This window comes from Mixophyes fleayi, chromosome 3 (assembly GCF_038048845.1).
Source record: "Mixophyes fleayi isolate aMixFle1 chromosome 3, aMixFle1.hap1, whole genome shotgun sequence".
In the NCBI taxonomy this organism is placed as follows: domain Eukaryota; kingdom Metazoa; phylum Chordata; class Amphibia; order Anura; family Limnodynastidae; genus Mixophyes; species Mixophyes fleayi.
The window spans coordinates 77,420,982-77,493,070 of NC_134404.1; the positions used below are offsets into that span (position 1 = coordinate 77,420,982).

Below are 72,089 nucleotides of genomic sequence, written 5' to 3' on the forward strand. Positions count from 1 at the left end.
GACTGTTTTGGGGATTTGTGGTGTCAGACAATGCTAGTAACATTGTGCGGGCATTGCATATGGGCAATTTCCAGCACGTCCCATGTTTTGCCCCCACCGTTAATTTGGTGGTGCAGCATTACCTCAAGAGTAACAGGGGTGTGCAGGAGATGCTTGCGCTGGCCCGCAAAATTGCTGGACACTTTCGGCATTCTGCCAGTGCCTACCGCAGGCTCGAGGCACATCAAAAAAGCCTGAACCTGCCCTGCCATCACCTCAAACAAGAGGTTGTGATGCGATATAACTCCACCCTCTATATGCTGCAGAGGATGGAGGAGCAGCAAAAGGCCATTCAAGCCTACACCGCCACCTACGACATAGGCAAAGGAGTGGGGATGCGCCTGAGTCAAGCGCAGTGGAGACTGATTTCCGTGTTGTGCAAGGTTCTCCAGCCGTTTGAACTTGCCACACGAGAAGTCAGTTCCGACACTGCCAGCTTGAGTCAGGTGATTCCCCTGATCAGGCTGTTGCAGAAGCAGCTGGAGAAATTGAGGGAGGAGCTGGTAAACCATTGCGATTCCACCAAGCATGTAGCTCTTGTGGATGAAGCCCTTCGTACGCTTTGCCAGGATCCGAGGGTGGTCCCTATTTTAAAGTCAGAGGAATACATTCTGGCCACCGTTCTCGATCCTCGGTTTAAAGCGTATGTTTTGTCTCTGTTTCCGGCGGACACAAGTCTGCAGCGGTGCAAAGACCTGCTGGTCAGGAGATTGTCCTCTGAAGAGGACCGTGACATGCCAACAGCTCCACCCTCATTTTCTTCCACATCTGTGGCTGCGAGGAAAAAGCTCAGTTTTCCTAAAAGAGCCGCTGGCGGGGATGCTGATAACATCTGGTCCGGACTGAAGGACCTGCCAACCATTGCAGACATGTCTACTCTCGCTGCATTGGATGCTGTCACAATAGAAAAAATGGTGGAGGATTATTTTGCTGACACCATCCAAATAGACATGTCAGACAGTCCATATTGTTACTGGCAGGAAAAAAAGGCAGTTTGGAAGCCCCTGTACAAACTGGCTCTATTTTACCTGAGTTGTCCCCCCTCCAGTGTGTACTCGGAAAGAGTTTTTAGTGCAGCGGGGAACCTGGTCAGTGAGCGGCGAAGGAGGTTGCTTCCTCAGAGCGTTGAAAAAATGATGTTCATAAAAATGAATAATCAATTCCTCAATGAAGTACAGCACTGCCCTCCAGATAGTACAGAGGGACCTGTGGTTGTGGAGTCCAGCGGGGACGAATTGATAATGTGTGAGGAGGAGGAAGTGCACACTGTAGGGGGAGAGGAATCAGAGGTTGAGGATGAGGACGACATCTTGCCTCAGTAGAGCCTGTTTAGTTTGTACAGGGAGAGATGAATAGCTTTTTTGGTGTGGGGGCCCAAACAAACCAATCATTTCAGCCACAGTTGTTTGGTAGGCCCTGTCGCTGAAATGATTGGTTTGTTAAAGTGTGCATGTCCTATTTCAACAACATAAGGGTGGGTGGGAGGGCCCAAGGACAATTCCATCTTGCAACTCTTTTTTTGCCAATATGTGACCATTCAACAGTCGTTTGCCATGAGCACAAAGTAAAACAAAATTAAAACAAATTCAACAAATTAAACCAAAAGTAAAATGCCGTCATAATCAAAAACAAGAGATATTGACGTGCTTGAACTACTGTAGTGTTTATAAGTTATAAACACTACACTTGAAAGCTTGAGCCTTTAAATGAAAAAGTCACTCTTCATTGCACGAATATTTGCAACAGGGACAGTTTTTGTGTTAACAAAGTCAACAAATAACACTTCGACTCTGTCTGTCTTTCACATACTTGATGGGATCTCAATGATGAATGCTCTGTACCATGGTCGTCTAAAACAAGAGTTATTGACGTGCTATAACTACTGTAGTTTTTATAAATTATAAACACTACACTTGAAAGTTGGAGGAGGTATTGTGGCCCCGGTACCAAATTGGGTACCGGGGCCACTCCATTATGCAGTCCAGATAGAGGCGTATCAGATATTAAACAACGTTGACTGTTGCTGCCAAATCATAAATTAATGAAAATGACCTGTCCTCGTCAAAAACAAGAGGTATTGACACGCTCGAACTACACCCTGTATATGCTGCAGAGGATGTAGGAGCAGGCAGCTGTGCAGTGGAATTCAGACCATTTGAAGGCGGAGGTATTGTGGCCCCGGTACCAAATTGGGTCCCGGGACCACTGCACTATGCAGTCCAGAAAGCTACCTCGGTGAAACGTTTTGGACTAAAAACAATATTGTGAGGTGTGAGGTGTTCAGAATAGACTGGGAATTAGTGGAAATGATTGTTAATGAATGTTATTGAGGTTAATAATAGCGTAGGAGTGAAAATAAACCAAAAAAACTTGATTTTAACACTTTTTATGTTTTTTTCAAAATAAATCCGAATCCAAAACCTTAAATCCGAACCAAAACCTTTCGTCAGGTGTTTTGCGAAACAAATCCGAACCCAAAACCTCAAGCAAATCCGAATCCAAATCACAAAACACGAGACACCAAAAGTGGCCGGTGCACATCCCTACATCTTATACCCGAACATCCAACTATAGTCCTGCATAACACTAGAAGTGGATGTAAGTGAGAGACATGGCTTAGAGAAGGTCAACAGGAAGTCATCAGCAAATAGACAACTCAAACTTATGATGTCTCCATAGTCACAGCAACAGCTCAATCACCAGTGCAAATATAATAGGTGAAAGCGGTCACCCTTGTCTGGTGTCATTACGAATGTCAAAAGCATTAGAGGAAGACCTGTTGACCATGATCTGAGCTGCTTTTTTTCCCAAATGTACAGTGACATCTATTTGTATATTGTGTCATACTGTTCTTGCCAGCTTTGGGGTATCTTGAAAAATCAGCAGCACCTTCGTATGTGTTCAATCATTTTTGCATCTTGTGCTCTCCTTCAGGAGTATCCTCACACCTCTCCCACCACAGTAGGGAAAACCCATGATCTGCTCAACATTCTGTGCAAATGCATATCCCCTTGCACATCATTGCATAGTTCCTTGTGTTTTTTTGGCTTTGTAAATTACCCTTATTAAGTAAACTATTAAAACTTGGTCTGATTACCAAGTTCGAAAGTCACCCTGGTTATGGGGTTATAAATAATATGTGGTAGATAATAAAAAAAATAGTGTGATAGTTAATTAAATCATTGGTCCTGAGTCATTAAGGAAAGTAAGGCAAAAACAGGAGTAAATTTGATCCTGGACAAACTATATTGCAATGCAAGGGGTACAAATTAGTTTATTATTTTGCACATGATGAAAATACTAGGGATGAGCGCGCTCGGATTTCTGAAATCCGAGCCCACCCGAACGTTGCGGATCCGAGTCGGATCCGAGACAGATCCGGGTATTGGCGCCAAATTCAAAAGTGAAACTGAGGCTCTGACTCATAATCCCGTTGTCGGATCTCGCGATACTCGGATCCTATAAATTCCCCGCTAGTCGCCGCCATCTTCACTCGGGCATTGATCAGGGTAGAGGGAGGGTGTGTTAGGTGGTCCTCTGTGCTGTTTAGTTCTGTGCTGTTTAGTTCTGTGCTGTTTAGTGCTGTGCTGTTTAGTGCTGTGCTGTGCTGTGCTGTGCTGTGCTGTGCTGTGCTGTGCTGTGCTGTGTTCTGCAGTATCAGTCCAGTGGTGCTGTGTGCTGTGCTCTGTCCTTCTGAGGTCAGTGGTGCTGCTGGGTCCTGTGCTGTGTCCTGTTCAGTCCAGTGGTGCTGTGTCCTGTGCTCTGTGCTTCTAAGGGCATAGTTATTTCCCCAATATTCCCCTGTGTTTAAAAAAATAAAAAAAAGTTTTTTTTATAAAATACCAAAAACTACTTTAATATTTTTTAATTACCACAAAATTTTCACAACCAATCCTGCAGTATAAGCCCATTGGTACTGCAATATTACCAAGTTCACACATTCAGCAGTAAAAGTCCAGTGGTACTGCAATATTACAAAGTTTACACATTCTGCAGTATCAGTCCAGTGGTGCTGTGTCCTGTGCTCTGTCCTGCTGAGTTCCGTAGTGCTGCTGGGTCCTGTGCCGTGTCCTGTTCAGTCCAGTGGTGCTGTGTCCTGTGCTCTGTGCTTCTAAGGGCATAGTTATTTCCCCATTATTCCCAAGTTTGTAAAAAATAAAAAAAAAGTAAAAAAAAATAAAAAATTTAAAAAAAAAAAAAATATATAATAATTATAACCAAATTTGCAAAACCAATCCAGCATTATAAGTCCATTGGTACTGCAATATTACCAAGTTCACACATTCAGCAGTAAAAGTCCAGTGGTACTGCAATATTACAAAGTTTACACATTCTGCAGTATCAGTCCAGTGGTGCTGTGTCCTGTGCTCTGTCCTGCTGAGTTCCGTAGTGCTGCTGGGTCCTGTGCCGTGTCCTGTTCAGTCCAGTGGTGCTGTGTCCTGTGCTCTGTGCTTCTAAGGGCATAGTTATTTCCCCATTATTCCCAAGTTTGTAAAAAATAAAAAAAAAGTAAAAAAAAATAAAAAATTAAAAAAAAAAAAAAATATATAATAATTATAACCAAATTTGCAAAACCAATCCAGCATTATAAGTCCATTGGTACTGCAATATTACCAAGTTCACACATTCAGCAGTAAAAGTCCAGTGGTACTGCAATATTACAAAGTTTACACATTCTGCAGTATCAGTCCAGTGGTGCTGTGTCCTGTGCTCTGTCCTGCTGAGTTCCGTAGTGCTGCTGGGTCCTGTGCCGTGTCCTGTTCAGTCCAGTGGTGCTGTGTCCTGTGCTCTGTGCTTCTAAGGGCATAGTTATTTCCCCATTATTCCCAAGTTTGTAAAAAATAAAAAAAAAGTAAAAAAAAATAAAAAATTAAAAAAAAAAAAAAAAATATATAATAATTATAACCAAATTTGCAAAACCAATCCAGCATTATAAGTCCATTGGTACTGCAATATTACCAAGTTCACACATTCTGCAGTATCTTGTGCTACATATAATGGAGACCAAAAATTTGGAGGATAAAGTAGGGAAAGATCAAGACCCACTTCCTCCTAATGCTGAAGCTGCTGCCACTAGTCATGACATAGACGATGAAATGCCATCAACGTCGTCTTCCAAGCCCGATGCCCAATCTCGTAGTACCGGGCATGTAAAATCCAAAAAGCCCAAGTTAAGAAAAAGTAGCAAAAAGAGAAACTTAAAATCATCTGAGGAGAAACGTAAAGTTGCCAATATGCCATTTACGACACGGAGTGGCAAGGAACGGCTTAGGCCCTGGCCCGTGTTCATGACTAGTGGTTCAGCTTCACCCACGGATCTTAGCCCTCCTCCTCCTCCCCCCCCCTACAAAAAATTGAAGAGAGTTATGCTGTCAGCAACAAAACAGCAAACAACTCTGCCTTCTAAAGAGAAATTATCACAAATCCCCAAGGCGAGTCCAAGGGTGTTGGTGGTTGTCAAGCCTGACCTTCCCATCACTGTACGGGAAGAGGTGGCTCGGGAGGAGGCTATTGATGATGTAGCTGGCGCTGTGGAGGAACTTGATGATGAGGATGGTGATGTGGTTATTGTAAATGAGGCACCAGGGGGGGAAACAGCTGATGTCCATGGGATGAAAAAGCCCATCGTCATGCCTGGTCAGAAGACCAAAAAATGCACCTCTTCGGTCTGGAGTTATTTTTATCCAAATCCAGACAACCAATGTATGGCAATATGTAGCTTATGTAAAGCTCAAATAAGCAGGGGTAAGGATCTTGCCCACCTAGGAACATCCTCCCTTATACGTCACCTGAATAACCTTCATAGTTCAGTGGTTAGTTCAGGAACTGGGGCTAGGACCCTCATCGGTACAGGGACACCTAAATCCCGTGGTCCAGTTGGATACACACCAGCAACACCCTCCTCGTCAACTTCCTCCACAATCTCCATCAGATTCAGTCCTGCAGCCCAAGTCACCAGCCAGACTGAGTCCTCCTCAATACGGGATTCATCCGAGGAATCCTGCAGCGGTACGCCTACTACTGCCACTGCTGCTGTTGCTGCTGTTAGTCGGTCATCTTCCCAGAGGGGAAGTCGTAAGACCGCTAAGTCTTTCACCAAACAATTGACCGTCCAACAGTCGTTTGCCATGACCACCAAATACGATAGTAGTCACCCTATTGCAAAGCGTATAACTGCGGCTGTAACTGCAATGTTGGTGTTAGACGTGCGCCCGGTGTCCGCCATCAGTGGAGTGGGATTTAGAGGGTTGATGGAGGTATTGTGTCCCCGGTACCAAATCCCCTCGAGATTCCACTTCACTAGGCAGGCGATACCAAAAATGTACAGAGAAGTACGATCAAGTGTCCTCAGTGCTCTTAAAAATGCGGTTGTACCCACTGTCCACTTAACCACGGACATGTGGAGAAGTGGTTCTGGGCAAACGAAGGACTATATGACTGTGACAGCCCACTGGGTAGATGCATCCCCTTCCGCAGCAACAGCAACAGCTGCATCAGTAGCAGCATCTACAAAATGGCTGCTCATGCAAAGGCAGGCAACATTGTGCATTACAGGCTTTAATAAGAGGCACAACGCTGCCAACATATTAGAGAAAATGAGGGAAATTATCTCCCAGTGGCTTACCCCACTTAGACTCTCATGGGGATTTGTGGTGTCAGACAATGCCAGTAACATTGTGCGGGCATTAAATATGGGCAATTTCCAGCACGTCCCATGTTTTGCCCACACCATTAATTTGGTGGTGCAGCATTACCTCAAGAGTGACAGGGGTGTGCAGGAGATGCTTGCGGTGGCCCGCAAAATTGCTGGACACTTTCGGCATTCAGCCAGTGCCTACCGCAGACTAGAGGCACATCAGAAAAGCTTGAACCTGCCCTGCCATCACCTCAAACAAGAGGTTGTGACGCGCTGGAACTCCACCCTCTATATGCTGCAGAGGATGGAGGAGCAGCAAAAGGCCATTCAGGCCTACACAGCCACCTACGACATAGGCAAAGGAGTGGGGATGCGCCTGAGTCAAGCGCAGTGGAGACTGATTTCCGTGTTGTGCAAGGTTCTGCAGCCATTTGAACTTGCCACACGAGAAGTCAGTTCCGACACTGCCAGCTTGAGTCAGGTCATTCCCCTGATCAGGCTGTTGCAGAAGCAGCTGGAGAAAGTGAGGGAGGAGCTGGTAAGCCATTGCGATTACAGCAAGCATGTAGCTCTTGTGGATGTAGCCCTTCGTACGCTTTGCCAGGATCCGAGGGTGGTCACTCTTTTAAAGTCAGAGGAATACATTCTGGCCACCGTGCTCGATCCTCGGTTTAAAGCGTATGTTGTGTCTCTGTTTCCGGCGGACACAAATCTACAGCGGTGCAAAGACCTGCTGGTCAGGAGATTGTCCTCTGAAGAGGACCGTGACATGCCAACAGCTCCACCCTCATTTTCTTCCACATCTATGGCTGCGAGGAAAAAGCTCAGTTTTCCCAAAAGAGGCACTGGCGGGGATGCTGATAACATCTGGTCCGGACTGAAGGACCTGCCAACCATTGCAGACATGTCTACTCTCGCTGCATTGGATGCTGTCACAATAGAAAAAATTGTGGATGATTACTTTGCTGACACCATCCAAGTAGACATGTCAGACAGTCCATATTGTTACTGGCAGGAAAAAAAGGCAGTTTGGAAGCCCCTGTACAAACTGGCTCTATTTTACCTGAGTTGTCCCCCCTCCAGTGTGTACTCGGAAAGAGTTTTTAGTGCAGCGGGGAACCTGGTCAGTGAGCGGCGAAGGAGGTTGCTTCCTCACAACGTTGAAAAAATGATGTTTATAAAAATGAATAATCAATTCCTCAATGAAGTACAGCACTGCCCTCCAGATACTACAGAGGGACCTGTGGTTGTGGAGTCCAGCGGGGACGAATTGATAATGTGTGATGAGGAGGAAGTACACACTGTAGGGGGAGAGGAATCAGAGGTTGAGGATGAGGACGACATCTTGCCTCAGTAGAGCCTGTTTAGTCTGTACAGGGAGAGATGAATAGCTTTTTTGGTGTGGGGGCCCAAACAAACCAATCATTTCAGTCAAAGTTGTTTGGTAGGCCCTGTCGCTGAAATGATTGGTTTGTTAAAGTGTGCATGTCCTATTTCAACAGCAGACCTCTCAACTGCAGCTCATCCCTCCTCTGCGGGGATAATGTCTCCTGTGCTCTGACACGTCACTCTGTGTACTCTCAGCCTCAGGATCTGACACTACAGCTACCATGCCTCTTGTAGCAGCCCTCACTCCAGGGCCTCTTCCATGTGCAGTGTCCCCCTCTCTCTTGGGTTCACTATAGTGGCATGGAGTTCTCCCCCTCATCCAGGGCACACATTCCTTGCCCTGGCTCAGTCACCACGCTCAGACTTCCAGGCAATGCTGGGGGAGCCTGGGAGCTTCCACCCCAGGTCCCCAGCTACAACTCTCCTCTCCTGTGTCTTCTCTCTCTTTCTGACACTTTAAAGATCGTGCCTTTAAATGAAAAAGTCAGTCTTGATTGCACGACTATGTGCAAGTGCAACAGGGACATTTTTTGGGGTTTACAAAGTCAAACAGTAACACTACGACCCTGTCTGTCTGGGGTCTGTCAATGACGAATTGTCTGGAGCATGTTTTGAGGAGGTATTGTGGCCCCGGTATCAAATTGGGTACCGGGGCCACCCCACTATGCAGTCCAGATACTTGTTTGGTGGAATTCAGACCAGTTGAGGGTTTTATTATTATATTGTGTGGACCACTCTATCTATACCACACTACAACTCTATACCACTCTATTTCCTACTTTAATTCTATTTAATTCTATTTCCTACTTTAATTCTATTACTAATTAATTACCATAAAGAGGAACCAAAAAAACCAATTTTACCAAAAGTATAATATGACTTAGACTTACAAACACTACACTTGAAAGATCGTGCCTTTAAATGAAAAAGTCAGTCTTGATTGCACGACTATGTGCAAGTGCAACAGGGACATTTTTTTGGGTTTACAAAGTCAAACAATAACACTACGACCCTGTCTGTCTGGGGTCTGTCAATGACGAATTGTCTGGAGCATGTTTTGAGGAGGTATTGTGGCCCCGGTATCAAATTGGGTACCGGGGCCACCCCACTATGCAGTCCAGATACTTGTTTGGTGGAATTCCGACACGTGGAGGGTTTTTTAATTATATTGTGGCCTCGGTACCAAATTGTGTACCGGGGCCACCACACTACGCAGTCAAGATACTTGTTTGGTGGAATTCAGACCAGTTGAGGGTTTTATTATTATATTGTGTGGACCACTCTATCTATACCACACTACAACTCTATACCACTCTATTTCCTACTTTAATTCTATTTAATTTTATTTCCTACTTTAATTCTATTACTAATTAATTAACATAAAGAGGAACAAAAAAAACCAATTTTACCAAAAGTATAATATGACTTAGACTTACAAACACTACACTTGAAAGATCGTGCCTTTAAATGAAAAAGTAAGTCTTCATTGCACGACTATGTGCAACAGGGACAGTTTTTTTCTTTACAAAGTCAACTAATAACACTTGGACCCTGTCTGTCTTTAACATACTTAATGGGATCTCAATGACGAATTGTCTGTAGCATGTTTGGAGGAGGTATTGTGGCCCCGGTATCAAGTTGGGTACCGGGGCCACCCCACTACGCAGTCCAGATACTTGTTTGGTGGAATTCTGACACGTGGAGGGTGTATTTATTTTATTGTGGCCCCGGTATCAAGTTGGGTACCGGGGCCACCCCACTACGCAGTCCAGATACTTGTTTGGTGGAATTCTGACACGTGGAGGGTGTATTTATTTTATTGTGGCCCCGGTATCAAGTTGGGTACCGGGGCCACCCCACTACGCAGTCCAGATACTTGTTTGGTGGAATTCTGACACGTGGAGGGTGTATTTATTTTATTGTGGCCCCGGTATCAAGTTGGGTACCGGGGCCACCCCACTACGCAGTCCAGATACTTGTTTGGTGGAATTCTGACACGTGGAGGGTTTTTTAATTATATTGTGGCCTCGGTACCAAATTGTGTACCGGGGCCACCACACTACGCAGTCAAGATAGATAGATGCGTATCATAGATAAAGTACATTCAGTGGTGTGGGGCAAATTAAAAAATATTCAAAATGCACTGACATTATCAAAAACAAGAGGTTGTCACACGCTAAAACTCCAACATGTATATGATGGAGAGGATGGAGGAGCAGCCGTATGTGTAGTGTAATGCAGACCTGTTGAAGGTTTTTTATATATTTTATTGTGGTGCCCAGTGCCCACTCCTCTACGCAGTCCAGGTACATTTATTGGTGCGAATCAAACAAGTTGATGGTTTTCTTATTATATATATTGTGGTGACCCACTCCTCTACGCAGTCCAGGTACATTTATTGGTGCGAATCAAACAAGTTGATGGTTTTCTTATTATATATATTGTGGTGACCCACTCCTCTACGCAGTCCAGGTACATTTATTGGTGCGATTCATAAAAGTTCAGGGTTTTTAAGATATTGTGGTGACCCACTCCTCTACGCAGTCCAGGTACATTTATTGGTGCGATTCATAAAAGTTCAGGGTTTTTAATATATTGTGGTGACCCACTCCTCTACGCAGTCCAGGTACATTTATTGGTGCGAATCAAACAAGTTGATGGTTTTCTTATTATATATATTGTGGTGACCCACTCCTCTACGCAGTCCAGGTACATTTATTGGTGCGATTCATAAAAGTTCAGGGTTTTTAATATATTGTGGTGACCCACTCCTCTACGCAGTCCAGGTACATTTATTGGTGCGATTCATAAAAGTTCAGGGTTTTTAATATATTGTGGTGACCCACTCCTCTACGCAGTCCAGGTACATTTATTGGTGCGAATCAAACAAGTTGATGGTTTTCTTATTATATATATTGTGGTGACCCACTCCTCTACGCAGTCCAGGTACATTTATTGGTGCGATTCATAAAAGTTCAGGGTTTTTAATATATTGTGGTGACCCACTCCTCTACGCAGTCCAGGTACATTTATTGGTGCGATTCATAAAAGTTCAGGGTTTTTAATATATTGTGGTGACCCACTCCTCTACGCAGTCCAGGTACATTTATTGGTGCGAATCAAACCAGTTGATGGTTTTCTTATTATATATATTGTGGTGACCCACTCCTCTACGCAGTCCAGGTACATTTATTGGTGCGATTCATAAAAGTTCAGGGTTTTTAATATATTGTGGTGACCCACTCCTCTACGCAGTCCAGGTACAATTATTGGTGCGAATCATAAAAGTTCAGGGTTTTTAATATATATTGTGGTGACCCACTCCTCTACGCAGTCCAGAAAGATACCTTGTTGCAACGTTTTGGACTAATAACTATATTGTGAGGTGTTCAGATTCAGAATACACTGTAAATTAGTGGAAATGCTTGTTATTGAATGTTATTGAGGTTAATAATAGCCTAGGAGTGAAAATAAGCCCAAAAACTTGATTTTTAAACTTTTTATGTTTTTTTCAAAAAAAATCCGAATCCAATACCTTAAATCCGAACCGAGACCTTTCGTCAAGTGTTTTGCGAGACAAATCCGAACCTCAAAAATAACGAAAATCCGGATCCAAAACACAAAACACGAGACCTCAAAAGTCGCCGGTGCACATCCCTAGAAAATACTGACATTTTTCATGTAGCACACAAATACTTGATAACTTTATTTTTACACTGAAATTTAAAGTTGATCTAGGACATGCCCTACCCCAACTATAAATTTGTCCCCACATTTTAAATTTACCTCCCCTCCAATGCCACATAGTTTTGCCAAGGTGCAAAGTTACTCCTTTTTTTGCTTTGCCCTCCTTAATGACTCAGGCTCAAGTAAATAATAAAGTGGATAAGGAAGAGTTTGGAATATTTTAAGTATTTAGTTCAAATAAAATATTATAACATGAAGTGCGTGTGTGTGTTTTTTATTATTAGACATGTTTATAGAACTAAATGTTCCAGCGTGCCCTGACTGTCAGGCTATGCTGGAATAAAATACTTTTAATGACTTCAAAAGTGCACATTGTTTGTAAGGAATTCCGTCTCATGCTGACCAGGCTGTGGTTGGTATTACATTAAGACTATCAGGTCTCATGTAGTGGATAGAACACCAGCTAAGATTGGCACAGCAAGAGAGCGGAGTCTAAGTTGCTATTGGTATTTACTAGAGCCCGCCGCAAAGAGGGATGGATTTGGCTGCGTAAAGTAACCAGACCGTGGTCCGCAGAACTAGCACTTAGCTTGGTGGGCGGAGCACTACAGGCATGTAACTTTGGAGACAGAATAGTCCGAAAAGCAAAGGTCAGACAGATGCAGGTAAACTGAACAGAGTCAACATGCAGAACAATAGTCAGGAAAAGACAAACGTAAAAACCAATCTGTCAACGCAGTACAAGTATCACAAAGTCAGGAACAAGCTGGGTCAATAATCAGGAATCCAGAGGTAAACAGAATAACACGATCAGGAGCTCAGAATATCAAAGCTAATATTATGGCACGGAATGGCAGGCAGAGATTTAAATATTTACTGTTTGGGAATTCAACTCCCCGCCTTTGTGATTTCAGCGATTACCTGATTCCAAATGAGTGAACTTGTCACACTGTGAAGTGAAAGATAGATACTGAGCCCAGCATCTAAATGAAGGATTCCTGACAAGGGAACCCCACGTTCTTTTTCCCCCTGCATTAATGGTAACCAGTTCAGACTATACCACTGGTGCTGGTTAATTATTTAGGGAGGTAAAAGCAGTTTTTTGTTTGTTTACTTATTTATTTATTTTAAAACTCTTCCTTTATTCAAGCCTCTATAAATAAATTCAGAGAAGGCAAATTTATAAGGGCATTTCTTGCTGTACATGGGCACTCCCTCTGCAAAAGGACTTGAATTCTACACCAGTTTATAGCTGGTTGAAATTGTCCCCAAGCACAGGCATCATGGCCACCTTTCCAAATCCTCAACCAACCCTTGTGTTAGAATGCCGCCGCCCCCTCCCCCCACGATTTAGTGAACAGTGGCCCCAGGCCAGTGAGCACAGGGCTGGTGCCTATATGGGGGACACAAAAAATTGATGCTTCCTTAACCAAAAGTCTACCAGTTGTGCAATGAAATGTACAGGACTCATTCTATCCTGCATAAGCTGTGGGGTACAGGATCATTAACAAAATTGGGACACCTTGACTACCAATTTTGTCATGGCAATGGTTCCAGTGTAATGTAGAGGAATCAATAAAAACCCTGCTCATTATACCCAGTGCTTGAAGTACAGATTTAGAAGTATGGTCTACCACCATATATCACCATATACCAGCCCACTTCAACCAATGATTATACCAGAAGAGTAAACAATAATAGACATGCACAACTTACAAATAAAGCTTGAGTGAATACAAATCCCAAGTAATTTCCCATGCTGACTGCTTGTGATTGGTTGTTTATTATGTTTTTCGCCATTTTTACTATGACAGATCAAGAAGAAAAAAAAATAAGAAAATAAAATAGTATTTTCCCATTTGCTATATTTTTTATTTAAATAAAATGGTAAGCAAGAGTTAAACTACACTTTATTTAAAAATGGGAATGTTTATTTAATTTTACTCTGATGGTACTGTGGTAGGGGTCTTAAGGATTCAAATAGATTATTCTGGGAATCTGAGGTGGCAAAGGTGTCACTACAGGGGTCAACCTTGTCAACTGACAGCTAATTGTTTTTATTTGCAACAGTGGGCGAAGTGGAAATTTAGAAGTTCTGGTATGGAACTTTCACTTTGAAATGACTGGCCGTGCCCCCAAAGGTTTAGGGATTTTGATATAGTGAAATTAATTTTAGATGCATTTTAACACTATAGTATAACATAAACCATATTAAATTATTCAAGGCTATCCACCCTGTGTACCTCTACCTCATGTCTTCTTTGTGTACTTACATTTTCCTTCATATCTCCATTATAATATAACAAATCTTCCCAAAATATCTACCTTATATCTTACATGTTACCCTTTATCTTTTCCTTATCTGTTCACTTTCTCTGTTCCTATGTGCTTCTATCTTCATTGCAGGTATCCCCCTCTCTCCCTCCCTACCTGCTCTCCCCTGTGCCTCACATCCTGTTTCTCTTGCTCATACCTTACTCTTTGATCCTCTTTATCTATTCCTGTTTCTGCTCCTATTATTCCCTCTCACTAGTGCATTTACACTTTTGCCCCGTCATCATCACACTGCAGTCTCCTTGATCACACTGTGCCTCCTTCATCACACACACACCCCCCCCCCTCCCTGGCACTGTGCCCCCTTCTTCATTACACCGTGCCCCCTCCTTCATCACACTGTTTCCTCGTACATTACACTTTTGCCTCTTCATCACTGTGCCCCCTCCTTCATCACACTGTGCCCCCTCCATATCACATTGTGCCCCCTCCATATCACATTGTGCCCCCTCCTTCACTACACTGTGCCCCCTCTATATCACACTGGGCCTCCTCCATTTAACACTGTGCCCCCTCAATAATTGTGTCCCCTCCATTACACTGTGTCCGCTCCATCACTCTGTGCCCTCATTCTTCACACTGTGACCCCTCCATCACACCATGCTCTAATTCATCACACTGTGCCTCCTCCATCACACTGTGCCCTCATTATCACCATGTGGCCCTCCTTCATCACCCTTTTCCCTCCTTTATTATCCTGTGACCTCCATGATCCTGTGCCTTCCTTAATCACCTTGTGCCCATTCATCATCATGTCCTTCTTCATTATCCTGTGCTCCCCTTCATTACCATGTCTCCTCCTTCATTACCCTTCGCCCCTCAATCACAATGTGTCCTATATCATCACCCTATTTCCCCTGCTGTGACCCCACGTTTCTACTTACCTTTCTATGAGCTTCTTTCTTCTGTCTTCTCTTCTTCCTCCCTTCTCTCTTCTGTCTTCTCTTTTTCCTCCCTTCTTTCTTCTTTCTTCTCTTTTTCCTCCCTTCTTTCTTCTGTCTTCTTTTCTTCCTCCCTTCTTCTGTCTTCTCTTCTTTCTCCCTTCTTTCTTTTGTCTTCTGGCTCCTCTGTGCATTGTTCCTCACTGACAGTGTTGGGACATGATGACGTCATGCCGAACACTTTCAGTGAGAATGGACCAGAGAGAAGCAGTGAGCTTCTACAGATGCAGCTCCCATGGACAAGCGGGAAAGGCAGATGGAGCTGAGAGCCCCTCCAGCATGGCGCTCCCCTTCCTTGCTTTCCCAAATAACCGCCAGCCCTGGTTGCTCCTGAAGTGGAGCGGAGAAGTGCCAGTATGCCATGCCAGCACAAACTACCTCACTTCGAGCACTGATTTGCAACATACCCAATGTACTCTCAGATGTAGCAAGGGTCATGAATTCCATGCCAGAGTAACACCATATTAATTCTGAGTTTGAGCACTTCTTCCTGCCTATGCAGTCTTAATAATAAGCACATAGTCACATGATGAAGGAGCTTATCTCTGCATAGGTAATGTGCTATTCTAGAAACATGGCCCTTGGGTGGATAAAGAGCAACATCAGCTGACTTTTCAGCATTTGCCAAAAATGCATTTTTCATTCACAATAAAATAATCTACAATGATAGTACAAATCCTTTTAGCAACTGGGCCACGACCTTTATGAGTCAGGAGCTTAGTTATGCGTGATGAGTAAAATAGAATGTCCTGCACTATGTTCTGCCTGCTACATGACATTGTTACTGAAACACTTTCACTTTAGTAGTAAGTTGAGAAGCCTCCAAGTCACTTTTACTAGTAGCAGGAAATAACTAAGTCATTCTATTTATTTCATTCACATCGCCTCCTTCTCCTAGTATGGTCTGGGCAATATCATGTGACAGGTATGTCTTGGTCTTCTCTTTAAGAAAAATTAGAACTTTATAGACGTAACAAAGATGATAACTGGAACGTAATCCTTTATTGTACTTCTATTATTTATTGTTTGGTCAATTGCATGTTGACTAACTTACTACAGATACAGGAATGAATGTTACATGATCTTGGAAAGCTATCACTGTATAATATGTTATTGCAATAAATGTAGATTACCAAAAGGAGATAAAATTTGACGAAATCTCAGTGTCCCATATGTTATTCAATACGATTCTTTCACAGTATCTTATAAAATGTCTCTACTTGATAAATCGCCTCTGTACTGAATGCCAAAGAACTGTGTTTTACACTGTTGAGTTTTTTCACTGCTTGATCAAGACCAATATGTATTAGTTTAACATCTGTTTCCCCTCACTAAGCTATGTGCAGTCTTCATTTTGGTAAAATCTATTTCAATGGGAAAATACAATTGGGATGAGTACATCTATGGTGTCAGTGAGATAAAACCAGATGTTCGTCATTAAAATTTCTTGCTGTTGGATAAATGACACAAGTGGGATCTAATAAGCATTGTGAAGTGCCAGCAACTATCTAGTATTTAACCGATTCCAGGAAAGAACAAACTGCAAAAGAAACACAGTGGTCTATAGTCCTATGTGTACTTATAGTTGCATTTTAAAAAGAGTCTATGTTCACAGTCCTGCCTTATTGAGAACATCACAACTGTATATATATATAATCATCATTTATTTATATTGCGCCACTAATTCCGCAGCGCTGTACAGAGAACTCACTCACATCAGTCCCTGCCCCATTGGGGCTTACAGTCTAAATTCCCAAATACACACATACACACACATACAGACTAGGGTCTAGTGTTTGTTAGCAGCAAATTAACCTACCAGTATGGTTTTGGAGTGTGGGAGGAAACCGGAGCACCCGGATGAAAAACCACGCAAACACGGGGAGAACATACAGACAGACAGATAAGGCCATGATTGAGAATTGAACTCAGAACCCCAGTGCTGTAAGGCCGAAGTACTAACCACTGAGCCACCGTGCTGCCCAATATATATATATATATATAATCGTACTGTTTTAAAAATTCACAAATCTATCCAGTTCCACCTTTTACAACCTTTTATAAATTTTAGACATTTAGATCACAGTTTGAAAGGGAAGCAGAACAAAAACCCCGGAAGCATTTCCTATTTAACCTTGTAGGCAGGCCCGGTGACAGCTCTGGGGGCGTCCCAGGCTGCACCCTACACTCTGAAACAGTAAACCCACCCCTGCTACTTATTACCTTGGCAGGTGGAAGGTGCAGTGGCATCTCCAGCTCCTCAGACTTGCAGTGCTTGGCTGTGATATCATAAGCTTCCCATGCAAAAAGCTGCTGTCTGCTTCTCCTTCATGTCAGCGGATGTCGCTCCATGGGGGGGCGTACGGGGCATTAAAATTACTGGATGAGTGACATTATGTTCTCATCCAGTGCTTTAAGCGACCCGTAATCACCGGCACCCTAGGCAACCGTCTAAGTTTGGCTAATGGTAGTGAGGGGCCCTGCATGTAAGATGAAAAAAATGATTTCCTGAACTCATACCTGGTAATCACATTTATTCCCTGGATCAATCATGCCAACTGCTTAATGTGCTCATTAAATGTATCCAGTAAATTATTAAATATATCTAGGGATTTTGCCACTACTACCTGCTTCTGCAGTGAACAATTCTTCTCTAAATTGTGTGTCAAGCATGGTAAACAGATGATGCTCACACAGGTTATACTGAACCACTTTGCTGCACTTTATTCAGAGATGTCAGGATGGTATAGTCAGTAAGAAGTGTAGTTCCAGCAGTCAAATAAACAAAAGTGTTTTACAATTACCCGCAACTGGCTAGACATCCAGTTTCCTCACTAGACGCTGTTCACTATCTGACATCGGTCGACACGCACACAAAACAAAACCAGCTATTTATGCCTCCTCCCTAGTCCTAACCAAACCAGTAATTGACCACATCCATGTCCTTCATCTGTGAAGCTGTGTTCTATGCGTAGAGAAGTGTACAAGATTAACCCTGTCTGCAGCATGAGCCTCCAGACTCTTAGAATAACTATCAGGCTCTCCTTTAACAGTACGTGGCAAACTGCCCTTTTTGCCACAGTTGGTAGAAAAAACATTGCTCGCTGTGGATGCTCCTTGTTACTTGTACAGTCTGAGTATATAAAGCTTATCAGACAAATCTTTGCATTGTTCTTGACATTAATGATGTTTCCTCTAAGGTGTCTTGTTTCCAATGTAAACAACCCAAGTTGGTAAAGTATTGCATTTTATCTCCCAAACCCATACATCCCAACTGTCCCTATTTTGGCTGGACGTTCCGATTAGCATCCGACAAAAGGGTCGAGTCTTAATGAGAAATTGGGTGGGTTTTCTCCAAATATGGTCATTTGTGGGCAGAGTTTGTGCATTTAATAAATAGGTGGAACAATTACTTCTATATCCATTACCTTCCTTACATTTTTCAACATTGAAGCTCATCTACCATTTCACTGCAAATTTTCTCCAAATTAATCATTTCACTCATGTAGGGACTCATTGCCCTGCTCTGTGTTATTAACCTTCCAAAAGTTAAAGCGAGATTTACTAAAGAGAGGTTTGATGAAATCTCCAGCTTTCAACTTTTTTTCTGGCGATGTTAAAGTCACCAGCTTTACTAAAGGTCAAACCAACCAGTAAACCACCTGAAAATAACAGTCACCACATTACAAATCTCCATCACGATTTTTAACATGATAAACAATGAGATTTGCTAAGCAGCAGTTTGACAAATCACTAGAAAACTTTCAGCAATACAGTCAAAATAAAAGAGGTGTTTGTGAGAGGTGAGCTATTTCCCCATTCAGAACACCATTGACTTATAAATTATTTTATGATTATGGGCACAAAATTAATATACAATTAACTTTTTTTTTTCATTATATTAAAGGGGCAATATTATTATACTATGGGCACAATGAATATATAATTATATTAATGGAAAATAATAGTTCATTTCTAACGAGGGCAATAATTATTTACAATAGGGCAATGAGACATTTAATACATTAACAACATACATCCCATAAACTTTTAATATTCCAAAATAGGGTAAAATCGAATATTAAGAGTTAAACAGTACTTAAGTAAACTTAGTTTCTTTGTGGGGAATTAGCCCTTGAAAAATATGTAAGCAGTGCTTAGATGTGACCTTTGCACTTCAAGAATATACCTCTGTTTGGATGCTGCCACCACTTTTCAGTGACACCCTGAAGATGATTTTCACTTCAATTCACTTTCACTGTTTACCTGTTGCTGTTAGAGATTGGTGCAGGTTAACCAATGGCTCAGCTGAGGAACAGAGAGAGCTACCCACGACATGACCCTAGTTTGTTACTGAAATTAGTACCACCAACTTCTCATGGAAAAGTCCTTGGTTGGTGGGGTGCCCATAGGTTAAGGAGACCAAACTATGCACTGACTTTGGGTCACATGAAAACTATAAGATTCTACAAATTTATTGAGTATATGACATCAAATAGCATCAAAACATACCAGGGCACTCTTACAGACCAATAAAGAAAGGATGAAAATTAATAATTTTCTTTAGAGACATCAATCTGTTTCTGCTTCCTGGAGAATATATTTGCAGATGTCTTTTTCTCCACTTGAATCTCCAGGTCCTCTTTAGTACAAGTCACTGGTTGCTCACTTGGTATCTTTTATATACAACTACTGAGCAGGAATGCCTGTTCTGTCCATAATGTGATCCATTTTCAAGAGTTTCCTTGCATGTACTCCAACTTGAATTGTGATGGTTGATTGATGTATTTCTCGGTTTGTGACAACATGGCGACTTTCCAACAAGTTTTTTTACAGATTAGGAAAATGAAAACACAATAAAATATCAATGTGTAGCCAACTTGGCTTAATTCAGAACAGGAGTATAGGATGGAGAAGTGGACTTTATATGAGGGACCAAGTCCAACTATCCAAGTGCAAGGCCTATACATAACATCACATGTACACATTAATGAATTCATTGTTCTACTCATCTATTTTAGGCTTTAATAAACAAGGTATAAGTAGACTTTCAGTTTTATGCTCCTAAAATAAAATCTCTGACCCAATAGTCTTTGTTCCTCAAATCATTTGAACAAAACTTTTTTAATAAAGTTGAATCATGAAATCAATGATGGGCAGAACAGATACCTCAGTTTTTGTTGGCAATTTCTTTCCTATATTGTCTTCACCTCCTTTACACTTTTTGTGCTCCAAAATAATTTGAAACTCCCAAAATATCTATAAATAATGAATTACAAAAATTGACAGATCACATCTTTCATTTATACTCGCCAAACCATTTTGATCTGCCAGGGTTTTAAGATTCACATGCTAACTGGTTGTGTTTGACGCCTAGGCATTAAGCTGCCAGCAGTAGTAGTATAAAGTTCAAGTTCCCCAAAAGTTCTATTACAAAACTCCCCAAAACATATTGATTGATGTATGTATGAATTAACAACATTGCATAAATGTAGCTCATTGTGATTACTGATAAGACCACATATGGGTATTTTGGACTGTAAGCTGGAAGAAAGAAGAGCAATTAATGGTTAAAAGAGGGTACGTGTTGGGAAGTAATTATTTTTAATAAAGAACTTTGTCTTGGTGCGTGTATTTCATTTTTTTTTGTATGGGTGCATACAGGTCCCACAGGCCCTGGTTGTCAGACATGCGGTTTCTTATAGTTTTGCAGCCATTGGGTATGCCAGCACTTGTAGTTCTACAAGTGCCAGCATACCCAAGCAGTTAAGGGCTGCAGATGCTTGCTGGGACCAGTAGAGCACCTGGAAAAAAATATATTACTTTCAGTACAGGGTTATTTTTCCTGGGGCTAAACACTGCTTTTACATCCCCAATTCCCATATGAAATTGAGCCTGTACTGGTTGACATTATGACAGCGGGACCCCAAGCTGTGGGTTTCCCTGTTACAGTGTCACCAGTCTAGCCTGTCATAGCCTAGTGCTGGTAACGGCTTTTTCAGAGGGAGCTTGCGCTATTTTTCACCCCAAAATTGCTGCATAGTACAGAGTGATCTCAGTCACACATGTCTTGAGCTCAGCATACACTTGTAATGTGGGGGTGTTTGGACCCATTTTGTGTCTGCATTTTACAAAATTACACGAGGCCCATAATCTTCATTCCTCACTACAAATACATTAATATTTCATTAGGTCTCTTTAATCAGATTCCTCGAGCTCTAACAAGTTTTATATTTCATTTCATATGCAAATCATCATCATTTATAGTATGCTGTGGTACTGAAATGGAAGACAGTAACAATGTCATTATTTAAGGTAAGGCTGTAATGAGTAGAATTCTATTTCAGAAAGATTGTTAAGAAAAAAAAGTTAAACAAAACCAAGTTACAGAAAATGTAAAGTTAGTGGAACCTAGAAGCTTGAATTAAACTTGCAAAGTCAGTGTCATTGGTTACAAAATATTGTATTGAGAAATGTTGGTGCTGAGATTATTTAATTGAAGGTATATCACAAAATATACAGCACATGTTAAGTTTAACATAGCAAAATGTATGTTTGTTCCACAGTATTTAGGTACATAAATATGTACAGCATTTTATTTACCTGTGGTTTGGAGTTCCCCTAATTTACAGGAGGTATCTGGGTGTCTAGCTTGTTTCAGACTTCTGTGTTGTTGATGCCCATCCGTGTTCTTCCAATACGCGTAAGTGAGAATCTCACAGGGAAGGCTCATAGACAACTCCACTGCTTGTTTGTTTTGGAACACACAAGTGGAGGGAGCAGACAGAAGAGCAGCATCGAACTGTTGGAACCTTGTGCTATGTGTCTGGCTGGATAGCGTCTTACTTGTGCATTGCATAGAAACAAATATCAGAGATTTAAATTAAAAATTAATTTAATTAATTTTGAATTAATTTTTTTAATTAATTTAAAAAAATATATTAAATATACTTGAACAGTAAAAAAAGGAAAAACTGTTACACAGATTTGTCAATTAACCAATGTCATTACCTGTTTTAAGACTTAAGGAATTTTCAGTGCTAGTGTCCAAAATTACTCCCTTTTAATTGGAATGTTGTGTTAAATATTTGTCCTCTTTAGGTCAAGACACTAACACAATGAGTTATTTACTAACATTGCTCCAAGGTGCAAATTTGCACTAGAACCATAGCAGTCAAGCAGCCTTTTGCTTTCATTGTTGGAGCTATATAAATAAATGATGATGATGATGATTATGATTGTCTACCTTGCACTAGACAGATTCACTCTAGTTCCTGATTGGTTGCTATGATATTAGTGTATTTTTGCAACTGTCTATACCACTAAATCATAAATACTCCTTTACAGAGGTTTTATGTGCCACTATAAAGGGTTTTGATTTTTTACTTCATTTGTTTTAATTTTGCAACTTTTAATTGATATTGTATTCAATGCAAAATCAAGTATATAACATTATGGACCGCATTACTTCATTCTACAATATATAAAAAGAAAATGCATCATTTTCTCCATAGCAGACTATATACCATGTAATAAACGGATGTTCACTTTACTTTTTTTACAGTTGAATTTACTTAAACAGTTGTGATGGGATAGGACTTACGCTGTATCGCCTCAAAGTACAGTAGTACACACTGTATGACGGTTTTGGCTAGCTTTCTTTCAGTAGTCACACATACATGTAAAAGAACATTTCATGGCATAACCACCTGTGGAGCAGGTCACATCTGTGATTTGTTAACCTTCACAGGATTGGTGATGCTAAGAGGAGGGGTCTGATAAAATACTTTGCTGATTGCATTAAAAAATGAAGTTGCAGTTAGAACTTTGCTGCTTTACAGTCCTATAATGTCTTCCAATTCAGCGCAGACCTGTCCAGCAACACAAATATAATTAATCAATTTCCTCTAGCTTTCTGAAGAAATTAAATGGTAAAACGAGCCCAGATGAAAACTGTGAGTGAGGGAAATTTTAAAGTATAGAATCTGTAGCCCAGGGGCATAGGAGCTGTGTATGAACTCAGGTTGTGGAAAGAGTGAACATGCCACTGAAATTCAAGATTTCTACAAGTCTCTGTGATAAGACCACTGTCTTAGCAATTGCTCCCTCCCCCTTCTGCCCATATGGAATTGTTCAACTTCTTCCTCAACTTTGACTTGATACCGCTCTCTGCTCGCCTTCCCTTTTAAGACCTGTGAAGACAATGACTGCTGAAGTGCAGGAGTAAAATATTCTGAACCTGACCATGTTCATTTAGATGCATAACATAATTTCTATGGATAATCAGAAAAACAAGTTGAAATTACTCTGTACATACATGGTGTTTCTTTCTGTGTTGGCTTTACAGCTAGAGGGGTTAAACAATGTTATTCAGTGAGACAATTTAAACATTAATCAAAATTTAATTTATATGCTGAAATGTGGTTCTTCTGGGACTAGTCATTTGTATCATATCTTGTGTTTCACAAAATCAGGTATGTACAATCTAAGGGCATTTTGTCCGATATACTATACAGATGATATACAGTGCTTCTACTTAATAGTGCCACCTTACAATGCAGGCCAATCATGGCAGTATAGGGGGTGACATAACATACATACAACTGATGTCTCTTAATGCACATTTGTTCAGGGATAGCAGTAGCACTGTAGCACTGATGTTTCCTTTCATATTTTTATACTATGAGCAAAAAGAGCATACACACCTAGGGCCCCATGACTCCATGGGGCCCTAGGCAATCTACTGGATTTTACCCCTTCAAAAATCTGTTTGTATTTGTCTTGCCTTAAGCAGTTAGCTAGGTTGTCTAATGGATGATCCAGCTATGTTTGTAGTCATTGTTAAATTATTCTTATTATTATTAATATTATTATCTTTTATTTATAAGGCACCACAAGAGGTCTGTAGAACCACACATTTGGGGTTACAACAAACAACAAAATTACATTATTACAACAATTCATGTATTAAAGTTACATAATTACATAGTGCATAAAAAAGCACAAGTAAAGAGGGTCCTGCTTGTGAAAGCTAGCACTCTAGGGTGGAGGAGCAGACACACAGGGGTTGATACTGAGAGGAGGAGTAGGGTTGGGGGTTGCGGAGACAGAAGAGATACAAGGAAGGATGCTAGGCTTGAATGAAAAGATAAGTTTTTATTTTTTAGGGCACGTTTAAAACCTTGGAGACTAGAGGAACTGGGCAGCTTAGGAGAAGTTCTGCTGGCGGGAGTGGAATGAGGTGATCAGTGTTGAGGTGAGACAGTGGTCATTGGCAAAGCAAAGAGGATGGAAGGGAGTGAGGGTAGAAATGAGGATTGAAATGCAGGAGGGGAGTGGGGTGGCTGAAGGCTTTGTAGGTGAGGGTGAGGAGTTTGAACTGGAATCTGTACTGGAAGCCAGTATAGCTACTAGCAAAGAGGGACGGCAAGGGTATAGCATTGAGAAAGAAAAATGAGTCATACAGCAGTGTGGAGGACACACTGAAATTGAGAGAGATGAAAGAGCCGGTGGCCAAAGAAAAAAGCTTGTATTAATAGATGCAAGAGGTAACATGAGTGTGAATGAGAGTTTTAGGAGAAAGCAGCAGGACTGGGAGAGAGACTGAATGTGGGGTTTGATGGAGATGCACCCATCACCATCAACAACACGGAAACTAGGCCTCTGAGACCTGCAAAGTTATGTCTCCTAAGAGGCGTATCCTAAAGATATGTGTAAATCACAATCAGATACATATCTAAGGGGTATGGTTGAGTTGTGTCACCGTGCCCTTACTCTACAGAGCTTACACATGAACGCCCCTGACCCACCCCTCCAAGCGCAAGACACTCAAAAGTGGTCATAAGATTTGCAAATGTACAGTATGTCAAATCTTATGCGACTTGCAACTGGACATAGTGCAAATGGACTTATGTAAATTCTAAATTAGGCCCAAAGTGTTTACTGAAATAAGAATGGTGCCCTGCGGCTGAACGGTGAGATCCAGGGACACTGGGCATTCAGCTAATTATACATAAAAATATAGAATATATACTCTTTATTTAAATATACTATATTTTTTACTTTAAATGTATTTCACAGTTACTGAGTACTATATAAACTGAAAGTCAGCGAGACTGCATAGCATTGTTTTTATCAGTTGAAGCAGCAAAAATGTTATAGGATCCGCCACACTCTACTAACCATTACTAAAGTAAGTACTGAAGCCTGCCTCTAAGCTTTAATCAGATTTCATATATATATATATATATATATATATATATATATATATATATATATATATATTAAATTTAGTTCAAGCTTTAATATAAGAGGCAGGCTTCAGTAATTACTTTAATTACTGATTAGTAAAATAGAGGATCCTCTACCATTTTTGCTGCATTATATATATTGCATATGTAGGTAATGTAATCAAAAACTGGTGTCATAGCATCAATGTTTTTTGTTGTTTATTTTTTTTTGATCATGCTTTAAATGTGCGTTATCATTGCTAGTTTTAATATGCAGAATTAATGCTAGTTGTGATGTGCGGTATCAATGCTAATTTTAATGTGTGGTATCAGTGCTAGTTCTAAGTTTGCATATGTTGTATGTGTACATAACATTTTTCATTATCTGCATTTTTGTAAAGGTTATTTATGGATATATCTGTTTTTGGTTACATTATTTAGTTTCATTATTTATAATTTATAATAATAAAGTACCGCTGATTAAGTAACACTAAATGAGCCTCTTTTTATCTTATGGAATATATATTGTACGATAAACACCCTTTAAGGCTGGTCCGTTACTTATGGGCCAGTGCTGTGTACAGTGGAGGTGGGAGGGGGGTTTAGCAATAGATTATATAATAATGTTCTATTAAAGCACTGAACCCAGGGGCTGATTTATCAAAGAGCAAAAAGTCATTTTGTTTTAAAAAACTGATGTTTTTGCCAGCAAAATGTCTTGGTTTTGCTTCGCAAAATACTAATAGGGTTATCGCTGGCGATAACCCCCTGTTGGGAGAACCTATTTATCAAGCACTATTAATAGATCATCATACAAATAGCACTACACTATTTGTATGATGATCTATTCGCCCACATACACAAAAATTTTGCTATTTTTTTAACAATAAAAATTAAAAAGATAATATTAAAAAACTTAACATACACTTACCTGAATAAAAGTGATTGTAATTTCTTTCTTTCTTTCTGTTTTTATTTCTTCTTGTTGTCCTTTCCTTGCTCTTGTGTTCAATAATGGCTTCATTATTTTATTTATATTATTGATTTAAATATTTTATTTATATATTTATATAAGTATATATTTATATATATTTATTTATATACTAATTAATTAATATTTACCTATTCATGGGAGCCTCCTAGTGAGATTGAGGTTTCCATGTATATGATTGATTGGGGTTGCCCAATCATATTCAGAGGGGACTGGTCCTGGGGAGAGGAGAGGGAGGGCACAGGGCATCAATTTGATACCCTGGCCTCAGTGATTTGCTGCTACAGGGCTACCGTAGGCTATGGGAGAAGCCCTGTAGCACTATCCAGCGATTTTGTTTTGTATATGCGCTGCCGCATCGAGTGTCATGTGATGCGGCCGTCTGTGCACTCGATAGCATTCTGACGGCACCACATTCACAAACAGACGGCGGCCCAAAGGAGGTACCAGACCGAGCGGCCCGGGGGGCATATGCCCCCCTGCTCCCGGCCCAGCCCGCCCGGTTACAGCAATATGGTTCCATTCTGGGTTATAGCAATCCTCTTCCAGCATTTCAGTTACAGCGATCCTCCTTCAGAATTCCAGTTACAGCATTCCGTTTAAGGTCTGGTCTAGCATTCCGGTTCCAATCCGGTCCAGCAATCCAGTTCCTGTTTGCTCCCCCCCTGCTAGTGTATCCACCATCTGCATCAGTCCATTCACTATATGCAGAGGGACATTATCAGGCCACCCAGCTTTGTCTATGTAGTCACCAGTCCAGCTCCAGGCGTGACATCAAGGTAGATTAACTTTGAGCAATCTGTCTCTTGCCACCAGAAGATCATTAACCACATGCACCAGCGCTGTTTCAGTACTGTACAGTATTCCCTGTATTTTACTCTACAATTTAATTGTATTAGGTCCTAATGGAAACCCATTGCTAGAGCTTTTTAACATCACATTGTGCAATAATGATGATGATGATGATCACACAAGCACTGAGGACTTTCTACTGTTTGTTGAAAAAATGTTTGCTAGTAGCATAAGGTAAATTATTATTTCTACTATTCTACAAATTAGTAGAAGGTAACATGGCTGATTCTGCCGACTAAAGGGTTAAAGTGGCCTTTTCTTCTCACGCACTGTATTCCAAATTGAAACAATGACCAAATAATCTGCAATATATGTTTCTGATCAGTCATATAATCCATGCCCCGAGGATCATTTTAACTGCTTAAAAAATAGGTTAAAAAGGCATAGCAAATGAACTCCACAGAACCTTCACTCTGACAGTGTTTTCATTCCAACAAAGGGAAGGATATTAAAAACAAGAAAGCTAACTATGTTGAGAAAACAAAAGAAATCTATTAAATAGAGGATGTGTCCTTCATTAAATCTTTAACTTGGATTTTCTTACTTTCCAGCATCCCGAGGATATCCAATATTAAAGCAGCAGGCAGCGGCACATTCTTTGGTTAAGTTCTATTTTGGTTTTACAAATTACACCGGCTTCTCCGTTTTCATCCGAATGACATAATACATTGTGGAATCCTTCAGTAGTTTGTGAAACTATTTTGTTAGTTTTAGAATATGGTATAAAAGTGCACTTTTGTTTTTTAACAAGATGACTTTTAAAGGTAACTCCACCCTAGAGACACAACATAGCCCGCTATGGCCATTGTCCATGGCTGCAACCTGGGAAAAGTTTTGAAGCATGGGATTGTCAATACAGTTGACTAGATGGCTGTTACAGCTGTTTTATCAGCTCCATCGACAACGAACCAGTACCCTCCGTATACTTGTAAATTTCTTCCAGCTGCCAGATAGTAGAGGTCACGGTTACAGGCACTTATGGTGTAACTTCTAAACCATGTGGGCCCTGAGCATGGGACCCTCATAATGCTACCAGCAGGGGAGGGAAAGTTATTTAGAAAATATGATCCCAGTAAGGCATTTTCCTTTAACACTTTTTTTTTTTTTTTTTTAAAGAAAATTGCATTAGCTAAAACAATAACCACACTACTTGAGCATTCCTAAACTACATAAGAAAACCAAAGTATTTCTGCAACGGCTTTAATAATTTGCCGTCGGATTAAGCACTAGTTCTGAATTCTGGTTCCAGCACATGTGCATTGAAAAACTTCAAGTAGTTAAAAGTGTAGATGCCCCTTGTACTTTGGTCTTGCCTTTACAGCGTGTTAGCAAGGTGTTGATTAACGTGTCTCGAAGCTTTCCTGCAGCAAAGTGCACTATGAACGCAATGAACGTTCTTGAAGAACTTTATTGTATATTACTGAGCATTAGGGCTTCTAAATGCGGCTGGCAACATTAAAATGTGTGTGAAAATAAGAGGACGCTTGTCAGAAAGGTTGTGTGTGTACTGGTCCATTTGCTTACATTAGTTTTAAACTACGAGCATGAAAGCACATTTAAAAGGCTAAAAGAAAGCTTAAAATTAATACCCACATGTATAGGTCTTGAAAGACATAACCCTTGTGTTTTGGCATTCAATAATGGTTTAAACTACAAAATACAATGAAATCCGTGTGTAGGTCACTGAGATCCATGTAAAAAATAAAGAGTAATGTTTTTTTTTTTACTGCATTGTATCTTATTGTATCTGTACTTAATACTCTGGCTGAGATGACAGTGTAACATTTATATCCTGTAGCTAACAGTTTGCAACAGAATGAAAGAGCCGTTTAGCCCAAAGTTCTATCGGCACTAGGGAACATCAGCTCCTGTGTTTCTATAATTGCAAGTCTGACATGGTAAGAAAAAGAGATTATTTTGTGGACAAGAACTTTGCATCCTGACAGACGGTTGTTATATCAAAAAAGATGAGGCTTCACTATGGCATCTCCTGACTCCCCCTCACCTTTCAATGTCACATTCATATGTGTGCACGTTCCCTCCTGTGGTTCAGTCTTCCCTCACTGTCCTTATAGAAAGAAAAAATGTTCACAATGGTTATTTCTACTCTAGAAGATATCGAAGGTGTCCGTCTCTTGAAGCTATTTTTTGCAAGTACTGTGATTATAGGCATTGCAAAATCATTCTAAATCCCCAACATTATATCATCCTATAAAGTGTTACACATAAGGTTTATCTAAATAATACATAGAACTCTAGGTTGCTAGCTGGTGCTATCTTTTCAACGTATATTTTAGCATATTTCTGCTGATGTCTACGATTTTTGCTTAAGTTACATGCATAGGGAATGAAACAGCTTACTGTGCCTCGTATAGAAAGTTCATGTAATTGGAACCCGAAGCATAAGAACATGTGTCCAGTGTCAATTTCTAGTAGGGGGCACTTAGAATAATGATATGATGAATGGACGCAGTGATGGGCAGAGTTGGGTCATCTTAGTGATCTTTTCAGCAGATGGTTATGACAGATGAAGAGCACAGACCTGAAGGTAAATGGTGTTGAACCCCTACAATCTATTTTGCACGCAGCGGCTAGATTGATTTTCGCTGCAAACCGTTCTTCCACTGCTGAGCCACTCTGTCAGTCTCTACATTGGCTGCCTGTATTTCAACTAATCCAATATAAAATTCTTCTACTAACATACAAGGCCGTCAACAAAATTGCACCGACATACATCTCCTCACTTGTCTCAAAATATCTCCCAACTCGACACCTCCGTTCTGTACAAGATCTATGTCTCTCTTCCACTCTCATCACATCCTCCCATTCTGGGTTACAGGACTTTTTTCGGACTGCACTCACTTTGTGGAATTCCCTCCCTCGCACAGTAAGACTTTCCTCTAGTCTTCAAACCTTCAGGCGTTCTCTAAAAACCCACCTCTTCAGACAAGCTTATGATGTTCCTCAACCACCATCTTAATCTCCCTAGATTACCCTATTACCACCCTCTACAAAGCTAGCACAAGACAACAACCCTCTGAACAACATTGCTACACACACAGCCCACTCTGCACTTTTACCTTTGCATTCTAGCTGGTCCATGGTACAATATGATGTAGCACATGCCCTTGTGTTTCAAACTCCCATTGTCCTATAGATTGTAAGCTTGCGAACAGGGTTCTCTTACCTCTCTGTCTGTATGTATTACCCAGTATTGTCTTATTAATGTTTGTTCCCAATTGTAAAGCGCTACGGAATTTGCTGGCGCTATATAAATAAATGTTGATGATGATAAGTGTGTACACATAAACCTGCATGCTCATTGGGACGTTCTGTTGTTGGTAAAATTGTTGCAGAAATTGCATCTGCAGTAATTTTATCTAGTGTGTACCCTGCTTTACTGTCTGATTGTGTATTGAACTTTCCAGCTGATAGCACTTAATTATATCAAGTTATATATCAACTATATTATCCAGCTGTAGTCGTCTATTCACCTTATTTATCATTTCCATTTGATCTACTGCAGGAAAGAAGATTCCTCTTGGATTTCTAAAGATGCAAACAACAGATGTGGTGTTGTTTGTATTTATTTACATTTAAAAAGTGTGACTTTCGCAGTCAAGACCCTAATCTCTCTTGTTTATATGACGCTTCATTACATTATTATAGTGTGCACAAATAGAGCATCATTAGCATTTACCACTAACATTGTAAAGCAACATCTCTATACTATATATATTATTGTTATTATTATTAATAATAATAATAATAATAATAATAATAATAATAATAATGCACATCTTCCCCCATTTTTTTTAATTTATTTTTTTGCTGCATTGAAAGATCAAAGCCCTTCGTCAAAAGCTCTGTAGCTGAGACCATTAGTATTAGGTTTATATAAACCTCTTATTGCACAGATTTGGAGAATTTATCCCCCTAACAAGGATCACAAGCTAGTACTAGAATCTCCTTATTAAACTTATTGTAGTACACAGGTAGAATAGAAGAGCAGAACATTTTATCTTTACTTGCATGTCAAATTGTCATACTTTGTTCCCGCTGCAAACTGCCTTATGTGTATCTTCTTTTTCATATTATGGCATTATACTAATAATTATACTACTATAATCAGTCTTAAGCACGCCCTTTCCAATATATATATATATATATATATATAGTTAAAGTAATTCTATCGTTTTCAAATAAGCATTGCATAAGCGATTTGTGTTTCCAAAGCACAAAGTAATTTATTTTAGCAGATGCAAAATTTAGCAGTTCAATACATAATTATAATACAGTACAGCCAATACCAAAAGATACATACCGATGCGCTCGCTTGCGCTAGCTACGCTCCTACTGGTACCAGTGGACATTACTTCACTCCAGAATACTGAGGTCAGAGAATGACTAAAGCCAGTGCCAGCACAGCTATATTATATACACTCAGTGTTACAGAGAAAACAATGCAGATGACGTGGCTTGCTTCTATAGGTCCAGGCTTCAGGTGGGTCCAGTGTAAACAGGTCATAGGCTAGTTCAAACAACCCCCTTAGAGGGTGAGGGTCAACATTACAGATGATTCTCCCGCCCAGAAACCAGTTTAAGCTAGTCTATTTACACATTACAGTCAGTATCACTTTAAACATTTATTTCCCTAACATCACTAACTAGAGTATGTAATGTGCGATCTCTTCGGCGAATGAACCGGACAACTGCTGATGAATAGGGGATTAAAATGATACTAAACATGACACAATTCCTGAAACCTGAACCTCAAATAACACTAAAGTATACATATAATCATAATATATAAACTAATAATAAACTAAATATTATCTGCTCATAAAGCACTGTGGAATGGAATCAATATAAATATGAAATATATAAATAACTAAATGTTATAGTGCGAGAGTGTGCGTGCGTATTTTACTGCGTGATTGCGCCATGCCACGTGTACGTGGCATACTGATCGCAGTCGCACGGCAAAATATATTAACCAATATATTTTTGTTCATCCAATTACACGACTTTGACAATATATATGTATATATATATATATAATATACAGTGTAAGTACATGTAAGTGAATGGAATTTGATAGTTCTACAATGAAGACAACAGGAGAAGTATATTACTTTTTATGTGTTGTGAATGGGGAGGCGCCAGTTTATCTAGAAAAATTGTGCCTAGGTCCCCATGGGGTCTTAAACCTGCACTATCACATATGGAGGGAGCTGACTTGTTCACCACCAAAACTGGTGAACAAAAATATGCATCACTTTAGGTGGTAGTGCAGCTTTAAGTTCTCAAATAACATGTTTATCACTTTTTTTTTATTTTCCTTTCATTTTAACAAATTTCCAGATATTTTCTGTTCAGTAGAACATCCAATTTGAAACAAAATCTGAAAAGCATAATTTGATGCACTGAAAAAATGGAGAATAATATTGCCTTCCACTTTCTTTCATTAAATATGAAATTTTTTAACCTCCTTACCCCTGCTAGAAAATGTACTAGAGAGTTTTCTTAATTCTGAAAATACTGCATATAGCACAGTACTCCTCGCTTTAGGGAAACTTTCTTATGGAACCAGCCAGTCTGCGATACAAAAGATGGTCTACTAAGGTATAATAAAATATATATTTATCATTTTCACATTTATAAAAAGATTATTCCTATATATATATATATATATATATCTAATATATAAATGCTTAGTGGCGTCTGTCTGTCTGTGTGTGTGTGGGAAAAAAAAACAAGTTGCAGCACCACCTGCTGGGCAGAGTTATACACTGACCTACTAAATTCTTAGTGTGTGTGGGGAAAAAAATTCAAAAAGGGCTGAAATTTGGTAGGGCTCAAACTCATTTTCGTGAGGTAATTTTACCTCATGAACACACATGTGTAGAGGCGTGCGTTAGTGTGTGTGTGTGTGTGGAAAAAACTATTTTCTCAGAAAGGGCTCATCCAATTGAGCTGAAATTTGGTATACTGACATTATTTGACAAAAAAATTAGAATAGTCAAGTCAGTTAACTTCCATCATCCCCCCTTCCCCTGTGGGAGGGGTAGTAAAGGCTAAATTTACGAGTTGAGGGGTCAAACTCATTTTCGTGAGGTAATTTTACCTCATGAACACACATTAAAAAGGGCGCTTGCGTCGGGAAGTAACGATCTTCCCCTGAGGAGGCCTGGGCTAGGCCCAAATGCATGACAAGAACCTTTTTAAGACCTTAAGTATCTTGATTTGACTAGAATGCATGAGTATCATGCACGGGTTAACTTGTATATATATATATACACAATAGGAGTAATAAACAATGGCGCTCACAACAGTATTGTATAGGTATATAGATAAACACCTAAACACCTCATAAACACCTCTTCCACGTATGGAGGCAGCCTTCCTTAGAGATGGTTGGTAAGTCCAAGATAATAGAGTGTATAAAGTACAGGATATGTCGCAATATGGTATATATATATATATATATATATATATATATATATATATAGTTTAAAATATGTGTTTTAATATTTTTCATTTGGCTGTTGTTTTTTTTAATATGTTTGTATAGGAGCACATTTAAGAGCATCTATCTTCCATAGTGAAAGTAATCATTCCCTGGGCTGAATCAATAATCATGTGACCTGAACCACTCTTGAATAATGCTCTTGAAATGCCTTGATGATGTCACTGGTTCCTGGTTAGTTCACAGGCTACATACTTATGGATATTGGTTGCATTGTATCAAAAATATCTTTTTAGGCATTTTTTTGTATAGATGGCGGGTGCTCTTTCAACATCACCATGGATGAGGTCTAGATTTTTTTTTATAACGTTGCTAAACATTAAGGCCTCCTATGTGACAAATATCTCATCTTAACAATAATTCTGTCAATGATGAAAATGTTAGCTAAATCTTCTACAGCTTGCTTCTTCGCAATCTTCACAATATAGTATTCTGTAGGTCAGGAAATGAAATTCTAGCCGCATGATGTCATTTATATAGCATGTATGCATTAGCTGTCAGGCATACAAATGCTCATCTTACCGTCTGGCTGCAGTTGTACAATGCTTAATGACTCAGTAGAAAAAAATGGCAGTGAAAATCATAGACAACAAACTCTAAATTGCCTTATTAGGGATTTCAGTTTCTGCACAGGAGACTTTCAACAATGGAGCCACTGTGAAACCTCCAAGTGAACAGAGATAACACACAATTGGAGAAGCTATTATTAGGTGCCCATAAGCCACCACCTTGCTACAGAGAAAGCTCACTGAGCTTCATATTAAAAGTAGCATTATAATGAAACTGTCATAAAGATGGAACAATGATATCTGAAAACTCTAGAATGAATTTCTACCAAGCCAGAAATTAGAAGTATAGATAAAAACACAAGTTTCAAGTTGTCAGATTTTAACATGTACAAGTACAAAGTTTTCAAAGTTCTATTAAATTTTGGGTCTGGTGGAACACTGGTAAAAATGTCTACTAATGCAGTAGTGCACTTCACGTTAGAAAAGCCCTAGGGCTAGATTTACTAAAGTGCGGGGTTGAAAGAGTGGAGATGTTGCCTATGGCAGCCAATCAGATTCTAGTTATCATTTATTTAGTACATTTTACAAAATGACAGCTAGAATCTGATTGGTTGCTATAGGCAACATCTCCACTTTTTCAAACCCGCACTTTAGTAAATATACCCCATAGTGTTCACAGCACTCATTGCTCCAGTGACACATTGAGGTGAATGGGGATCGCACCTTTCCTGTCACACAAAAACAAATAAGCTAAGGAAACATTACAACCCAGTTTATTCACTCCTACACACTTTCTTTATTTCGCCCTGTCACCATGGGAGCGATTAAACACTATGAACGCTAGCTCCAAGGCGCCTATGTGACCCTAAGGCTAGCGTATGGTAGACACTGTTACACAGTTGCTGATAGGCTCCATGAAGTTACAGACACAGTTCAAAGAGTTTATCAGCACTGCCATGCGCAGTCAAATTGGGTTTCCTAGTGCCCAATCCATTGCACTATATACAGTATCTATTGCATATATAAAGCAGTGCAAAATGTGCCCTTAAATTGGTCAATTTAATTGCCAATGTATACTAATTTTGATTTTTGTAGTTATGATGGTGAAATGTTTTTTGTGTCCTTAAGAACTTTTAAATGGCACAGTTCAAAATTATTTTTCTATAGAGGCGGTATTTCACTTTTTTTTTTTTTTAAAGACAGTGCCTAAACAGTATTAGAATATTGGACACATCTAGGTGTTCAATCAACCAGATCGTAGCATCATGCCTAATCAAAACAGATCATATTTAAGTTTTATATTTTAGTATAGTCTTTTAGGAGACATCTCACTATGCAAAGTGGCCACATTCTCTGGCAACTCATCTGCATGTGTGTTGTCAGCATAAAAGTTGTGTTTCAACTGTATTTTTTTGCCTTGATTTTAATTTTACACCACCTTACCTCCTACAGTACTTTTATACATGTTCCCTAAAGATTAATTAAAATTTAAAAACAGGTAATGTCCATATATGCTATTAATGTACATCAAAGGCTGTGTATTGCTGAGCAAAATAATATGCAATAAATAATTGAATTGTTTATACTTAACTAATTATGACCAACATGCTCTCTGTCTCTCCTCTGCAGCACGTTGCATGCTAGTAGGGAGGTACTTCAACAACACAGCAAGCAGAGAGTGGCTGACAGCTTGACACCTGATTTTGAATTAGGAGCAAAGCAATGAAAATGAGTAACTTTATACCTGGGCAAAACCATGTTGCATTAGCGAGGGAGGTAAATTTAAAATGTAAGGTCAGGTTTATAGTTGGGATACTGCATGCCATAGGTCAACTTTAATTTCAGTGTAAAAATAAAGCTATCAAGTATTTGTGTGCTCCATGAAAAAGCAGCCAGTATTTTCCTTGCGTGCAAAATAATAAGCCAATTTGTACCCCTTGTATTGTAACATGATTACAGGTGCAGGTGCAAAGTTGCTCAATTTATTTGCTTTGCTCCTAACTCAAAATCAAGCACTTGGTAGCAAATATTCACTGTGTATATTGGTTAAATCATACACAGGTACAGGGTCTTTAATGCCAATGACTGAGGTATCAGATTTTTCATCTGTATCAGATCCTATTAGAACACTGCCCTAAAGATGTGGGAGCAGCTGTCTGTTAATGACTGGGGAAATAGTACTTTACGTTTTAAAAGAGATACTCTGGAATGTCTGGTCAATACAATACAATATAACCTGCCTTGGTTGGTTCATAGCTGACAATTTCAGTTTTGGGGTTTAGCGGTCCTAGATTGTCAGACTAAGGAAAAAAACGTTTGGAACATATTTGTATCAACAATGTTACAAATATCTGTTGAGGTATAAATATCAAAAATGACAATACTTGTATTCAGGGCGGGCTGAAAATTTTCACCGGCGACCGCATCAGCACACAGGCGGCCGCATCACATGACAGGGGATGCGGCCGCGTCATCAATGACGCGGCCGCATCCAGTTTTATGCGATGCGGCCGTCTGTGTGCCCCCCGGCCATGCCTCTCCCAGCCCGCGCCTGCTTGTATTCTCCTGAAGTACCTCAACAATTTAATTAGTTTCTAATAAAATATTGGTTCAACCCACAATATGGTTGACTCCACTGTATGTAGGAGATGGATTCACATTAATTATGTTTTTCCATATATCAGATCTATGTTGACAATTGAGATTCCTGGATACTTATCAACTCTATGCGCTAGACTAAATTTTAAAATAGCAGAGTATTGTATCCTTATTCATTGACCGAGTTTCTGTTTTGTCTCTTTGGAAAATCTTGAAGAACTCTTAAAGAACTCCTGTCTCAGCAAAAATTCTCATTATTGGTTTGTGATATAAAGTTATTTGCGCGTCATTCTTATTTTGAAGAATTGGGCCTTTTACATCTGTGTGACAGCCCCTGTGGTGTTTGTGTATGATTGAATGGAGCAGTAGGATTGTGGACACACTGCTCCAGCTACATCACATCTCTCCTGATGCAGGTTGTGGGGGCAAAGTACATTTCCACATAAGCCAATCCTCACAGGAATATGATATAGGCACAAATCTATAAAAGAGGAGGGAGGTACCAGCAAAAAGGGGACAGGTGAAGTTAATCTTGTGCATATGAGTAGTACATGAATGTGTTACACATGAACAGGGGGAGGGGCATTGACACTGACTTCTTACTGGTACAGTGTGATGTTGTCAACAAGCGATGCTTGTGAACTGTTGAAGAGTTAGAGCTCGGGAACTAGAGGATGAAGAAATCCCACAAGCAATGTCAAAAAGCATATACTTTATTTTGGTAACTTATGAGTTTTCACTTTGCATGGAGCTCTCTTTTAAGACATTTTTGAATAAGTTTCTGTGGTATTGTTTCAAACATATTATAAATTTATATCATCATTGCACTGGGAAAAATAAGTTAATGTTATTTTTGTGGCTTATTTAGGCATATTCAAGTGTCATGGGTGGTAATTTTGAAGCTTTGGTAAATCTTCAAACTTTCTACCTGATGTCTTACGATGTCCTACAACGGATGATGTTTACTGAGCAGAGAGTAGATTTATTTATTATGTAACTCATGACTATAATATTCTCCACTTTTTACTACAGTTTTTCGATATTTCTCTTTTAGAAATGTCCCTTGCTGTCTTAACTTGTCATTAGTATGAAAGGGGCATCCTAAGTAGATTTGAAGGACATTCTAAACCTTATTTCTGGTCTGTAATCCATGATAAAAGTGCAGCATAAAAGCAAATAAAATATCTGCTATCTTTTACCATGGGAGCAAAGGAATAAAAGAATGCTCTGTGACCTAGAAATGCACAGGCTCCACATAATTTAGAAATTGCATCACGACAAGCAGTCTTGGAATATACAGTCATTGCCTCTCAGTTTATCAGAATAAACTCATCAACACATTAGTTTATTAAGCGGCTAAACACTGATTTTGGCAATTACTTGCTTTTAGCTGTGAAACAGAAGCTATTAGAGATGCCACGGAGACTATAATGACTTTACCTACTGCTGATGTTCAGAGAGGGAGAGAAATAGATGCTAGCATCTCTTCTTTATGCTCCATTTAGAATTAGATACAATACACCCAGCAGCTTAAACAGATGTGCAGTGGCCTTAAATTCTAACTTGTAAGGAGGGAATTCACTGATAATAATAATATGCAATAACCATTAAGGTTAGGATGAGGTGAGCTAAAAGAACCCTACAAGCCCTCCAGTGTAAATAAATGACAGCAATAGCCTTTTTAACACATATCCTTATTTATGGAATTGTGGGTGGAGACATGCAAATCACAGCATTTATTACCTTGTTGGCCATCCTTGCATCCAGACCTGCTAGTTTACTGGATACAGCCGAATAGGTAGAGACATATATTGCGAGGCAAGATTATTTTTATAGCAGATCTGTGTGATTACCTACTGTTTTAAGAAGGCTATTGCAGTTCATTTATATACAGTGTAAGGCTTTTTGGTTGTTTACAGGTTATTCTACATGGAGTTCATATAGAGCAATTGTTCCTTATCTTACACTAAGCACAAAACGGTTGTATGTATGCTGGATATATGGCTCTAAATATTTGACTGTATATGTGATATCATCCTGTAGTTCTGGTTGTGTAGTAGGACTACCTTCTGGACATATAAAAATAAATTTCATGTCTCCACCCACTATTCCTTATATATGGATTAAATCCCTATTTTTTTTTTTTGTTTCATTACTGTATATTCTTTTCAAATGGAGCGTTTTACATTTTTTATATACTTGAGTTGGCTGAGGTCAATCACCCTGACAAATATCAAAATATATGTTATTATTATTATTATTATTATTATTATTATTATTATTACTATTATTGTTATATACTATAATATATTATTTGGTGGACCTACGTATTTAATTGTTACATTTACCAGCAGCTTTGCTGCATTTTTTAATTACTGGATCCCATTTATTTCAGAGATTACTGTAGTCGCCCTATTGTTGTGTAAATGATCAAAACCATTGCAGGTACATTACTCCTTAAATGCTCCTCAAAAAATATTCTGACAAGTTTTTGTTCCCGGTTATGCTGGCAACACATGCTGCAATATTGCCGGGGATACCAGCAAAGTGATACAGTAGCTCTAAGCCAGTCAGATAATATTTGGGCATGTCTAAAAATCTAGCTGACATTAACCACTGTTAGTCGGTGTTCAATCACTTGCCAACTGCATTACCAGGCCCCGGTGATTCCAACTTGGCCACCAACATAAGTGGCTATATTGTTGCTGAATAAGTAGGCTGAGCGGTAATATTGGCCTTTATCCAGCACTACATGAAATCCATATGTTATAGACCCGATGAACATTTCCTCTTACTTTGTATGGTCTTTCTAAGTGGAAGGTCACTAGAAATTAGAAAATGACAAATTAGAAGATATTTAAAAAAATAATGCCATGATAAAACAAATTTAAGTTGCAAATACAAAAATACCAATTAACATGTCTTGTTATGTTGCTTAAAAACATTAAAGTTGCTTCTCACCTTTTATTATTATATCTAGAATGATAGATTCTTAAGTTTTAAGTGGAAGGAAAATGTACAAATTCATAACTGTGTTCCTATTTAAGAGATCCATTTGAACTTTAAAAAGCAAAGATTTTCTAATGGGATTCCCTATTATTAACCATGGGCAGACTTGTCATTTGTTTATACATATAAATCCACTCACAGATTCTTAGGAATCTCGATTCCAGTATTTAGTATTTAAAACTAAATTAAGAACAGAAAATACACCAAAATTTTTAGTTGAAAAAAGTTCAAAAGTTTTGTCTGTCATCTCACTATAAAATAGAATTTAGTTCTTTTTGAAAATAAAGTATTTACTAACAGTGGTTGAACTGTTGTGCACTGCAAGCAGGATGCAATGGTATCTTAAATGATGTAGTGACAACAAGTTGGCCATAAAACCAGAGCAGACCCACAGAAATGGGCTCAGTGATTACACTCCGGTGCGCTACATGTAGGAGGAACCGGACAGTAACCTCAAAGCAAGTGTAGTGACAGCGCAAAATAAAACATACTGTAAACACTGTTTATTTGGACTGTAAGGCACATTCACATTTTAAGAAATTATTTTATGTCTTAAAAGTGCGATTTAAGGTCCAAATATACAGTAATATTGTTCTTCATTCAGGATATCTCCAATTTCATTATTACAAGATTCCCTTTCAATAAAATGAATCATATGGGGCATATTAAATTCTTGGTGGAAATGCCAAAAATCTTGCGGTGCACGCACTATTACAGTTATTACGGTAATAGTGCACGTAAATACCGTTATTACGGTAGTTTTCACGCTGAGCCGCGAGCTGAAATCCAGCTATTACCGTAATAACGGTATTAGTTTTAACGCCGCGGAAAACGGCGAGAATTCAATATGCCCTTATGAGTTTGCTAATTTAACTTTTATGTATCATATAATAGTGTAATAATAGTGCAACTATACAACAGTGCAATATATTATACTGTATAATTTATATATGTATCCTCCCATTAACATCTTATAGCTAGTTTTCAGTATTTTTACTAATGTCACTAATTATTCACTTTATACCATGAAGATGCCAAAAATGTATGCCCTAAATACCTGTAGTAACTACAGTAAAGATGAGAAAAATAATATGTTTGGAGATAGTAAAACTTTGGCACTTTGGTGCACCAATCCATTTCTTACTGCCAATGGAAAATTTACTGAAAAGTCTACGAAAATGCCAGAGACTGATTCCCAGACAAGTGCACTGTGTCAGGTACAGTGTACACTGAGAACCTGGCAGACTTGTGCCTATGATGTGAACAGCAATGAGCACAGACTTGAAGCACACACAAGTGAAGAGTGATGCTGGCTCAGTATGTATACCCTTGTATCTCTAGCTGCAAAAGAACCAAAAACTTTTTGTTTTTTTGTAATGAATTTGTGGCTACAGTTTGAATTGTAATTTATGTGAAACTCTGACAAACACAGGCCAAGAGTCATGCTAGCAAATTATGTATACACAGGTATCTCTCGCATCAAGGTAAAATATTTCATTTAAACAGATTCATGGCTAAAGGCTTGAATTGCCATGTTCATTAAACACTAACACAAATTATGGCGTAAGATATTTTAGACTTTTTAACTACACGCCTGTCTCTCCAACAGTTAGCTGATGAAATTATATACATATACTGTATATCTTTGTGTGCTTTTCCATTTCAGATTTGAACCTGTAGAAGGATACATAAAAACTGTGCTATTTCCTGAGAGTCCGTTACTGCTCTCTGGTAGCATTGAGGGTCCGAAGGTGACGTAAATATGCTAATGACCATTTAATACCTTCCTTTATTATCACTCACAAAGGGTATGTTCTAGTTTAGACCAAGCTCTGTTTGAATATCTGCTCGATTTACTCTGATGTTAGTAGTATAATACAGGGATATTCAGTCTCTTCTAAGGCATTACGTATTTTTATTAACAATAGGTATTTTCAGTAACAGTCTTTACACATATAATAACACAGTGTACAAAGCATATTATATTTTACATCAAATACAATGCATTGCCTACTTCAGCTGTTTTATCGATGTGTAAATGTGTCTTATTTCATCTGTTACTAAGTTAACATAGCAGTACTATATGTGTGTATGTATGTATGATTATGTGAGTGTGGAAATAACGTATGTAAGTTAATTATCTGTATGTCCTCTCGGTGTATGTGTGTCTGTATGTATATGTTAATACGGAGAGACAATATGCACAAGATGGAGGGCAGACCACATGGCTGGGGCGGATTAGGAACTTAAACTGGCCTTGGAAATAGTTTTGAAGTGGCTTCATGTGGGCGGGACCAAATCAACTGGAGGTGGGGCAACACAAAGTAGGCGGGATTTAGAACTACTGGAATCTGCTTGTAGTAACATTTAGAAAAACCTAGATGTGATGACTTAAGACACAGTGGGGGGTATTCAATTGACGGCGGGATCGCCGAAAATCCAGCGCTCAAAGAATATTACCGTTAATACGGTAATTACTCGCTGGATTTCAAAAATTACCGTATTAACGGTTTTCCAGTGCAGGATTACCGTATTAACGGTAATATTCTTTGAGCGCGGGATTTTCGGCGATCCCGCCGTCAATTGAATATGCCCCAGTGGGTGATTTCTGAAGCAATGCAGGGGAAAAGCTGCGAGTCCTGAGCTATAAAAATACATGAATCCTTTTGCATGATCTGTGACTGGTTTATGCCTCTGTGATCCAACTTGTTTAGTTGCCTACTAACACATCCTTCCAATATTCCCTTCATAGAAACATATCTGACATTGTTTGATAAGTGTAACTATTACGAAACACTGAGCAGCATATGAGCACCTTATTGTTGCATCTTCCCCCTGACATCATGAGATGCAAAATACCAGTCAAAACTCTCACTTTAATATAGAAAAATGTGTACTGTGTGTTTAAAAAAATGCATTAAAAATAATTCTTATAATAAATGGTTAACTGTGTGATTACCACAAAGGTGAAATGTTTCAAGCATCTGCAAGAAAACGCTTCTTAACAATTGTAACACTTGTGTATGAGCCCTAAATGTGAGCCGGATCTCACCACTCATAGTGCAGGCGACTCGGGCTATTCCCGGGTCGGACCTGGGAATTACCCCACCAAAAGTCCCGGGTCTAAATCCCGGGTTTTCATACACGGGATTGTTCACTAACACCATTCATACTGCGCCTAAACCCACGTCGTCTGGGCTTGCCCTGGCAAAAACCCGGGTTTTTCATGCAGTATGAATGGGGTAAAAGTGATCTGAGAATCTGAGATTGGGACCAATGCAAAGTAGAAGGCAGGCAATGGAATCAATGCAAGAACCCATTAAGTATCACCAGAGCTGGAATAAGGCTCTGGGGGGGTGGGGGGGGGGGGGCTGCAGCACTTAAGACAGTGGAGAAGGGGGGGGTCATCATTATAGATATATTTTAGACAGATACACAGGCAAAACTGTGTGAACTACTGTTAGTTGCACGCACTACTGCCCTCATGAGCAGTATAATGTGAAGCAGGACATACCTTCCAGTTGTCCTTGTGGTCAGACCACATCCTGACTAAGTGAGACAGTCATAAAAATTCAGGACTGTCCCACCAGATTCAGGACAGTTGGCAGACTGTCCTGCTCTCTCCAACCTGTGCTTGTCACTTTCACCACCTGTGGCTGCTGGTGTCTTTAGATCAGTTGCTGCTTGTCTGGATCCTGGAATGTTGAATACCCTATTTGGAAAAAAAATGGGTACATAAAATTTAGAAAACTCCAAACAGTCTTGGGGCTAGATTTTCTAAGCTGCGGGTTTGAAAAAGTGGGGATGTTGCCTATAGCAACCAATCAGATTCTAGCTGTCATTTTGTAGAAGGTACTAAATAAATGAAGGCTAGAATCTGATTGGTTGCTATAGGCAACATCCCCACTTTTTCAAACCCGCAGCTTAATAAATCTATCCCTTGGTGTTAAATTAATAGCACCCACATTTTATAATTAGGCTTCTCACCAGCCCTAACATTAAAATAATAGTACTCACATTAAATAAATAAACCTATATTCCTCCAACCAACCCCAACATTAAAGTGATAGTATTCCCATTTAATATATAAACATATTTCGCTCCCCCTCAAACAAACCCAGCAATAAATTAATAGCATTTACATTTAGTATAACCATCTCCCACAACCATCTCCGACATTAAATAATTAATATTCACATTTAATATCAGCCCCACATTCAATTAATAGCCCCAAACCACCCCAGCATTAAATTAAAGGTCCCATCACCTCATCTTAATTTAATAGACTCCAGTATCAAATTAAATTGCCCCACCATTACCACAAAAATAAAAAAGCACCAAATAAATAATTAAACTCCACCAATAAATTAATAGCCTACCTCCCACCCATGTACTACTAAGACAACACCTATTTCCTCACACATTATAGCAGCCCTCCTCCTTTCCTTCATGCATTATAGCAGCCCCTTCACTATAGTTTTGTATATGCAGCCCCCCTCCCTACAGTATTCTCTGTGCAGCCCCCTTCCCTATAGTTTTACATGTGCAACCCTGCTCCCTATAGTGTTCTATAGGCATCCTCCCCCTCCCTTTAGTGTTCTATATTCATCCTCCCCCTCCCTATAGTGTTCTATACGCAGCCTCCCCCCACCCTATAGTGTTCTATATGACAGCCCCCCTCCCTTCCCTCATATCACATAATATATTAAGATCCCTCTCATTCTCTCATACATTATAGCAGACCCATGCCCTCCTTCACGCATTATAGCAACCCCCCTTGCCCTCCTTTATGCATTATAATAGCCCCCCTGCCCTCCTTCACACATTATAGCAACCCCCCCTGCCCTCCTCTGCCCTTCTTCACTCACTATAGCAGCCCCCCCCCCTCTGTCCTCATTCACACATACCAGCCCCTCTCTGGCCTCCTTTATACACAGCAGCCCCCTCCTCTGCTCCCCGTCATACACAGCAACACCCCCTCTGCCCTTCTTCACTCACAGCAGCCCCTCATCTGACCTCCACAACACATATCAGTTCCCCCTCTGCCCTCCTTCACACATATCAACCCCCTCCTCTGCCCTCCTTCCTACACAGCAGCCCCCCTCTGCTCTCCTTCACACACAGCAGCCCCCTCTCTGCCCTACTTCACACTTACCTTGTCACAGTTGCTGTGAAGATTCCTCTCTGTACACATGGAACGGCACCTGTCTCATGGTACACGTCCCATGTGACCTCTCTCTGTACAGGGACTGGAGGCAGACAGGCAGGCTAGGAGGAGGACTGAAGGAGGATCCAGGGCTACATTAAGTAAGATGGCTGGTCCCTGAGGAGGGACCAGTCACCTAGTAATATACTGACACCTCAGCGGTACCTTCATCTTAATTAAAAATACTGGTCTGTCCACTACACATTTTATTTTATTTTTCCTTTAAACGCAAAAAAAACCCAGAAGGCCTCCTGAGGCCATTGGCCTACCTGGAAAAGTCTTGATAGGTTGTATGGCCAATCCGCCCCTGTCATATGGTGAAGGACATAGACAAAACAGTAGCACATAGTGCAATGGTGGCCATCTTTAACATCACATAACCCACTGACGGCCATCTAGTCTATTGTCTGCATATACCGTTCAATCATCCCATGTCAAACAATTACAGTTTGTCACAACCTGCATCCTGCAGCTCCTGTCTGCAGTTACTTTGTTGGACCTTTTGTATATATTGTATCCTGCCTGTAGTGCCACTGTCCACCAAAGGGGCCACTGTGGTACTTAGACTGCTCTTACCTGCCTCATTATTGCTGGAAGCTTAAACACCTGCTTCTGGCCTATATAAGCCTGCCTGTCCCAAGAAACTTTTGCCAGATCATCAAGTCACTCAACCTGATGGGAAGCAATCCTTTGACTCCTGTTCCTGGTTATTCTTGCCTGTGTGCCTGACCTTGTGAGTTTGTTGTTCATTCCACTGCTGCAGACACAGCTCATCATCTATCTGGTTTCCTGTGTCATATACCTGTTTGAAACTCTGTGCTTCTCAGTGTAACCTGTACAGCTTACTTCCACCGTTACCTGCTGTCTGCTTTCAAGTGTTTCAGCATTACCTGGCTTCTGAGTCTCAAAACCTCTTCCAGAGTTATCCAACCCTGCAACCTTCAGGCTACTCATCTCACCACCTTTCCAGAGGTATCCAACTCTGCAATCTGCAGGCTACTCATCTCACCATCTTCATAGAGGTATCTAACCCTGCAACTCACAGGCTGCTCATTTCTCCACCTCCTCCAGAGGTATCTACCCTGCAACCCTCTGACTACTGTATCTCTCCATCGCGTTACAGCATTGCCTATTCCACTGTTAAGAACTGTGGTTATATTACTGCCTTACCAGTTTTGCATCTTGAACCGGTATTACCTGTGTTTCTAATAAACCACTTCATTCACTTACCTTCTCCGTGATCTTACCTTGGGAACCCTGACACAGTTTTAGTGCATACTCAGCCTTATTTTGCAGCCAAGACTCTTGGGGGTAAATGTATTAACCTCTGGTTTCTTCAACTCCCGCGAGTTCAGCGTCTTCGGCGCTGCCTTGTAAAGGGAAACGTCCCTTTACAAGGCAGCGCTGCTTTAAATTTAAGCGCCGAAGACGCTGAACTCGCGGGAGTTGAAGAAACCGGAGGTTAATACATTTACCCCTTGATGTAATTCAATATGTTGAAGCAGAAAGAATAGTGAAGCCAAATAAAGATATGTATTCCTTAGTGAAGTCATCCTAGTGAAAGAGAAATATTGTATGATTATCTCAGTGTTTTTACAGTTCACCCCCAAAAGCTTGGCAGGGTACAGGATGAAGCAGGCCCATTCGATCTTAAGAGATGTTAATTACAAAAGGCCTCTGTGGGAGGAGACCTGTCCAAGCAAAGGCCTGTGCAGGTCATATTTGTACTCGCTGTCTCTCTAACGGCAAGCTGATGAAACTATATACATATATATCTTGTGCTTTTCCATTTCAGCTGTGAACATAAATGTAGTATTACTGCATTTTTACATAGTTGAGGACATTTATTGTGTTTTCAAAATCTCCCTGGCAATGGTCAAGATATATACTATTATCTGCTTTGGTGGACATATTTATTTCACAAATGACTTACTCCCAGCTAAGTCCAATGGTAATTTCCCCCTGCTCATACTCCTCGATCTCAATGCTGCTTTTTGACGATCATTCTTTTCTTCTAACCATCCTTCACTCCCTAGGTCTTCACGAAACAGCTCTCTCCTGATTTGCCTCCTACCTCTCTTTCTGCTCTTTTAGTGTGTCTGCTTCTGACTTTTCCACCCACCAACTTCCCCTTTCTATTGGAGTCCCACAAGTCTCTGTCCTTGGCCCTCTGCTCTTCTCTCTCTACACCACCTCTCTTGGTGAACTCATTGAATACCACCTCTATGCTGATGACAAGCAAATCTATCTTTCCTCCCTTGACCACTCTCCCACTGTCCTATGGTATCTAACTGTATCTCTACTGTAACTACCTGGATGCCACAGCGCTTCCTGAAACTTAACATCTCCAAATCTGAGATCATCATCTTTCCTCCTGCCAATGTTGCTATCCATACCAATATCTCCTTCTTTGTTGACAACATCACTTTTTCTTCTGTCAACCAAGCCCGCTGCTTTGAGTCACCCTTGACTCAGCCCTCAGGTTTACCCCTCATATCCTGTCCCTCACCAAATCCTGCACCTTCTGCCTCCGTAACATTATGAAAATCCGTCCCTTCCTCTCTCAGGAAGTGTCAGGCGCCGTCCGCACGGCCGCCTGACTGTGTGATCGCGCGTCTGGTTGCTAGGCAACCAGACGCGTCATTTCCGGATTCCCCCTGCCATCCATTTCCCCCGCAGTATGACGCGCCCCGTTGCTAGGCAACGGGACGCTATGTATTCCCGGCGGCAGACATGACAGCGCTCAGCGCTGAAGCTGATTGGATCCTCACATTATTTAAACCCCTTCCTGTCCTCTAGTCAGTGCCAGAGTATCAGGTCTTCCTGCCTCCAGCGTTTCTGTGTACCAGTTGCTATATTGTTCCTGACCTTCCTCGTGCTGCCTGTGACCCTTTTGACCCGGACCGTTTGACCACCCCTATCTGGATTCTGCCTTTGTACTGCGCTCCCTGAAGATTACCGACTCGGCTTGCCTCACCATTCTTCTGGATTTCCCTTTTGTACCTCCTCTACCTGAACGTTGCTGAACCGGCCTGTCTGACACCCCCTTGTATCTCGCTGTGGACTCTAGGAAGGACCGCGACCTGCGTGTCCCTGCAGCGGAGTCCATACTTCCTTGCGGGGGTTCCTGGTGAATACCAGGGGCACGTTAGACTCCGCGCCTTCCTCTGAGTTGCGCCAACAACAGCAGGTACCTTCTACCAGTCATACACCCACTACAGTCGTGACAGGAAGCAACCACAATCCTTGTCCATTCACTCATCATTTCTCTTTTGGACTACTGCACCCTCCTTCTCACTGGTGTTCCTCTATCTCGCCACTTCTGACCTTCAATCCATACAGAATGAGTCTCATCTTCCTCTCCCACCGCATATTTTCCGCTTCTCCTCTGCGTAAAATCCTTTCATTGGCTCCCTATCTGTTTCAGAATTCAGTTCAAGCTCCTTACCTTCACTTACAAAGCCCCTACTAACATTTCTTCCCCCTTACATCTCTTGTTTTGTTAATATACTTGTAAATCAGTTCATCAGGACACTGAAGCATGGGTGGGCACTGCTGAGCTCTTTATTCAGCCATTTGCAGACTCTGGGTACATTGCACACTGGCCACACCCACTTCCCAGCATTCCCCATGGTCTTAGGGACCATCACTAAAGATTCAAGCTTAAACATATAAGGGAGTGTCTACAAACATTAAGCATATCTAATGCAATAACATCACATCTTCTTTTCTTTAAAGATAAGCCCTGTATCCTTCAGTATAACAATTTAACGATATAACATTAAGAACATCATCTAACACGTTTCAATGAGTCTCTCAGGTCTGCGTATTTCTCTTATGGGTCTTTCACACAAAGTCTGTGTATCGTCAACCATGTTGGACCTTTCTTCCATCATGGTTTGTTCACCATTATCAAGTCCATCATACATGTCAGATGAAGGGTATTCTTCAGTCGTGTTGCCATCACTATGGTTGGGTTGAGATCTTAAATCGACCCGATTTCTTCTTACTTCTGTTCCACGATCTGTACGTACAATATAAGATCTTGGTGCTACTTGTGCTTGCACAATACCTTTCTGCATCCAAATGCCTTTCTCATGATCTCGGAGACGGACTTGGTCACCTGATCTTAGATCAGATAAGCTTTTTGCTCGCCTATCATGGTACAGTTTCTGTTTCTCCTGTTGACGTACCTTACTCAGTCTCACCAATGCTGAGTTATGCGTATTAAGCAGTTCATCACTTATCGGAAGATTTGCTCTAATCCTCCTTCCCATCAGCATTTGTGCAGGAGAGAGTCCATTCTGTAGAGGTGTACTGCGGTAGATTAAAAGACTTTTGTAGAAATCTTCTTTGCCGTCTTGTGCTTTTTTCATTAGACTCTTTACAGTTTTTACTGAACTTTCCACCAACCCATTTGACTGTGGATAGTGGGGACTCGATGTTGCATGGACAAATTCCCACTCTTCAGCAAACTGTCTAAATTCAGCGCTGGAAAACTGAGGTCCATTGTCAGTGAACACTTCCATAGGAACACCATGCCTTGCAAAGATTGACTTCATGCAACTGATTACGGCTTTACTAGTAGTTGTAGGTAGAGTCTGCACCTCAGGGTAATTAGAATAATAATCAGTCACGACAATGTGCGTTTTTCCAATACAATCAAACAAATCTGCGCCTACCTTCTGGTATGGTCTCTCTGGCACTGCATGAGGACTCAGCGGCTCGACTTGTTGCTTTGGTCTGTACGTAAGACACAGTTCACATGTAGCTGTTGTCTGTGCTATGTCCTGGTTCATTCTTGGCCAATACATCACTTCACGCGCCCTCCGTTTACATTTCTCTTCTCCTAAGTGGCCTTCATGTATCTTGCACAGCATAATTTTTCTTAGTCGTGCAGGTATAATAATTCTATTGCCTTTGTAAATAATACCATTGACAACCGTAAGGTCAGTGCGGTACATCCAATAATCATGAATAGACAGTGGGCACGCATTTTTTTCTGCTGGCCATCCTTTCAGAATGATGTCTTGTAACACTTTCATTGTGATGTCTGTCTCTGTTTCTTTTCTTATTTGTTCTTGTCTTGCAAGAGACACAGGTAGAGAAGCTACAATCAAATTAACATATGCGTCGATCTCTTTATCCATCAGACTTTCAGAACCTTCACTTTTGTTCACAGCACGGGAAAGTGTGTCAGCAATGTACATGTATTTACCAGGACAGTACAGCAATTGGACATCATATTTCTGTAGTCTTATAAGCATTCGTTGAATTCTCATGGGACAGTCATGTAACGATTTAGCCATGATAGCTACCAATGGCTTGTGGTCAGTTTCCACTGTAAACGCTTGACCATACACAAATTGATGAAATCGCTCACATGCATATGTGATTGCTAGAAGTTCTTTTTCTATCTGAGCATATCTTGTTTCAGCACTTGTCAATGCTCTTGATGCATAGATTACCGGTTGCCATGTATCCTCATGTTCTTGTAACAACACTGAGCCTAGGCCAAATTGCGAGGCATCTGCTGAAATTCTTATACTTTTTGTAGGATCAAAGAATCTTAGTACCGGTTGCTCTGTGATGGTCCATTTCAAGTTTTGCCAACTTTCTTCTTGTTCATGTGACCACATCCACTCATTATTTTTGTCCAACAACCATCTTAGAGGTGCTGTTTGTTCGGAGAGTTGAGAAATAAACTTTCCTAAGTAAGTAATCATTCCTAGGAATCTTCTCACGTCGTCTTTGTTGTTAGGACGTTCCATGTTTATTATGGCTGATATTTTCCTCGGGTCAGGCTTCACACCTTCCTCCGAGACCACGTCACCCATAAAGGTAAGTGTTTTCACACCAAATTCACATTTGTCCTTGTTCAGCTTTAGATTCACCTTCTTGATAAGTTCCATTACTTGTCTCAGTCTAGAATCATGTTCTTCTTTTGTAGATCCCCAGACAATAATGTCATCCATCATTGTTTCAACACCTGGAATGTGTTCAAAAATCATGTGTATCCTTTTGTGATATACTTCTGGAGCAGACAATATCCCATATGGTAGTCGAAGGAATCTGTATCGACCTTCTGGGGTATTAAATGTACACAGCATTGAGCTGGCTTCATCTAGCTTCATTTGCCAGAATCCTGAAGATGCATCCAATTTACTGAACCATTTTGCTCCCGCAAACTGTGACATGATTTCATCTCTGGTTGGTAGTTTGAAATGTTCTCTTTTAATAGCCTTATTTAAATCTCTTGGATCCAGACATATTCTGAGTTGTCCATTTTTCTTTTCAACAATTACTAAGGAGCTCACCCATTCAGTAGGCTCATCAACTTTCTGTATCACACCCAAAGCTTCCATGCGGTTTAACTCCTGTTTTAGTTTTTTCTCTCAGCGCAAATGGCACTTTTCTACAGGGGTGTATCACTGGAGGAACTTGCGTGTCTAGATTTATCTTATGCTCGCCAGGCAGACAACCTAAACCTTCAAACATGTCTCTGTATTCTGTAAACACTGATTTGCATTCATCTTCTACTTGTGATGTCACCATGAAAACTTTCTTTATCAAGTTAAGCTTCTCACATGAACTTAATCCTAGAATCGGTTGTACATCTTTATCCACAATCAGTAGAGATGTTTTGAACTTTTGTCCTTTGTAGCTCAGGGTCACTAGGCATGTACCTTTCACAGGAATTTCCTCCCCAGTGTAGCCTGTAACTTTCACATTGGCTGGATGAATTTTAGGTTTTACTCTAAAAGTCTTATAGTCTTGAAACGATATCAAATTCACCTGCGCACCAGTATCAAGCTTAAAAGGAATGACAATCTCGTTCACTGTTAAAGGAACAATCCATTCTTTCTTGTCTGTACTGCAAAGTTCAATACAATTCACAAAAAAATCTTCAGACGTAGCTTGTTCAACGGCATGCACTTTGTTTGTTTCACTATTGGTTCTACAGCATTTGGCAAAGTGATTAAGTTTACCACATTTCATGCAGGTTTTACCATAAGCAGGGCACATTTTAGGATTGTGAGTATTTCCACATCTGCTGCAGATTTTCCTATTAGATTGCATTTTAGACTGCTTCATTTTAGAGAATGGTGGTTTGCTTGGCTCTGTTTTCTTCACCACATGTACAGTAGTATCAGATTCCTTGTGTAACTGTTTGGCTTGCAGTCTGGTCATTTCTGCAGATCTGCACATAGTCATTGCCTTGTCTAGTTCTAGGTTTTGCTCTCTCAGCAATCTTTCTCTGAGTCCATTATCAGGTATTCCACAGACAATACGATCTCTAATCAGTGAGTCCTTTAAATCACCAAACTCACAGGTTTTGCTGAGTGATTGCAGTTCTGTAACATACTGATCAAATCCTTCTCCAGACTTCTGATCACAGGTGAAAAACTTATATCTTTCATATGTCACATTTTTCCTTGGCACAAAGTAATCTTCAAACTTTTGCATTATAGAAGATAGCACCATATTCTGCCCTTCAGCAAACTGAAAACTGTTATAAATGTCCAGCACATCCTCTCCTATCACATGGAGGAAGATGGATGACTTTGTTTTATCCTCCATTGCATCAGCTCCACATGCAGCAAGATATATATTAAACCTTTGTTTAAATCTTTTCCAGTTTTCAGACAAGTTGCCAGACATGAGCATGCCTGCTGGAGGAGACAGCCTATCCATAGTTACTCACTGTTTGATGTGACCAGAGCACAAGGCAGATATTCAGACACTGCGTGTCACAGCTTTACAGACTTCTGCAGGATCCTTTCACACTCTGAGCTCTAGCAGTCCAGTTAAAACTTCTTCTGACACCATGTTTTGTTAATATACTTGTAAATCAGTTCATCAGGACACTGAAGCATGGGTGGGCACTGCTGAGCTCTTTATTCAGCCATTTGCAGACTCTGGGTACATTGCACACTGGCCACACCCACTTCCCAGCATTCCCCATGGTCTTAGGGACCATCACTAAAGATTCAAGCTTAAACATATAAGGGAGTGTCTACAAACATTAAGCATATCTAATGCAATAACATCACATCTCTGACCTTGTTTCGAGGTACATATCTACTCGGGCCACTCCGCTCCGTCTCTGACCTCCGCCTCAATTGACTTGTTATTACTTTCTCCCATGCTCGCCTTCAAGATTTCTCCATGCTACCCCTAATCTTTAGAACTCCCTACCCTGTCTCACTCGACTCTCCCTTAACCTTCAGTCCTTCAAACACTCACTTAAAACTCACTTTTTCAAGCTCTCCTATCCTACCACCCTTTAACCATTCTATCCATCACCTCTTCTTGCTCGTCTGCCATCTAAATTTTTCTCACAGTTGATCCTACTGTCTCTTACCACTCCTCCCTTTAGAGTGTAAACCCTCGCGGGCAGGGTCCTCTCTACCTATTGTCCCATGTCTACCTCTTGTCTCTCATACATCCTGTCACCTATTTTGCTGCACTCTGCGTAAGTCCCCATAGCATTTCTCACACTCATCTGTGCTACTGACATGTATTGCTTCATCTATTTGATACTTGCTTCTGTATCCGGCGCTACGGAATCTGTGACGCCTTATAAATAAATTAATAATATTAACAATAATAATTGATTCATTTATATACACTTAATGGACAGAGGAAAAGAGTTTGAATTGTTCACTGCCTAATTAAAATATTTACGTAAAAGGCCATCACCTGCATCTAATGGAAAAGCGAACTTGCAAAACTTTTACGGATTTTTGAAAGAAATAGAGCAGATTAAAGTAACATGATGATGATCATAATGATGGCAGTGTAATTATAGACATCTGGCTAATGCTACCTACCTGAACAAATAACACTATATAACTAGACTCACTAGCGATGCATGCAAAAAGACAAGATAAGTGTTCACATTTTCACCCACTGGCCCAGTTCCTTGTTCCCCAACATGTACCTTGCCACTGCTCCCTAGTTTTACTAATAACAGTGCATAGAACAATACCTATGATAGCATGTTTGTCTAGCAGAAGCCCCTAGAATCACATGAAACTATATGATATATATGTTTGAAAGTTACATGATCCACATTTATATGGTCGACACCATAATATAGACAGGGTTGGAAAGCATTGTTAGGTCGACAATTCTAATGTGACAGTGTTGTGAGGTTGACAATTCTAATGTAAATTGTACTGTAAGGACGACAATTCTAATGTAGTCAGTATTATTAGGTTGACAGTACTAATGTAGACAGTATTATTAGGTTGACAGTACTAATGTAGACAGTGTTGTTAGGTCGACAGTTCTAATGTAGAATGTATTATTAGGTTGATCATAATATCCCTAACCATATAATACTATATACATTCAAATTGTCAACCTAATAATACTGTCAATATTTGAAATGTTGACCTTATAATGCTGTTGATGTTTGTATTGTCGACCTAATGTTGTCGACCAAATGAATGTCTAGCCGTCGACCACATACTCCAGAAAACACAGATAGTAAAGTACAACCGATATACAGTATGTTGAAATTCCAACTATGCTGAATCACTTTGCTCATGTCTACATATGTCATGTAGTAGAGTATGTTTATTTTAATACATTTAATAATGCACAGAAAAATGGACATTCATATAATAACAATATCCATTTAGGCTGTAGATTTCTTTTGATATTGTCATAACTTACACATAATAAATACTAGGATTATTTTCCATTTCAAATATTTTCTGAACAGCTAACTGAGGCACTGATCCCTGATAATTGTAATTGCAGTTTTATTACCAGATGTGCAATAAACTAGTCAAAATAAATGAGTACAAAATGTATTATCGGAATTCTAACAAAATATCCATTTAATTTTGTTATATTGTAGGTCTGACATCTAGTACAACACATGTGCCAAACTGTAAGTAATATATCCAGTGTGCACTCATAACCTAACTTCCCTACCGGATAAATAGATTAACCTACAACAGATATCATGGGTGGGAGATTAATATTGTACAGGTGTATTTAACACCTCCCAAATATAAATGAAGATTTATTGTAGTCTGTGCCTGGTTCAAACTGAGAATTAAGGATCTTTATCTGTCTGCTTCGTTCTACAAGAAGTCATTTCTACATAAAGTTAATTTCTGTATTATAACTTACCATAAGGGGTTAATACAGTACTGTAGTCAGAGGTCAAGCTGGGTTACTTCACAAGCAGGCAGCAGGAAAGTAAGACAATGAGAATCAGCATACAACGTAGCAAGGAAATTGGAACACAAGAATTGCAATGATCCAGCAATGCCTGCTTGCAAGAGGTTAGTATTTTGGGGTAGTTATCAGGATTGCCAGCTACGGCTGCTTCTAGGGCACATGATCCCCATAGTGGCCATTGGGGGTGTAAATGCAGCACAGCACCTGTAAGGACCTAGTGCAAAAAGAGTCAGATCATTACATTACCTTTTGGGATATCACTGGCGTCATCTATGTATCCATGAGTTATGTTATATTAAAATCAAGATAGGCAATCCAAAATGCTATACGAGCACTGGTGGGCACCTTGCTGCAGAGTCGCTCTGCACACTATACTATAAGTGATCAGTGCTCCTGCGCAGTGCAGCATTGGATGGTGGTCCCTAAGACTGCTCAACCTCCAGCTTTGTGCTGCTTGGCTGTCAGGGCCCTGCCCAAGATCTTCTCCAGTTTTGTCCAGGCTACCAAGCTGCATGATGATGCAGAGCGCTCCGCAGAGGGCACGCCTCCTCCTGGACAACCCACCAGCTTCTTCTCCATTTTAGAGCTGCCTATATTCCAGATATTTAGATAGGAATTCTCTAATATTGTCAGCATGAAAGTTTTTTCCTCTCTCTCCCCCTCAGCCTGTGAATCTCAAGCCCCCCGCCTGTCTCCCGCACAGCCTGTGAGACTCTCTCTTTTCCCCTCTTTCCCCTTTGTCACCCCCTCAGCCTGTGAGTCTGTTTCCCCCTCAGCATGTGAGTCCTTCCCTCCCATTTGTTGCCCCCTCAGCCTGTGAGTCTCTGTTTCCCCCTCAGCATTTGAATCTGTCCCTCCCATTTATCTCACCCTCAGCTTGTGACTCTCTGTCTCCCCCCTCCTCCCCTCTGTCTCCCCCCTCCTCCCCTCTGTCTCCCCCTCCTCCCCTCTGTCTCCCTCCTTCCATCTGACTCTCACTCAGCCTGTGAGTCTCTCCCGCCATCCTCTCTGGCTAATAATTTAATGTGAGTAGGGGCTATTAATATATTAGTGTGGGCTATTAATTTAATAGGGATAGGGGCTATCAATTTAATGGGGGTAAGGGCTGTTAATTTATTGCGGGTGGGACTATTAATTTATTGGTGGGAGCTATTGATTCAATTGTGGTATGATTGTGGTGGTGAGGGCTATTTAATGGTCATAATGGTACCTTTTAATTTAAGGTACAGCCTAGTCAGTCTATTGGATAATCAGGCACTACATGTGTCAATACTAGGGAGCCCTGAACCCTGTCATGTGTCATTTGCAGAGAGTGCTTAACCCTAGCATGTGAAACCTCCAGAGGGACCAGTTGCCAGCTCTGCTCTGACCTCAAGGCCTTAGAACTAGCTACCTGTTAGGACTTGCATATGATTTGCATGTGATCACTTTGTTCTTTTCCCCGCTTGGTACGTTCATATGCATGATGCCACAATATTCTGGTTCATCTTGTTCACTTTCTTGACATCTGGGGGTGGCCTGTGGAGCAGTCACTGTTGGATGTATGCCCTCTCCAGACTGGGGAGCTCTCTGAGGCACGTCCTCACCTGTTCAGCTTCTTATTGGCAGTGATAGCATTTACATGCCAGCTTCTTTACAGTTCATTCCTGTCTCCTGATCCCTGGCTCTGCATTATAGTGACTTCTGGTTCCTGATCCCTGGCTCTGCATTACAGTGACTTCTGGTTCCTGATCCCTGGCTCTGCATTACAGTGACTTCTGGTTCCTGATCCCTGGCTCTGCATTACAGTGTCTCCTGGCTCCTGCTCCCTGGATCTGCATTGCAGTGACTTCTGGTTCCTGATCCCTGGCTCTGCATTATAGTGACTTCTGGCTCCCCATCCCTGGCTCTGCATTATAGGGACTTCTGGTTCCTGATCCCTGGCTCTGCATTACAGTGACTTCTGGTTCCTGATCTCTGGTTCTGCATTATGGTGACTTCTGGTTCCTGATCCCTGGCTCTGCATCTCGGTTGGTACTAGTTCCTGACTCTACCTTCTGGATTATGGTGATTTCTGGCACAGACTACTCAGCTTGGTTTTCAGACAACCCCGCCTTCGGCAGCATGCTGGTCACAGGTAGCTCTGCTATAGTTGCAAACTGAGTACTCACGGTACAACAATACTTCGATTCACACTGAGCTCTGGGTCTGTCTCAGTAGTGCCACTGTTCTTTCAACTGTTTGTGCTTTTTGTACTGTTTTACTATCTGCATGTCTGCATAACTGCCTCAAGTGAACACCATTTATACCACAAATTGTTTGCTATTATGAACCAGTGTCAGAGATACTCCTGCATTGCCAGTTTGCCAGAGATACTTATGCATTAACAGTGACTGTCAACTGACAGAGATTTTCTGCTGCACCATGTACGTCTATACTTGCCTATATATTTACCTTGTTACTTTTGTGCTTCAGCTATTATCCTGCATATGATTATTGCCAGTCCAGTACTGTGACTCTGTTGTTATTCCTTGTCTGCTGCTGAGTTTTAATTAACCATCTTTAACCACAAAACAACCTCATTCTTCCTTCCAGTGTATCCCTAGCACAGCCTCCAGAAGCTGGGGAGGGTACCCAGCCAGCAGAGGGTATGTGATGGTTCACCAGTCTCTTGTCTATTTGGAGTTCTTGGACTGTGTCTGCTTTTCCCAGACTATGAAGGCCCTTAATAATAATAATAATAATAATAATAATAATAATATATAAAAAGACCAAATAATGTCTGTCATTTATTTATTTATTATATTTCACTTTCAAATTATCCATGTTACCTCTGATAAATATTGTAGTTAATGACTAAGAGTGAGAAAAAAGCTGAATTTCTGCCAGAAATGAGATGATTGGGAAAGTCCTGAAAATGTGTCCTCAGGGCACAAATGGTGTTAAGAGCACTTTGAGTCTATTGAAAGCTTTTGCTAATATGAAAAATGCTCACCCCGTCACTCCTGTATTGGCAGCACTGCTGTGCTTTTCTCCACTCAGAGTAAATAATACGATTACAGAGAACGTGGAGAGGTAGAAAGCTGACGTTTCAATCCTATTTTGTATCTCTGGAGCCCCGCTTAATGTAATATTATAAGTGCATCACCAGTCAAAAAAAATGCAATCATTTATTTTTCTTGCTGTTGTCCTCCTGTAAGACTGCCCTCCTGAGTCCATCACTTCCCCACCTTTATGATGCCATAATACTATACCAAACCTTTTTTTAAAAATTTAACTGAATTCCTACAACTAATCTTAGAAGAAAAATAATGTATGTTTTATGTCTATTGTAGTAATGTCAGTACTCTCACAAGAAATGTAAGTTACTGTACTTACTATTATTACTACTATGAGAAGACACATTTGTTGCTACCTGAGAGCTCTGTATTTGGTAGCACATCTGTAATTGCTCTGTTGATTCCAACATACATTGGGATCATTTACATTGGCCTCTCCTGGTGGTAAATGGTCCCAAATTGGCCAAATCTACTATTAACTTGTTCTCCAGCTTCACAAATGTTCTAATAAAAAAGCTGGACATTTTTTTGACAAACAAATTAACATGGTAAATTTTGGCTATAATACTTTAAGAATACAGACTAAGAGTGCTCACCCCCGTCCCATGTCCCTATATTGCCTTTCTGATAAGTGCTGGGTTTGAGGGTTTGAGTACTACTACTGTACCTATTCTTGGTGTGGGTATAGACAGTGAGGCACACCAAAGATAGTCCAGCATTTTACATGCATTGTGACTGAGGTGGAACACACTTTAGTTTTCACAAATGACAGTAATGTGTTATCATAAAAAAGGAAAAAATCCAATGTCTGAGGTCCTTTCTCAGATAATTTCCTCCTGAGTCTTAGTTGCTCATTATGAAATAGTTTCCAGCAATAAGGAAACAGTACAGATGTCTGTTTTCCACTGGTCTCTTGTCTGTGAGTCTGAAGCTCCTATAGACAGACTATAGTGCACTATAAGCCCCTTCTAGCTAACTACTTAAAGAAGTCCTTAAATACAGTTCCATCCTCTGTTAGGTATGCTTGATAGCTGGGTGTAAAATAGAACAGAATCTGGAAATAAGGCTGAACCATGTACCAATCGATAATAACCATTCAATGTGTCAATGATATATATATCACATATTATAGTAAAGTAGCTTAAGCAGACCTTCAAGGGTTAAAATAAACCCTATTTAGCACCTAACCCCTGTATTTATCACACATAATATGTGCTAATCAGTAGATAGCCATGTGAAAGTTATAACCCATACATATATAACCATTTTAGTAATCAGGGCAAGGAATACATTACAAGCAGGCCCGGCGCTCCCATTAGGCAAGGTTAGGCACTTGCCTAGGGCGCCGGGCTCTGGAGGGCGCCTGAAGGGGGCCACAGATTAAAAATTTCTTTAAAACTGTGCGGCGACCGCTGACCATACCTTTCACGGCCGCCGCACAGCTTTACATACATCCACAGGGAGGGGGGAGGGACTATTGCTCACCACCACTGCCGCCTCTCTGCTCCGTCTCCTCTCCTCCACTCACTGACTGACTGTCGGGCGTGACATCATCATTACGGCCCGACAGTGTCAGTGGGTGGAGGGGAGCAGACGGAGCAGAGATGAGGCAAGTTAGAAGCAGGTAAGAAAAGACGCACATTTTCAAAATCGGCGCCCCCACCCTGCACACTTACACACTATTTTGTAAGTGTGCAGGGTGGGGGCACCGATTTTGTAAATGTGCCTAGGGCGCCACGGACCCTAGCACCGGCCCTGATAACAAGACATAGAATATGCCCAGTATAGGAATCACTTTTGTGTCACAACTCCACAAGAGTTTACAGATCAGTGAGAGTATGAAGTGTGGAAAGTGTTATAGCAATGATCAGTGGATTATACCAACATTTTTAAAACATTATAATAATATTAATTTTAAGGATTTACATATGCATTAAACATTTTACAATCATAAATTAAATAATAGAACTTAGAAATTAAAATATGAGTATATGATTGTGATATATTAACTGGCAAATAACAGCAATGAAAGACAAAGGAATGGAAGGAAAATCCTTGATAAAGTTTTTATTTCGTTTTTCTTTATTTTGTGTGCTCTTTTTACTCAGACTGGGTATGGAAAATATCATTAAGGTTAATAAATTAGGTATCGTTTACTTGTATTTGCAATTTACATTTTCAAGAGGGGCCCGTAATTTTTTATTTTTTTTGCAGGTCTGGTACCCCTAGGGAATTCATCGCCATGCGGCCAAGGGATGAATGACACTATGGCAAGGGGAACCCATACTGTGGTTTTCCCTGATATAGTGCTACCAACCCATGCTAGTGCTGGTAAAGTTATATTTGGTGTAGGGATGTGCACCGGCGACTTTTGGTGTGTTGTGTTTTGTGTTTTGGATTCGGATTTTCACAATGTTTTGGGTTCGGATTTGTTTCGCAAAACACCTGCCGAAAGGTTTTGGTTAGGATTTAAGGTTTTGGATTCGGATTTTTTTTGAAAAAAAGCATAAAAAGTTCAAAAACCAAGTTTTTGGGCTTATTTTCACTCCTACGCTATTATTAACCTCAATAACATTCAATAACAATCATTTCCACTAATTTACAGTGTATTCTGAACACCTCACAATATTGTTATTAGTCCAAAACATTGCAACGAGGTATCTTTCTGGACTGCGTAGTGGAGTGGTCCCCACAATATAATAAGAAAACCATCAACTGGTCTTAATCGCACCAAAAAATGTACCTGGACTGCGTAGAGGAGTGGTCACCAAAATATAATTTAAAAACCCTGAACTTGTATGAATCGCACCAAAAAATGTACCTGGACTGCGTAGAGGAGTGGTCACCACAATATAATTTAAAAACCCTGAACTTGTATGATTCGCACCAAAAAATGTACGTGGACTGCATAGAGGAGTGGTCACCACAATATAATTTAAAAACCCTGAACTTGTATGAATCGCACCAAAAAATGTACCTGGACTGCGTAGAGGAGTGGTCACCACAATATAATAAGAAAACCATCAACTGGTCAGAATCGCACCAAAAAATGTACCTGGACTGCATAGAGGAGTGGTCACCACAATATAATAAGAAAACCCTGAACTTGTACGAATCGCACCAAAAAATGTACCTGGACTGCTTAGAGGAGTGGTCACCACAATATAATAAGAAAACCCTGAACTTGTATGATTCGCAGCAATAAATGTATCTGGACTGCGTAGAGGAGTGGTCACCACAATATAATAAGAAAACCCTGAACTTGTATGAATCGCACCAAAAAATGTACCTGGACTGCTTAGAGGAGTGGTCACCACAATATAATTTTAAAACCCTGAACTTCTATGATTCGCACCAATAAATGTATCTGGACTGCGTAGAGGAGTGGTCACCACAATATAATTAATTAAAAAAACCTCCACGGGTCTGAATTCCCCCAAAAAAAATTCCGGACTGCGTAGTGGGGTGGCCCCAGTACCCAATTTGATACTGGGGCCACAATATAATAAATACACCCTGCCTCAACTGGTCAGAATTCCACCAAACAAGTATCTGGACTGCGTAGTGGGGTAGCCCCGGTACTAAATTTGGTACCGGGGCCACAATACCTCCTCCAAGTTCCAAGTGTAGTGTTTATAACATATTAACACTACACTAATTCTAGCACGTCAATACCTCTTGTTTTAAATAATGACAGGGCATTTAACTTTTGATTTAATTTTTTGAATTTGTTGACCTTTTCTTTTACTTTTTGAACATGGCAAACGACTGTTGAATGGTCACATAATGCCAAAAAAAGAGTTGCAAGATGGAATTGTCCTTGGGCCCTCCCACCCACCCTTATGTTGTTGAAATAGGACATGCACACTTTAACAAACCAATCATTTCAGCGACAGGGCCTACCAAACAACTGTGGCTGAAATGATTGGTTTGTTTGGGCCCCCACACCAAAAAAACAATTCATCTCTCCCTGTACAAACTAAACAGGCTCTACTGAGGAAAGATGTCGTCCTCATCCTCAACCTCTGATTCCTCTCCCCCTACAGTGTGTACTTCCTCCTCCTCACACATTATCAATTCATCCCCGCTGGACTCCACAACCACAGGTCCCTCTGTACTATCTGGAGGGCAGTGCTGTACTTCATTGAGGAATTGATTATTTATTTTTATAAACATAATTTTTTCAACGTTGTGAGGAAGCAACCTCCTTCGCCGCTCACTGACCAGGTTCCCCGCTGCACTAAAAACTCTTTCCGAGTACACACTGGAGGGGGGACAACTCAGGTAAAATAGAGCCAGTTTGTACAGAGGCTTCCAAACTGCCTTTTTTCCTGCCAGTAACAATATGGACTGTCTGACATGTCTATTTGGATGGTGTCAGCAAAATAATCCTCCACCATTTTTTCAATTGTGACAGCATCCAATGCAGCGACAGTAGACATGTCTGCAATGGTTGGCAGGTCCTTCAGTCCAGACCAGATGTTATCAGCATCCCCGCCAGCGGCTCTTTTAGGAAAACTGAGCTTTTTCCTTGCAGCCATAGATGTGGAAGAAAATGAGGGTGGAGCTGTTGTCATGTCACGGTCACCTTCAGAGGACAATCTCCTGACCAGCAGGTCTTTGCACCGCTGCAGACTTGTGTCCGCCGGAAACAGAGACAAAACATATGCTTTAAACCGAGGATCGAGCACGGTGGCCAGAATGTATTCCTCTGACTTTAAAAGAGTGACCACCCTCGGATCCTGGCAAAGCGTACGAAGGGCTTCACCCACAAGAGCTACATGCTTTGTTGGATCGCAATGCTTTACCAGCTCCTCCCTCACTTTCTCCAGCTGCTTCTGCAACAGCCTGATCAGGGGAATGACCTGACTCAAGCTGGCAGTGTCGGAACTGACTTCTCGTGTGGCAAGTTCAAATGGCTGCAGAACCTTGCACAACACGGAAATCAGTTTCCACTGCGCTTGACTTAGGTGCATCCCCACTCCTTTGCCTATGTCGTAGGTGGCTGTGTAGGCCTGAATGGCCTTTTGCTGCTCCTCCATCCTCTGCAGCATATAGAGGGTGGAGTTCCAGCGCGTCACAACCTCTTGTTTGAGGTGATGGCAGGGCAGGTTCATGCTTTTTTGATGTGCCTCTAGTCTGCGGTAGGCACTGGCTGAATGCCGAAAGTGTCCAGCAATTTTGCGCGCCACCGCAAGCATCTCCTGCACACCCCTGTCACTCTTGAGGTAATGCTGCACCACCAAATTAATGGTGTGGGCAAAACATGGGACGTGCTGGAAATTGCCCATATTTAATGCCTGCACAATGTTACTGGCATTGTCTGACACCACAAATCCCCATGAGAATCTAAGTGGGGTAAGCCACTGGGAGATAATTTCCCTCAGTTTCTCTAATATGTTGTCAGCGTTGTGCCTCTTTTTAAAGCCTGTAATACACAATGTTGCCTGCCTTTGCACGAGCAGCCATTTTGTAGATGCTGCTACTGATGCAGCTGTTGCTGTTGCTGCGGAAGGGGATGCATCTACCCAGTGGGCTGTCACAGTCATATAGTCCTTTGTTTGCCCAGAACCACTTGTCCACATGTGCGTGGTTAAGTGGACAGTGGGTACAACCACATTTTTTAGAGCACTGAGGACACTTAATCGTACTTCTCTGTACATTTTTGGTATCGCCTGCCTAGTGAAGTGGAATCTCGACGGGATTTGGTACCGGGGACACAATACCTCCATCAACCCTCTAAATCCCACTCCACTGATGGCGGACACCGGGCGCACGTCTAACACCAACATTGCAGTTACAGCCGCAGTTATACGCTTTGCAATAGGATGACTACTATCATATTTTGTGGTCATGGCAAACGACTGTTGGATGGTCAATTGTTTTGTGAAAGACTCAGCGGTCTTACGACTTCCCCTCTGGGAAGATGACCGACTAACAGCAGCAACAGCAGCAGTGGCAGTAGTAGGCGTACCGCTGCAGGATTCCTCGGATGAATCCCGTATTGAAGAGGACTCAGTCTGGCTGCTGACTTGGGCTGCAGGACTGAATCTGATGGAGATCGTGGAGGAAGTTGACGAGGAGGGTGTTGCTGGTGTGTATCCAACTGGACCACGGGATTTAGGTGTCCCTGTACCGATGACGGTCCTAGCTCCAGTTCCTGAACTAACCACTGAACTATGAAGGTTATTCAGGTGACGTATAAGGGAGGATGTCCCTAGGTGGCCAAGATCCTTACCCCTGCTTATTTGAGCTTTACATAAGCTACATATGGCCATACATTGGTTGTCCAGATTTGGATAAAAATAACTCCAGACCGAAGAGGTGCATTTTTTGGTCTTCTGACCAGGCATGACGATGGGCTGTTTCCCCCCCTGGTGCCTCATTTTGAATAACCACATCACCATCCACATCAAGTTCCTCCACAGCGCCAGCTACATCATCAATAGCCTCCTCCCGAGCCACCTCTTCCTGTACAGTGATGGGAAGGTCAGGCTTGACAACCACCAACACCCTTGGACTCGCCTTGGGGATTTGTGATAATTTCTCATTAGAAGGCAGAGTTGTTTGCTGTTTTGTTGCTGACAGCATAACTCTCTTCAATTTTTTGTAGGGGGGGAGGAGGAGAAGGGCTAAGATCCTTGGGTGAAGCTGAACCACTAGTCATGAACATGGGCGAGGGCATAAGCCGTTTCTTGCCACTCAGTGTCGTAAATGGCATATTGGCAACTTTACGTTTCTCTGCAGATGATTTTAAGATTCTCTTTTTGCTACTTTTTGAGAACTTGGGCTTTTTGGATTTTACATGCCCTGTACTAGGAGATTGGGCATCGGGCTTGCCAGACGACGTTGATAGCATTTCATCGTCTATGTCATGACTAGTGACAGCAGCTTCAGCATTAGGAGGAAGTGGGTCTTGATCTTTCCCTACTTTATCCTCCAAATTTTTGGTCTCCATTATATGTAGCACAAGATACTGCAGAATGCGTGAACTTGGTAATATTGCAGTACAAATGGACTTATACTGCTGGATTGGTTTTGCAAATTTTGTTATAATTACTTTTTTTTTTTTTTTTTTTATAATTTTTTTTTTATTTTTTTAAACACTTGGGAATAATGGGGAAATAACTATGCCCTTAGAAGCACAAAGCACAGGACACAGCACCACTGGACTGAACAGGACGCAGCACAGGACCCAGCAGCACCACTGAACTCAAAATTGACAGAGCACAGCACACAGCACCACTGGACTGATACTGCAGAATGTGTGAACTTTGTAATATTGCAGTACCACTGGACTTTTACTGCTGAATGTGTGAACTTGGTAATATTGCAGTACCAATGGGCTTATACTGCAGGATTGGTTTTGCAAATTTGGTTGTAATTAATTTTTTTTTTAATTAGTTTTTGTATTTCTTTTTATAACTTTTTTTTAAATTTTTTTAAACACTTGGGAATAATGGGGAAATAACTATGCCCTTAAAAGCACAGAGCACAGGACACAGGACCACTGGACTGAACAGGACACAGCACAGGACCCAGCAGCACCACTGACCTCAGAAGGACAGAGCACAGCACACAGCACCACTGGACTGATACTGCAGAACACAGCACAGCACAGCACAGCACAGCACAGAACTAAACAGCACAGCACGAGATCTACCAGGACAGAGGACCACCTAACACACCCTCCCTCTACCCTGATCAATGCCCGAGTGAAGATAGCGGCGACTAGTGGGGAATTTATAGGATCCGAGTATCGCGAGATCCGACAGCGGGATTATGACTCAGAGCCTCGGTTTCAAGTTTTCATTTGGCGCCAATACCCGGATCTGTCTCGGATCCGACTCGGATCGGCAACGTTCGGGTGGGTTCGGATTCAGGAAATCCGAGTGCGCTCATCTCTAATTTGGTGTGTTCCCATGATTTTGCCAATATCTGCCATGGCTGGCAGCAGTGGAGCTGGTTTGGCCTTCGGCTAGGTGTTTTTTTTTCCTTATTTGGCAGACTTACAGCCCATAACTTATAATACATTTAATGCACATCATACACTTTTTTTTTTAAGGTCATAATTTTTATTTAACAAGCACTAGTGACAAACAGAATTGAAGAAATAGATTGGTGGTTTCTATAAATGCCTTGTCTACTGTTTCTGGATTATATCTTTTTTTCTAGAAATTGGCTTCTAAGTTGTAGACCTTGGGTAGCAAAAGTGTCTAAGTCAGAACAATTCCTTCTGATTCACCCAAATGGAATATTTGATAGCCATTGAGGATGATGGTTGCTTGTTGCCAAAATGAAACTATTTACATTGACTAGTGTATTGTATGTTTTTGTCTTTAGCTGTTGATTGTGCATTTATGTTGACAACCATCATCCTAGACTTTAGAAAAGCACCAAATGTAAAGACCAAATTGGTTAGCAGCTGCATAACCCCCCAAAAATGGACACAATCTTCACTCATTTCCAAACACCAACCCACAGGATTCTATCCTTGCGGTAGGCGCGTTACAGGAATCACAGACAGAGAAGCACTAAACGATTAGACTATTATCTGTACATCTGAGTGAACATACAAGGAACATTAAGAAAGGCTTGGAGACACACAGTGTCTCACAACATTACAAGCTAAAACACAATCAAGATCCCACCTTTTTATCCCTTACGCCTATCAAAACAGTTAAAAGAGACTGAAGAGGAAGTGATTTTGTGAAGAAAATTAAGGAAGAAATTAAACACATTTTCGAGTTACAAACATTGGCCCCAAATGGACTGAACATTGATTTTGAAATCCTGGTCTGTATTTAGAGGCAAAGGGGGAGGTGAAGACCCACCTCTGAGGCCTACGGTCAAACCACCTTACCACCAGTCCAAACCCTTCCGATCTTGGAAGCAAAATGGGGTGATCCAGGTTAGTACCCTGCCCGAATAGGACAGGGGAATACCTGGTACTGTAGATGGCCAGAGCTGTAGGAGTTTTCGACCATCCATCTTGCCCATTGCCTATCTGATGTGTTCTAATCCAAGGAGGCCATTAATACATTTAATAACATCCACCTCCCTATTATGCATATTATAATGGATTGCTTACTACATGCAATACGGGAAATATACAGATAATTAAACTTAGTTGTGGCTCATTATATATGCAGAACAATGAAGTTAATATGTAGAACTTAGTTTTTGTTCTCTCAACATCAGTTCTCTCTCTATATATGTATATGTATACCCATGTGTTGGTGTTTTATTTTAATTTGTTATAATTTTTTTATTCATTGTTTATTTGTAATCTTAATTATTTTTTTGCCTTCATGTCTCTATTGCTAATATCAAATTTATTCATTTATATATAAGTCAGTCATTTTATAATATCCCACCTTTACAATCCACTTTATTTAAGAACTTACACCTCTTTTAAGACAGAGTTCATGGTAATTTATTAATATATGCATAAAGAATTTAAATATGAATATTACAACCAATCCCAGTAATTAGACTTGCCTACTGCCTTTATATAAGATACAGCAATTAGACACTAACGATACATCCCTTGAGAAAGTCACAGAAGTGACAAAACCGGTCGGGACGAATTGCAAACAGGAAACAGAAAGGAGGTAGCATGTGTTCCACGGTGGAACGCACACCATCAGTCGATCGCACAAGAGGGTTTCTCAACTAACGGCACAACCAAGGCTCGGCTACCTCTATCAGGAACACTTTACATGGAAACCTAGCCTCTGCCTCAGCTATATCGCAAGTACTCTGGGCGGCATTGTGCCTAAAATCTTCATTTGTATTGTTTATGTTTTGGAACCTTTTGCTCTATCTTCTGGGACATCACCAATATAGATTATCTATCGGACAAATAGAGATATTGCATGTTTGGAAGATTATACTATTAAGACTTATTGAAATCTATGGGAAATTTCCCTAATCTGTGCCCCAGTTTGTATTTTGTATTTTGTTCTTTTGATTGCAATTTTGATGTATATTGTTGATATGCTTTTTGTTTAACTTTTCAGTGGGAATATTGAAGTAAACTATTTCATTATTTATTGTAAGCATTGGTCATATAGTATATATACATCATTTGTCTACACCCAACTGTCTACTAGTGCTGGATTACCAATATTAGGATTGAAGAAGTAACAAGAAAGGAGAATCCAGTTTCAGTCACAATAATAAAATAAAAGAACCACATGTAGTACAGCAAGGAAACAAATAAACAAACAAGTAAAATTCAATACATTAATAGGACAAAAGGTGGATGGGGTGGGGGTGGTCATCAGTTGTAAAAAGAAGTGGGAAAATAAGCCTCATAAGTGAAAGAAGAGAAAGGGGTATAACTTGGTGTCAGGGAGAGCAGTAAGGAGGGTAGCAGGATTATCAGGAGGTAGTTTGGGGGGGAAGTGGAGAGCGTCACATATATAACCAGGCGGCCCAAATTTGATGGAACTTATCTTCTTTATCATGCAGGTGGTAGGTAATTTTCTCCATGCCTGCTATAAACCAGATGTAGGATTTCATTGAAGAGACATGGGGACTCCCAGTGCATTTCTACGATTTAGCTATCAGACAGCATGCATCAGCCAAGACGTGAGAGTCCAGCTTGCCGAGTGAGTATCGGTATCTTGGATAGAGTAGTAGAGAAGTAAGGACCATGGATGCTTCCTGATAGGACATCAAAAGAGGGAGGACAGAAGGTACTGACTTTTTCCTAGAAGGAGGAGATGAGTGGGCAAGACCACCAGATATGTAAGAGAGTACCTCTATGTCCGCAATCTTGCCTACAAGAAGGGGCGGTAGTCAGATACATTTTGGTAAGTCTATCAGTGGTAAGAGCATCTATAATAAACCTGGTAATCATTTTCGTTAGGATAGGAGAACAGGAGGGATGGATAAGTGGCGCTTACAAGTCTCCCAGGTCCTAGCCATGAATGATAATGTAGGAAAATAGTTAATAAGGGCAGCCCTGGAAATCTGTGGTAAACCCCAGATGCAGGACAATGTTGGTAAATTAAGATAAGTGGCCTTGAGTGAGAAGTGGGGGGAGCAAAGGCGGCCACAATATAACTAAGGTGAGCCACCCAGTAGTAGGCCCTGAGGTTGGGAAATCCTTTACGTCCACGAGGTGTGAGTTTCTTAAACTGCATTAGCCTAACTCTGGGAGACCTGCCACACCAAACAAACTTAGCCAGATGTCATTGTATTATTATTATTAATTTTTATTTATAAGGCGCCACAAGGCGTCCGCAGCGCCGTACAGAGACAAACAAATTACAATACAATGGGAGACAGCACAGTACAGTAAACAGTAAGCACAGCAACTCAGTAAGCTCAATGCACAGCTAGAGAGGGCGGGGAAGGGGGAAGGAGGATCCGCAAACGACGGGGCCCAAGAAGGAGGGCGCGGAAGACAGGGAGACCCCCAGGGAGGAGGAGGGAGCGAGAGTGGACGTGGTGTGGAGGACCCTCAAGGAGGAGGGCTAAGTAGCTGGAGAGCAGAGTTAGAAGTGGTGGAAACAGGAGGAGAGATGGCCCTGCTCAGAGGAGCGTACAATCTAAGGGGAGGGGTGGACAGACAGAGAGAGGGAGAGTAGGGGGACGGAGGCAGAAGATAAGGTAGGAAGTTAAGTGGGAGAAAGAAAGGCTTTAAGAAAAAGGTGGGTTTTTAGGGCCCGTTTGAAACTGCACAGATTAGGGGAAGTTCTGATGGAGGGAGGGAGCTTGTTCCAGTGGAGGGGGGGGGGGGGGCGCGGGCGAAGTTTTGGATACGCGCGTGGGAGGAGGTTATAAGGGGGGAAGAGAGGCGACAGTCAGAGGCAGAACGGAGAGGGCGGGATGGAGCATGAATAAAGAGGAGGGTGGAGATGTAGGGCGCAGTGGAGTTGGCGAGGGCCTTGTAGGTGAGTGTGAGGAGCTTAAAGTATTGCGGATAGTTTGGAGAAAGTAACCCTAATGGGGTAAACAGGTAAAGTAGCTGAGGGAGGTAAAAAAGCTGAGGGAGAAACAGGTAAAGAAACAGGTAAAGAAGCTGTGGAAGAACAAACATTAAATACAATGACCCCACCCAGCCATGAGATGATCAGGGCATGGCAGGAAAATATATCTGAACTGATTTTGTTAAAAAGGGCCGGGCAGTTATCCTGTTATCCCTTCACTCATGGGGGTGTTGATGTAGACCCCTAGATATTTTAGACTTTTCTTTTGCCATTGACAATGAAACTGGGAGGTAATATCCTGACAGTCGCTGGGCTTCCATGATACTGAATAAGTTGGAAAAAGACATCCTGGTTTGCTGAAGTGTCAGCAGGACTTTGTCTGCAAAGAGAGATAGTTTGCTTTCCAGGTCCCCATGTCAACACCTCATATATTCGGAGAGGCCATAATAGTGGCTGCCAGGGGCTCTGTGATAAGGGTGAAAATTAAAGGGGAGTGGGGACAGCCTTGCTGTATGCCATTATTAATGGAGAAGGAGTCTGAAGGACAACTATTGACCAAAATCCGTGTAAAGGAGTGACCGAATAGCGCCTGTACACCAGATAGAAAAATCCTGGACAAGCCAAAGTGCTGCAACATATGGGTCATGAATTGACAGGAAATCCTATCAAAGACCTTGTAGGGATCTAGATATAAAATATGTGCAATGTTACTAGTATTAAGGACATGAATAAGGTCAATGGTTCTCCTTGTGTTATCTACCAGGAATAAAGCTCACCTGGTCATTGTGGAATAGGGAGTGGAGTATGGAATTTAACCTGTTGGCGATGTGATGTTAAATATTTTTGTGTCAAAAAATACAAAAGTATTATAGGAGTGATACCTTTATTGGCTAACCCAAAAAATTATTATATTTGCTAGTTTTCAGAGCACAGAGGCCCCTTCATCAGACATGTTTTCAAATGAGTGACTGAGGAAAAGGCACAACATTTAAGAGCGGTTACATCAAGAAATTTGTACGGGGGGGGGAATACATCATTAAGATAATCTAAAGTAATAAAACAAAGGTGTTCATTTCAAACGGAATAGTATATGTCCTAGGAGTTCAGAGATCTGGAGTTACTCTCCTGTGGGGTGTGAAGTGTGTCCATGTACTGGGTCATAAATCCAGGTGTTATATTGAGTCCTTGAGTTATTGATTGGAATGTTCTTATCAGTTTGAATTCCCATATTTTTCTCTCCCTGTCATTTTTAAAAACAAGTACCCCAAAGGGGTTCCTAATAACCAGGAGAATGCAGGCTGAAATTCTAGTGAGTCGAGTGGCCAATAATTTGTCAGCCTTTATCATCATCATCACCATTTATTTATATAGCGCTACTAATTCCCCAGCGCTGTACAGAGAACTCATTCACATCAGTCCCTGTCCCATTGGAGCTTACAGTCTAAATTTCCTTACACAGAAACACAGACAGACATAGAGAGAAACTAGGGTCAATTTAATAGCAGCCAATTAACCTACCAGTATGTTTTTGGCATGTGGGAGGAAACCGAAGCACCCGGAGGAAACCCACGCAAACACAAGGAGAACATACAAACTCCACACAGATAAGGCCAGGGTCAGGAATTTAACTCATGACCCCAGTGCTGGGTGGCAGAAGTGCTAACCACTTAGCCAACATGCTGCCCCATTGATTCAGCAATTACAACTTATTGGCCACTTGATGAGATAGGAGGAGGTTAAGTTCTCCTCGGAGAGAGATTATTTTTTGGAGAGTAGCAGAGTCCAGACTTTATATATGTTGTGATTCCAGCTGCTATAGAAAGGTAGTGCGGTAGATTGTTTTGGCTAGTCTCTCCTTCTTGGAGTAAGAAGCTAGGGCCAGAAGATGTCCACTGATGACGACCTTATGGGCATTCCAGAGGGTCGTTGTAGAAATGTCAGGGTAATCAATTGTCTCAA

At 40.8% G+C, this 72,089-nt stretch overlaps 1 long non-coding RNA gene across 2 annotated transcripts; it reads left to right on the forward strand.

The window, feature by feature from the left end:
- The first annotated feature begins 15,843 nt into the window (after positions 1–15,843).
- LOC142142692 (uncharacterized) lies at positions 15,844–58,029 on the forward strand. Of its 2 annotated transcripts, none has more exons than XR_012689286.1 (3): positions 15,844–15,952; positions 54,822–54,854; positions 56,790–58,029. It is a non-coding gene; the product is annotated as an uncharacterized LOC142142692 (long non-coding RNA). The 2 variants fall into 2 exon arrangements; XR_012689285.1 differs by lacking the exon at positions 15,844–15,952 and adding an exon at positions 44,641–45,972.
- The last annotated feature ends 14,060 nt before the right edge of the window (positions 58,030–72,089 follow it).